At 35.7% G+C, this 72,089-nt stretch overlaps 3 protein-coding genes and 1 pseudogene across 5 annotated transcripts; 2 read left to right on the top strand and 2 right to left on the bottom strand.

Annotated features, from left to right (window-relative positions):
• Window positions 1-13,466: 13,466 nt before the first annotated feature.
• Window positions 13,467-17,897, bottom strand: LOC132315381 (GDSL esterase/lipase At5g45920). Of its 2 annotated transcripts, XM_059813892.1 has the most exons (6): window positions 17,744-17,897; window positions 17,345-17,583; window positions 16,969-17,211; window positions 15,020-15,087; window positions 14,662-14,826; window positions 13,467-13,777 (listed from the first exon to the last, which is right to left on the bottom strand). In XM_059813892.1, the coding sequence occupies exons 2-6, from the start codon at window positions 17,441-17,443 to the stop codon at window positions 13,618-13,620; spliced, it is 735 nt and encodes a 244-aa protein (XP_059669875.1). In that variant the 5' UTR covers window positions 17,444-17,583; window positions 17,744-17,897; the 3' UTR covers window positions 13,467-13,617. The 2 variants fall into 2 exon arrangements, with proteins under 2 accessions (XP_059669875.1, XP_059669876.1); XM_059813893.1 differs by lacking the exon at window positions 17,744-17,897 and having other exon boundaries at window positions 17,345-17,737.
• A 5,904-nt stretch (window positions 17,898-23,801) lies between these two features.
• Window positions 23,802-24,473, top strand: LOC132315365 (signaling peptide TAXIMIN 1-like). The gene is made up of 2 exons (XM_059813891.1): window positions 23,802-24,065; window positions 24,216-24,473. Exons 1-2 carry the CDS (start codon window positions 23,947-23,949, stop codon window positions 24,337-24,339), a joined length of 243 nt encoding a protein of 80 aa, XP_059669874.1. The 5' UTR covers window positions 23,802-23,946; the 3' UTR covers window positions 24,340-24,473.
• A 2,231-nt stretch (window positions 24,474-26,704) lies between these two features.
• On the top strand, window positions 26,705-32,457 carry LOC132315339 (malate dehydrogenase, mitochondrial-like). Of its 2 annotated transcripts, none has more exons than XM_059813889.1 (7): window positions 26,705-27,261; window positions 27,380-27,553; window positions 28,025-28,193; window positions 28,605-28,711; window positions 28,858-28,979; window positions 30,465-30,582; window positions 31,933-32,457. In XM_059813889.1, the coding sequence occupies exons 1-7, from the start codon at window positions 26,983-26,985 to the stop codon at window positions 32,068-32,070; spliced, it is 1,107 nt and encodes a 368-aa protein (XP_059669872.1). In that variant the 5' UTR covers window positions 26,705-26,982; the 3' UTR covers window positions 32,071-32,457. The 2 variants fall into 2 exon arrangements, with proteins under 2 accessions (XP_059669872.1, XP_059669873.1); XM_059813890.1 differs by having other exon boundaries at window positions 26,712-27,261; window positions 28,650-28,711.
• A 1,334-nt stretch (window positions 32,458-33,791) lies between these two features.
• On the bottom strand, window positions 33,792-35,459 carry LOC132281100 (adenylate-forming reductase 03009-like; annotated as a pseudogene).
• Window positions 35,460-72,089: the final 36,630 nt, after the last annotated feature.

The following is a 72,089-nucleotide window of genomic DNA, read 5'->3' as shown; positions in this document are numbered from 1 at the left end:
TTGGTCAATTTTTTATGTAAAGGGGTGTCTTTGTCTATTTTTGAACCTTTAGGGGGTGTCTTTATCCAAAAAACAGATAAGTTTACTCTGAGTGTCATTTTGCCAAACTTCAGGGGGTGTAGCTGTACTTTACCCTATATTTTATTAAGCATTAGACTAAATTGGACCATATTCCTCCAAAATGGTAGTTGGTTGATCACACACCTGCGTCCCCAACTGAACCGCATTCCCAATCCTGAATAATTAACGAAAAAAAAACACATAATGCACACACAATAAAACACGATACAACACAATAGAACCCTACGTAAAACATCGTTCCTCCTAGCAAAGAAAATCTCTTTTAAAAATCAACTTTACCTGATTGGTTCACAATCTCCTTTTTAACAGTTTCAGAGGAAATCATCCAACCTCGAAACATAAGCTTAAATCGTAGCTCAAAATAAAATCCATTTGCTTCAGCAAATTTCAAAGGCTTAACCTTCACCCTCCTTATCCACGAAATGCAAACCGTCTAATGTAGCTTTGTAAAGCAACTTAGAACATCCCAACCTAATTCCCCATATTCCTCGGAACGTGATATAAAATCATCGCTTCATTCTGAGAAGAACTCCATCCGATCCTAAACTCCTGAAGAGTTATCTTTATCTACCGCTTTTAAAGGTAATACCAAAAGGTTAACAATATAGAGGTCGATCCACACCAACTCTACAAGTATCATTCACTATACTCTTAGCGAACAATATCATCCTCGCGTGATCCTTGATTTTCTAGATTCAATACCCTCTTTCTTGGGTATATTGAACTCTCCTCCACTAGAATCCTCTTCGGACTCCTAATCCTCGTTTGTCTCATTGATGAGAACAACTAAAATCGTGTTGATCCCGTTATGCGGTGACCTAAATCACAGTCATAAATCCTTCCTTGGCTTATACTCCTAAAAGTAGCGCCAACTGGAACTAAACCTTCAATCCCATGTTCTACTTCTAATAGAGAATTCGATAACATACTCATCTACTCCTTTGGGTCTGAATCACTGTTGCCGCGGACCCTATGATACCCCCTAATTTCGGAACACGGGTTGATCAAGTCCGCGCACAAAATCAAGGAATATCAAAACAATTAAAGTATTTCAAACAAGTACAGAGTACAAAAAGAAATAAACAGAATAAATAACTCGCTAAAGGAAATCTATTAAATAAAAGTTCTATTACTAATTCTATAAAACTTACAACTCGGGAATCCTGTAACTCAAGGACCCCTTAACCAAAATACATTATCCAGAAGTTCATTGTTAAATACCAATATAAAATGAAACAATAATAATATCCTACTTTTAAATAAACGGAAGGAATGGATAAGTCCTCCAGTTGCGGATCTCAACCTTGAGACTTGACCTTCTAACAACCTGAAAAATAAATCGTGGGTTAAACCCTACGAGCAAGCTCTCTCTACCAAGCCTCTGAAAATCAATAAACAGATCATCTCTGCGAAAATCATCTCTAATAAAGCTTTAATTTTAATATACGATGCTACAAATATATATAAATACTTATATATACAATACAATAACCCTATCTGCTACTAGGTTCCTTAAATTGTCGAAACTATTCACTAATGGTTAATCGTTAGTCATACCTAGACCAATCCCCCAATTATAAAGTTCTTATAAAGTGAAGTCCATTCATCTTAACTCCCTCCTAAACAATAACTTAATCATTAAAGTAATAAATTACAATTTAAGGAATAATCCAATAAATCCAAAACCTAGTAATACGGTTAATTGTTTAAATTACATGACCAAAATTTGAGCTTTGACAAATCATTCATGCCTCCACCAATATTATTTTATTAATATAAAATAATACACTAACATGTGCGTACTAGATTATTCTAATCATAATCCAACCTATACAAACAATAACCTTAGATGAAAGTTTAGTCATCTAAGCACATAACAGTTTAATTATGCACTGACAAATCAACCATGCCATTTATAAATATATCTATTTATATACTATCAATTCAACCATGCTTTCTTAAGTATATTTACTTACACCATTACTTAGCAACTCAACCATGCTTCCCATATATGAAATTTATTCATATTTAATAAGGCAGTATATTGAAGCCTTTGGCAACTCATCCATGCCTACAATTCAATCATGTACCAACCTTAAACTTAACAAGAAGTTAATCCGTACGTAGACATCTTATGCATCTTACACGCATAACATTAATTTAGTAATCAGTCGATCTAGATATTCTTAAATTATATATATATATATATATATATATATATAGATATATCAATTTACATATATATATATAATCATATATTAATTAATCCATACGTTACATATATATAACAAATATATATATACACCCTCAAACATATATATAACAAATATATCCAACCGAATTATTAATTAATTATAATCACGCCAAATAGATGCAATTAAATATCGTAGTAACATCCGACAACCCTCAAACATCTAAAATACATCATCTAATGATTAATTTTAAAATTAACCAGCTTGAAATCAATCCTGGAACATTACCGGACCCCACTGGAACCTTCCGGAACATCACACGCATCCCCACGCGCCTTCACGCGCCGCCACAAGCACCTCCACTTGCTGCACACCCCCCCCCCCCCAAGCGCAAGAACACACTGGCAGGCGCGTCCACGCGCCTGCTCCACTCTTGGCGCGTGTTGGCGGTTTCTAATTGGTTGTTGTTGGTTGATTTGGTACGCCGCACTACACTGGATAATCCCTCCTTTGACCAGACCTAATGAATGGTCTAGATGCTCAAGTGCACCATCCCTCCATGCACTGCGAAGCATAAGATTATTCTAATCACTCATCAACTTAACCCATGGCGCAGATCAGTGCTACACCAACTTACTCTAAGCCGCACCACACTGGATTGCACACCCTATTTGATGCGCAAGTTACAGCCGCCTCCAGTAATGTCAAACAATCTAACACCCATGTAAATATATATATATATATATATATATATATATATAAAAGTATATACAAACTAATTCTAAAATTATATTAAAAATATAAATTAATTTCAGAAAACTTCTTGAAAATCCCAGAAAAAACCCAAACGCTTTATTTATTATTTTGGGCATAAACGAACCTACATAATTAAATTAAGACCCATTAAATTAACTAATCATGCTACACAAGGTTAAAGCAAAGTAAAAGTTTCAAAAATATAATTTAATTAACCTAACCTCACATATAAGATTTAAATTATCAGAACAAGACATATTCATGTTCACATATTTAAATTCAAAATTTTAAATTCTTTTTTTTTTTTTTAAAGATTAAACATGCTCATGTAATCCGATTAATAAATTATTCTTGATCAACAAAATAAACATATAATTTTGACACTCAAGGTGCTAAGTTTATGAATTCTAAGAGGAGAAGTAGAGAAGAACTTGCCTTTCTTTTCCAAATCCGGTCTCCTCTTTCTTTGATCCGGCCTCCTCTTCGTTAGCCCTTCCTCTTCTTTCTCTATCTCTCTTATTTTTCTAACGTCGAAAAAAAACTCCTAACCCTAAAGTCTTATGTGTATATTTATACACATCAAAAACTTAAATCCTTTTCCCATTATGATTATCATATAAAATACATAATATTTATATTTTAAATAATATATATACATACATATATTTTAATATAAATATATATACTACCTTCCATATATAATCATTAGTTAAATAAATTATATGTACCTATATATATCAATATATATTTATATTGACATATATACCCCTCCACATGATTTAATAATGAATTAAATTTATACACATGCAATTATATAGATATAATTATGCAAAGATAATTATTAAATATCCTCACAACCATGGGCCTTTAATAATTAACCCAACAAGGCTTCCTTCAAGCTCAATACCACATCCGTTGGTCCAACTTCCCTTAAACCCAATTCAAATAATTTAAATACCCAAAATAATGAAATTAAATTTAATAACTACCAATAATTAACAATAAAGTTACACCAACATAAAATCACACAAATCAAATAAACAATTCACTAACTAGCATTCCATAAATCAAACACCATATAAATTTAACAAATAAAATTACAAAATATAATTTAATTAAAACAATACAATTTATCTACGCACTTAATTAAATAAAACAAATCACAACTATCAACGCACCTAATTAAATAAAACATATCATTTAAAAATAATAATAATAATAATAATAATAATAATATAAATTAATTTAATTAATAAATCCTTTTAAAATATCGGGGTATTACAGACCCCATCCTCCTTCTAGTGTCAACCATTCCATAATTATGGAATATAATTGACATCAGCTGCTCCTCCTAACGAACAGTAAAAGAGTACAACGAATCCTAATATGGCTCTAAGTTTTTAAGAGACGCAACGCGGAAGACTTCTAACGAAAGACACTCCTAAGGACACTAGAACCTAGAGTGCTCTGATACCAACTGTGATACCCCTCGTATTCTAGAGCCACGGGTAATCAAGTCCAAGCACAGATCCGAGGGATACCAACTGTGAATATGTAAACAAGTAGGAATAAAAAAAAACTGAATTAAGAATACATTGATAATACGTTGAAAGAAATCTAAAATAAGAATCCTCAAACTTTAAATAATAAATTAATATCATTTAAATCCTTCAAATTTGTACAACTCGGGAATCCATCTAGTGGACCCCTAATAATTCCAACTGGTAAAACATTTACAGAATTAAAATCCAAAACCAAAATAAGAAAGAAAATCCTATGTAGTTGGAAGAATGAGTGACTGTATCTGCATCACCACGATCAAGTCCTAAGCCTGGTACTCACGAACACCTGAAAAATAAAGGTGGGTCAGGCCCACATGCAAGTTCCATCCTACTACAATCCATACATAACCCGATACGCAGATACATCCTAGATAGCTCGGCAATATCTAAAATAGTCCATATATATATATACACACTATAAGATGCTCACTAGCCTATAACATAGTTCAGCCTGGGTAAAAGGTGACATAAAAACACGTTTTTTAGCGGCCACGTACCTAGACCTACCAGGGAACATCAGTTATATCTAGCTACCCAACCTTTGCGATATACGCACCCTAACCGTGATCAGGAGACTCAAACTCGTATCATGGTACCATAAGTATATATATAAATTCCTTCCTAGTGTGGAAAGATAAAACAAATATTCATTATGTCGTTCAACTGTTTTAGTTGACAGGACATGCATCCATGTAGGATTTAACTATTTTAGTTAATCCACTCCTTATGTAAGAATGGGTAGGGATTAGCGTTGTGACCTAATCCGTCCCTCCGTATGCCACCGTCCTATACCGGTGCATACATGCAAATAATCCATAAATGATGCAACATTTTATACAGTACATCAAATAAAATCCACATTATTCGTATAATTGATAAACACAAAATTTAAACAAGTCATCAACTAAAAATTCAGAATCCATCCATGTAATTAAACAAGACAAAGCTTACTAATTCGTTAAGTTAAATTCCAGCATCTATCCGGGTAATTGACAGAAACTTTACATTTAATTCTTCAATTAATTCCAGACCAACATCCAATTAGACTGACAGAACCTAAGTACTAGTTTAGCAACTTAAGTCCAAACCCTAACCCAAATAATTGCAGTGAAATGCTTAATGTTACAGCAATTAAGATTCCAAGCTTAAATCCATCCATTGCAGAAAAGTAATTAGTATTTCAACAATTAACATTCAGGATATGCATAGATCAAACTTGTTAATTAAATGATCCTAACATGCAACCCCAACAAGATTTATAAATATGAACATATTCCGTTAAATTGCTAAAACTAAATTAGATAATTAAACCTCTTCTAACTGTTAACCATCTGCACCGTTGTATACATTCCAACTGTTAACCGTTTGCACCGTTAACCGTCTGCACCGTTGTATACATTCCTACATTTCACTATTACTTAAAACTTTTGATTTTGGTTGGTTAATGGGCCAAAAGCCTGTTCTCAACTTTGGATGTTTATGAGTCTTGGTGGGCCTATTTTGTAGTACTTCATCCATCCTATAATAACAGTTTATTTTTTTGTTTTGGATTGTCCCAAAATACTTATTTACTTACCAAGTTTAAATAACATATTTCACATCTTTTTATAAAAGACATTTAAAATTTTAAGAAATTTCAAACTTAATATATATCTAAACTTAAAAGGGCAGCTTATAATTTTTTGAGGAACAATGCAATAATTACATGTCTTCTTAAAAAGTTCTACTCCCCTTGAGAAACATCTAATATGAAATGGAGGAAGTATTTGACTAGACTACAGTATTTGTAAAAAGCAATTTCCATGCTAACCTGAAAGGGACATATTTGCCCTTAATAAGTTTTATTTACTTGTACTTCCCTTATCCATTAAATAAAATTAATCGACACTAACTCTTTCTAAATTACAAATTCATGATTATTGTAGGAGTACTCTTGTACTTCATTTTTTTAAAGGCCATTTTGTCATCTCATTTATTAAAAAATATAAAATGAAGTGCAAAGTGCAAATATTCCGTCTCGTAAAACAATAAGAATTGAGTCCTTTTTTTAATTACTTAAGGTCATTTATATGAATCTTACATCTCTTAAAAAAAAAAAAAAAAATTAAAATTCTCTTAATAGTGGTATACTATTTCTGTCATACGAAAAATACCAAAATTTTAGATAAAATTTCAAAAGTGAGAAATATATGGTAGTTTAAAATTTTAGATTAAAACTGTAATGCAAATAATACTAAAAGTTATTTCAGTTCGTGAAAATGATACACCCCTTTTTTCCCATAGAAAACATAATTCCTTTTAACATTTGAGGTTGAAAAATTAAACAGTTTTATCCATGGCCTTGTACGTGTGTGGACATTTTTTTCGGTAAATTTGACACACATGCATGCACATTAAGGTTCAAAAGAGGCGGTAAAGTTATGTTCCAGCTTTAGAGGATGAGTAGAATACATGTAATTCTTTTTTCTTTCGTTTTTTTTCCTTTTTCCCTTTTCCCTTTTCCTTGGTTAGATGCTGTAAAGATATTTTAATAAATATGTATTTGAATGGTGTCTATTTCTTCTCAATAAAAATAGAATAAGAATTAGTACTAGAGTTACCGGTTAGTGTTAAAACGATGTCGTCGCTACATTGCTTTTAATTTCAGTTCCTATAATTCTATGTTTTAAACTCCATATCCTACATGCAATAGCGTATAGTCAAAATTAATGAAATTTGCATTATTAACAGGGCTTTAGCTGACTGCCTTAGTCGCCTAAGGCTGTAATGTCCGGAGAAAAAACACATAGTGCTTAAAATTTTCTTTCGATGAGGCTTCTAGTTGTTATTTTGTGCATGGCTTGAAGAAAAATGTGGTTTAGCTAGTTGTGTTTATAGGAAGTGCGGACTAGTAACACCAGAAATGATAGAAGAATGACAAAGGGAAACACTTTGTGGTCTGAAGATCGCGCACCAAAACCTCGGAAGAGGGGAAGTGTGTCCAAATTGGAAGGATTGCTGAGACATAAAGCGGCTAGACGGCTTTTCAAAGATGTACTTGAGCGGATCCATTCTGGCTATGAGGAGAGTGGTTGGTGCAAGCATGTAATGTCTGAGCCTGTGGGGGCTATCTTAGATCAATGAACAGCTGCATGTATGTAAAGAGGTTATAACAATGTAATCAAAAGATTGTGACAACTTACAACTCAAAATACAGAAATTTTATTTATTTTGATCTCAAGAGTACACATAAAACTATTGAAGTTCTGTCATTCTATCTTAGAGGGCTTTTTGTCCAGTTGAAATTTAGTACTCTCAAGTCACCTGGGCAAGAAGATTATGTACTAAGTTGAGCTGCTCAATTTACATTAGACTATTTAATTACACTTATTGCAGCATAAGACATTACACCACAAAAACACCTACCATTAAGAACAAGCAGACAATGATCTCTCAAATGACATTGAATTTCTGTAAACAAGAAGAAATTAAAAGAAGAATACTTTGCATAAACAAATTGATTATTTATTTGACTAAGACTCGTCAAAGTTTCAACTATTTATAAATTTTTTTAGGGAAGAAAAATAGTCATTTGACCTCCATGTCCATACTCTTCATTGTGTTCCTAATGATGTCCACTACCACTTTCGGAACCTGAATATACCCATTAGAATTTGGCACAAGCAAACAAACAAAAACACAGTTGGATTAGCAAATCCGCAATAAAAACAAACCAACAATGAATTCCCAATTGAGCTGTAGAAAGCAGCAAACTTTTTTGGTTAAAATTTTATAGATAAATGCCAAGAAAAGACACTAATCAATAGTAAACACAGTTGGATTAGCAAATCCGCAATAAAAACAAACCAACAATGAATTCCCAATTGAGCTGTAGAAAGTAGCAAACTTTTTTGGTTAAAATTTTATAGATAAATGCCAAGAAAAGACACTAATCAATAGTCAAAGTGGACATGCCACACTTGGTTGTGGCGATTCGGTTGTAAAAGAGGCACAATTATAAGAGAAAATGACAAATAATGAACCTTGGCATTCGCATACTTTCGTCATATGGCCGGCTTAAAGCAATCCCTGTCCTCTTGTGTCTTTTAACTCTCTTCTTAATTTATGTTTTAGGATCCTCCAAGGATACACTAATGAAAGAGGAAGATGAGTAGACAGACAACTTAAAAACTCAATTTATTGAAGGTCCAAGGAGGAGGTGACAAAGAGGAAGAAGAGGTTACTAACAACCATCCAAAACATTGGCGCTGGAATGGAGATTAAGGACAATCGCTCCATCTAATTGCATAAAAAGCAACTCCATTTTTTAGAGAAAGACAAGAACCATTTATGTTGAATTTGTCTGCTTATAGAAACCCTACCATTATCCTGTGTCTCTGTATGCATTTGTCATATCTTGGACATTTCTCCTGTATTTGCATTATATATATGGATACATGTTACTGGTATGTTACTTCACTCACTCTGCTAACTAAATTAGTTGCCTTCTCCTTACTTCGTGCATGTAAATGGCCAAGTCAATTATGTTTAGAGTTTCAATATTGATCCTATTCATTTTATTAGCCCATGTAATCAGTTCAAGAGGAGAAAGTTATCGGGGGCTTAAAACAATTCATACAAGGTTTGACAGTGAACGTATTTTTTGTGAATTAGGCTTCGATTTGGCAAAGATGGAACTTAGTAACAGAAGGTCGATCATGGATACAGAAAGGCTTGCACCCGGAGGTCCAGATCCTAAACATCACTAGCGACCTCCGACCACGGCCTAGCTTTACTAGAAGGAGTAGTTCATTCCAACCAAATGAAGAAGTGAATAATTTGTGTTCCCTTTTATGTTGCAAATTTTTCTTCTTTTTTCCAGCTCAATGTTTTAGCAAATTTAATGTTGTTATCCCTACTTTTATGGAAGAAAAGTATTCGAAAAAGGACTATACATTATGTCTATAGTTTTTCCTTTCTGTTGTTTTGCTATGCAATACGTCCTGTGCATTCTTATATGCTGATTCATCATTATTGAAGATTCCAAAATTCTAGGAACTCAGTAACTCATGGCATAAAATTCAAATTGCATATATAATAATTTAAGAATGAGAAGTAATCTTTTTTGTCTGCTTAGCATGCATGTTAGTTTTATCATTATCAACATTTCTCTAGTTTTCTCCCTAACAGTTTTTATTTTTTCCCTAAACCAATTACAATATACCAATTATTCTGATACTCATCTCTAGTATTCCACACTTGGAGCAACTCCATCGCCTTTAAATTCCGCGATTTGGGCCCAAAATATTGTAGTCCAGAAAGTCATTTAAAGGCGTGTTTGGCTAAAAATAAATTTCAGAAACCAGTTTTTGAGGTTTTTTTTGGTCATTTTTTTTTTCATGTTTGTCCAAACATGGGTTTCGTCTGCTTAGCATGCATGTTAGTTTTTTCATTATCAACATTGCTCTGATTTTCTCCCAACAACTTTTATTTTTTCCCTAAAACAATTCCAATTTGGCAATTTCGCCATACTGTTGAATTGTGGCCGTACACAGGTAGTGGTGGAGTAGGGCTTCAACATATAATGCACAAAATGAAAAATCATGTAAGATGATAGCAGCACCTTTGGCACAAAATAGCAGCATTTTCGATCTCCCATCTTTACTATTACCAACATGACAGAAAATCTCTTCCAAAGACGGTCTACACAGGCAAACAGACTCTTCCAGCGCAACAAAGGTCCCCATCTCATCTTTGTTTCCCAGAAATTAGATTTTGAAAGTATATACCATTCACATCTCTAGCCTAGAAAGAAGTTGTTTCATGCACCAACCGCTAAGGCTTGAATAATCTCTACTTAGAAATAAAATGGAGATTTTTCTTTAAGCTCGTCGCAAAAAAAATTCAAATGACATAGATGGCTTTCAACTCTATTCCCAAACATTCATAACTTAAAGGGGAATCGTTTTCCTTCCCGTGGTTTTTCAAAGAAGCTAGCCAATGTTATTGATTATTTGTCCATCATGAAGAGAAGCACACCATTGAGAGACCCCTTCTGTTATCTCTTACTTAGTCCTCAATGAATTGCTTGTCACTTCTCCCATCAAACAAACAATTTATTTAGCAATAATGCACTTGGTGTTTATCCATCAATCATTAATTTAATTATTTTCTTCTAATCCAGCAGTCAATCAATAATAGGTATCAGTCAGGCTAATACATCCAAGAATTTTGAGAAGGCTGTGAAATTGTATTAATTAAGCAATCCTTTTACGTAAACAAACAAGAGAACTATAACTGAAATTTGATAGAAGAGGAACACTGATGGAAGTGACCTTATCTAGTCTTTGCAGTGCCATATGTCACGTCCCGCCTAATTGTGTAGAAGTGATGAGGCCATGTCTGTGTGCAAGTGCAATGAGAGAATTGTAGGAAGAGTAGGAAGAATCTAAAATGTTTGAGGAGTTTTGTAAATATGTATAGTAGAGAAAATTCTAGATAAGTAGAGAATTTTGAAGAGCGGTAAATATCTAGAATGTATGGGCATTTTTGCACTCCCCGTCTTTAGTAGGAGTTGAGTGTAGTTACGATGCGTATAAATAGATGAGGAGATAGGTGTAAAAAACAAGCTCTTGCAATTAGACTGAAAAACTATAAGTGAGAATGGAAACGTGGAGTAGTGAGAGAGTCTTGTACACGACTTGAGCAGTGATAGAATTATTCCTCTTACCAACCGAAGAGTGAGGTATGAGTGGGAGTGTGTTTACACGAGCGATTGGGTGAGTTAGACCGATGAAATTCTTATCACGAGGACGTTTTGATAAATCTCCGCATCAGTCTATAGGTGAAGATTTGAAAACAAAACATTGCTGTTGTTAACCATGTTTATTCTATATCACTTTATTTGGCGATTTGGAGTAATAAATTCCAAGAATAATTTTTTGAAAGAATGTAAAAAATATAAATAAATAAAAAGTAGAAAAGAGAAATAACACATAAAACCCTTCCTCGTATTTCTTTTCCCAATCTCTACGATAATCAAATAAGAGAGCCACAATTTCTTTTGCATTTTTTTAGTAAGAAAATTGAATAAGAGAACACAATTTATTTTGTATTTTCTTTTCTATTCTCCAAAAACCTAAGAGAATGAAGAATAATCTGAAATGTCAAAAAAACATAAAATAAGCTTACTAGATAAGAGAACAGATAAATTTTCTTTATGACAATCTGTTTTTTTCTAAATAATTTCATTTGAATGGGAGTGCATTGTGTATTGCTTTCCGAGAAAAAAGTAAGGGACGTAAGGGAGCTTGGAATGCCATAGGAAGTTCTACAATGAGGAAGCAGCCATGACAGTGGAGCTGCTTCTTATTAGCAGCTTCAGCATCAATATTTTGACAAACAAGTTAGGGAGTTCAACACATATTTGCATCAAAGTTGTTGCTTCTTATTAGCCACTGACATATCATCTCTTCTAGCCTTTTGAACGATTGGCTTCAAGGATACATCTCCTGTAGCTTACTAAACTTTTGACATTCTTGCCATTACAAACCTGACAAGCAGACTCTTCCAGCATTACAAAGGATCTTATCTTTGTTCCCCAGAAATTAGAATTTAAAAGTGCATACCCTTCACAACTCTAGACTAAAAACAAGTTTAATCTTGCACAAATCACTAAGCTTGCTTGGCCAATCCCTACTTAAAAGGAAGAATTTTCTTTAAGCTCCGCAAATGTCAAAGGAACATTCATAATTTAAAGGGGAATTAATTTTCCTTTTCGTGGTTTTTCAAAGAAGTTTATTTTAGTAATTATTTGTCCATCATGAAGAGAACACGCAAGTGACACACAAAAAATTATTAGATAGTCCTGGACCATTAACACTTGGTGGACCAGTTAAATACAGACTCTTGGATTAAGAAAATGGCCCCACAAGAGTGTATTAATAAATTAAAAAGTTTCATGGTCGGAGGGTTTTTATTAAATTAGTTCACCAAGTGTCAAATAGATCAGGACCATGTAATAATTTCTCGTGAAAAACCCTTCTGGTATCTACATATCACATAGTCCTCAAGGAGTTGTTTGTCACTTTTCCTAACAAACGAACAGATATTTAGCAATAATGCATCCATCAATCATTAATTTAATTATTTTCTTCTAATCAGAACTCAATCAGTCAGAGGTATCAGCCAGTCTAATACATCCAAGAATTTTGAGAAGAAAGTGATATTGTATTAGTTAAGCAATCCTTTCATGTAAACAAACAAGAGAACTAGAACAGAAGTTTGATAGTAGGAGGAATACTAAAAAAAAAAAAATTCTAGGCAAGAATGTTAAATTAGAAGTTAGAGCTGGGAAGGCTCGAAGCCAGGCTTCCAAGTACCATGGAGAGCAACCCAACTGCTGGGCTACAAATGCATTCACATAAGAGGAATACTGATGGAAGTGACCTTAATTAGTCTTTGCATCGACATATGGCAAAGGAGAGAGATACCACAAGGCCAGTGCACTTGGTTGAGGAGTTTCAATATTAATCAATACTGATTCGATTTTATGAGCATCAAACATAGAGAACTGTTCAGATTTCAACTGCCTTCTTTGTACTGCAAACCAAATTTGCAGTTTCACTAGCAGCCCATATAAAAAGAAACTGACTACTCATTTTGATATGTTGTTTCATTATTTATTTTTCACTAATCAGTATGGGGCTAAATCCTGTATCAAAAGAACAATAGCATATCAAACATAACTTAATTCTGTTTTGTATAACTATTGTTCTTTTCTTTTATTTATTTACTTATTTTTTATCATCAGAGCAACGCATTGTCTAGAAAAAAGGGAACCATACAAGGAAAGAGGGATTTAATAAGAAAATTATATCCATTAAAAAAAAAAAAGTACCAAAAAAATACTAACTGCATTAGAACATCTGAGTAATAAGTTAACATGATTTCGTATTCAAGTTGGCTGTTCATAACATCATTTTGTAACCAAAATAGGCAAGATAACTTACAATGAAAAAAAGATCCTACTAGGGATATGCATTGTTTCACTGCTGAAAAGACCTGAGGGGATCAGTAGGGTCAATCTCTGCTATGAGCGGGAGATCAACGGGTAAAGTTTCAAGACTCAATCCTGTCTCTCTCAGCTTGCAAATCACTTCCTCAAACACAACCCTGTTGCCAAGTTCAGTCAGGTGCAAACCATCTCTGCATTCATACAATAAGGGTATATCATAAATCACTATCATACACTTGACTTTTTACTTGTACAGGCAACAAGTTCACCCAACCAACTTAGCTAGTTATACCACATGCCAAGTTCGGAAATAAAAAAAGGTCATCATAAATATTTTGAATAAAAAATTAAACCTAGAAGAATATTTTTCAATTTCATATGGTTAAATGAACCACTAAATGTAATCAAATATTAGACCAAAGCAGAAAGAAAAAATAAATAAACCTTCAGGATAAGCCATCTAGCATCCAGATATTCTATAAAATCTTCAAATATCTTCCATTTATATTGCAATCTTCAATAATTAAAAGAAATCTACATGACTAGATAATCAATGCAACTAAAATTGACTAGCGAATCTGCAGTTGAAGCCGGTCTTGCCAAAGCTCTTTAACCGGTTCCTCAAGGACAGGAAAGATGGATCAGATTACAGTCCTATCAGTGCAAACATTTGGCTTTCTACTAAAAGGAGGAACACGCAGCCTGAATGGGGAAATGGAGAGAAGGTACCCAGCTTAAAGGGGCATACAAGTCAGGGGAGTCAAGGAACTATTCATACGTTGTTGAATAGAAATAAAGAATGCCAATCTTTGAAGTGAGCTCCAGTCGACTCAAACATTTGAGTGGCTAGCCTTTTGAGGGCTAATTCCTTCCTTTTCACTAATGTTTGCTCTGGTTAGGTTCTGGAAATTCATTTATTTTGTTCTGGAATGCATATTGCTGTCTTGACCTTCGGGTTAGGACCCCTCTCTGGAATTTGAGCTATAGTAGTTTCTGTTCAGGGGATATGCCCCTAGCTAAATATTCCGCTTAATAAGTACCTTAGATAAATCTTTTGCCAAAATTTGATAAGTACCTTAGATAAATCTTTCGCCAGTCAGGATTCTGTTGCATTTTGTTCCAAAGATCCAGCACTGGGAGCCCACATTCTCCAGCGACGGATACACATGCCTTGGCATAAGCACCAGCAGCCTCATTTGTCCTCTCTGGCAAACCCAATTGATTTTCAATGAAAGGGTATCTGCATTGTTTTAGTTCACAAAATCAATCATATTTCTCTCTTATCTGATAATTGCACATGATCTTAAAAGGTCAATCATCATGCATTGTTAAAAAAAGGGTTACAGGCCATGAAAGCCTTAAATCAAAGAAATATATGTATATGTAAAATAATAAATTAATTTGAATATAAAGGTGTGTATATAGAACTTTACAAAAGCCGTCCAGCTTCGTCGATGGGTGGAGGAGTTATGAGGAGAAGCTCAGTTGTTGGCCATCGCTTCTGCAACCCAAACCAAAATTAACACATAACATCAGCAAAGAAAATTAGCACACGTGGAATTGAATTTGTTAAAGAACAAAGGAAGTTCTTTTAAGTGAGATGACTGCAGTTTACAAGTACTTTTTTCACATACATATATACTAACAAAAGTTTAAAGAAAACAGATTAATAGGCTTTGTATTTGTAAAGGAAAAATGATTTAAACGTTGAAGTATGAACAAAATAGTTTAAATACATGTTGGGTTGCATGGAACTGGTGCTTTGGAATTGGAATTTGTTCAATTCCAATTCCAAGGCATCAATTCCATGCCACCGAACATTGCGTCCGTCCAAGTAAAAACTTCTTAAGGTCCTCATGCATCAAGAGTACTATCCTCAATTGTTAAACACAACGCCTCCCAGAATAAAATTTTAATTGTACTTAACAACTGATATAAGGACTTGTGCATTTATAATATGCGAAAGAACTGCAAATGATGAGAGTTGTACATGATTAACTGTTGTAATAAAATTACAATAAAATTCATGGAATGAGTAAACCTATTTTATATTGTGCAATGTCAAATTATGACGTGAAACATAAAATAGAAAAAAAAACATTCGATTCACCCCTCAAAGCTTACTTTATCTGCCACTAAATGACATGCAAGCAACAAAGCAATTCCTGCATATTCAGGAATTATTCTGCACATTTATCTGTCATATTATGCTCCCTTACTTTATTCTAATTTCTAACTACTCAAAAAGAAATTCAGTAATCTATACAAAGCCAACCAAGTTATGAGTAATGTCGTACTTTCGAACTTAAAAAAACCATGGTCAGGGGCCATAATTACATACCAACTTGTGGGTCCAAAGTTGTCTTGTTTTGTAGAAGAAATCTATATATGATTGATAAGAATATGAATGTTTAATATGGGCATTTAAAATGTTGATGTAACGTTACCAGTTGGAACCCATAATGGTGTTCAAACAGAAAATGACACAGCGCATAAAGCAGTCTAAGAGCCACAAAATCAAAGGGCGAATGGTATATGTAAGGTGTGTGTGTGTGAGTACTTACACAATATATTAAAAAATAAAAATAAGAAAAAGGTGCCCGCCCAAGTGGGAAAAAATAACGTCGTGCTGTTAAAAATAAATAAATAAATAAAATTGGGAAAACAATAACAGTGACAACTGGGCCTCACGCGCACTTTGAATGGTACTAACTCTTCCTTAAAGGTGTTCTATTGGGACCATTTGCCCAATACAATTAAAAGGGCATCCACAATCCACACCCAACTTCACTAAATTCTTTCCCTCGAATATTTTTGACAACCGTTAGCTCAATACAAATTGAAGGCCAAGGCAAAATGTGTTGTTTTTTTGTTATTAATATAAAAGAATATGAATTATTATCCTTAATTTTATCTTTTAGTTTCTGTCTAATTTTTATTGATCAGACATAAAAAGAGAGAAAATACATAAATAGTGACACCACACAAAATAAATTATGGAGCCCTGTACAGGCATTATACAATTTGTCTACAGTTTGATCTCCTCACTTCCTTCCTAGGAAAGAGAGGTTATACCATTGAATTAAACAGGATTAGATATGAACTGATCTGTTAATGAATAATTATGTTGGCTCGATTAAAGTTTGGTTCACTACAACAATACGTGATTGGACTTGTTAGCCTCGTGAATATGTTTATAAACACGAGTTCAAACACAACCTCAAGATAAAGATTATTAAAGGGAAAAAGAAATTATAAAATCCAAACAATCCTAATAAATGATCCGTGTTTATCAGCCCATGTAACTACTGGTATAGAATGATTTTCCAAACTTTTTCATTTGTGTCCGTGTGAGAGAGGACTATACACACGTGTGGGTTACCTTGAGAAAGGAGACAATGGCTTTGAGATTGAGCTTATACTCGTCAACGGGCACGTGTTGGAAAGCAGAGCATCTATCGGGAAGGCAAGCGTCATTTGCGCCGAAGAACACCGTCACCGCCAGAGGCACGGCACCACCACCACTCCCAGCCTCCTCCTCGGCCTCTGCCGGAAACACCCTCTCCACCACCCGTAGGGCCCACCTCGTATTGTACCCACTATACCCTCTAAGAACTACATCAACCTGATCACAACAAATCCATAATTTCAACAATATCATCAACCACCACCCAATATCAGAACAATCACAAACATGTAACCCACATTTCATACACACACACGTATATATATAGAGAGAGAGGAAGTTAGGTTAATACCATGCGAGAGAAGTGATGGGCGAGAGAAGCACCCCAGCCACCATCACCAAAGGACTCTTCAGTGATGGAATCTCCAAACAGATAAATCTTTCGTCTCATTTTTTTTTTTTTTTTTTTTCGTTTTTGAGAAATCTGTAGTGGGTTCTAACTTGATGATCGATGATGATCTTAATTTCTTTTACAGTATAATTCAACTTGGAGTGGACAAGCTTCACATGGCAGGCTATGTAAAATTAAACCTGCAAAAAAGACTGAAACTCTCAGCTTCTGATTCTGAAATCTGAAACTTTATGTATTGCCCCTTTCGCTATTACAAATGACACATCCAAGTAGTTAATTTTTTTCACAAAAGCTGCACCATTATATACATATATAGATATTATATATATATATATATACCCATTTAATGCATCCCAAGAAAAGCTGATTTTCTAGAGAGAGAAAGAGTGGGAGAGAGAGAAAATTATTTTGTTTCTTCTACGGCTTAATTTGGCACTCCAACACACTAAGCAAGGCAGGCTGGTGCTAAGACATTTACGTGTTTGTTTCCCAGAGTGACCCAGCAATTGCATTCCCAAAGGAAAATACATTGTTCAAGGACGTGAATAGCCTTTGCACTCTACTGTAATTACGAAACTACCACTTTTGACACTGGGGTCCACTGTCGTGTTAATTGACTTTTACATTAAATTGTCTGTAGAATCAATTCTTCCATCTACTTCCTATATCGCTATCCGAAACAGAGAGGGGAAGCAGAGTGGTACGAATCAAAATGAATGAATTCGCCGCCCTTTGGTTCTCGTTTCGTGGGGTCTTAATAACCCACGGGGAGAGGTGTAGCCATCATGATTGTGGCCTATCATACGCCACTGCATTAATGCTCCAAGGGGTATTTTCGTCAAACCAAAAAAAAAAAAGTTAAACAAGATGGGATACAAAATTTATGAAATATAAACACTCAATAAAATATATTTATTTTACAAAATATATCACTGGTATAATACGTTTTGTTGAAATATAATAATATGTTTATTAATTTATTTGGAGAATATATATAATCTTGTATCAATATTACATTCTCCATTTAATATTGTTAAGATCACATAATCTCACATTAATTCAAATTGAAGATTTTTTCCTCTAACCCAATAATCTCAGTTTGGATTCACCCATCTATCCTTCCAAATTACACTCATAAACTATATTGGGCTCCCAATCTAATCCTTACAATTGTCTAAAATATATTCATTAACGATGTATTTAGATTTTGGACATTAAAATTTTTGAATGCTAACATGAATATCCAAAACAAAATTTAATATTTACATATAAATTTATAGAGAGTCGAAACCTGACACTTTAAACTTTACCGGAAGCTATCGAAGAAGCATCTGACATATAACTTAAATTAGGTATGGATTAAGAATTTTTTTTTTTTGTTTAATTGACAAGAAACGCAGACACCTACTTATCTATACGAGAACTTAAACTCTCATCTTTCTCTAAAAGGTAGATGATATAACATAACGTTCTTGACATCTTTTTTCCCAAATTCTCACTACCAACTGAGTTATTGAAGCATCTGACATATAACTTAAATTAGTTTGGATTAAGAAAAGATTTTTATCTACCTCATATACTTAAACAGTTTTCAAAAAATAATTATTTAACAGTGATATAAATAATTAATCACGTCAAATTCGATATTAATTCGAGAATTTCTTTTTGGTTCCTATCATTACTCTTAAGAAAAACACTTTCTTTTTTTTTTTTTTTTTTTTTTTTAATATTGACAAGAAACGCAGATACTTATTTATCTATATGAGAATTTAAACTCTCATCTTTTTCTAAAAGGTAGATGAGATATTATAACGTTCTTGACACTTTTTTTTTCTTCCAAATTCTCACTATCCACTTTAAAAAATATAAAAAAAATCACTAAATCACAAAAAGTTTGACATGAATTTTAACTATAGATATTTCATATATCATCATTATTGTTAGAAAGAGGCCAAAGAAAATAATAATTATTGGTGCATGCGTTCCACGCCAAATCATTAAGAGTGGTTATAAGGTGTGCTAAGCATACCAATATTAAAAAGTTCCTACGAATGCCGTGGTCCATCTTGTAACATATAATTATAACTACTATTCAAAGATTTTCTTGCTTTAACTAAAAAAATCTTTTACGAAGAACCTTTGGGAAATAATCAACTTTACAAAATCCAACCAGCCCAACCTCAAAATTCTGATTTGACTGGGATAAACAATTCACAATGATAATTAAGATTCCTGGGATTTCGGGCTCCTCTGTGAGGATCATTAAATATAAACTTTAGATACAGATCTGCAATAAAATATTATATATATATATATATATATATTTTTTTTTTTTTCAACACAAATCCCCAAACAAAGCTCCTCCAACAGAAGCAGCAACCGAGGATCCAACAGGCTCAAAAAAAAAAAAAAAAAAAAAATCTATCTACATATTTTATGAGCTATTCTGTTACCGGGTCTTGAAACCCTATTCAATGAGAAATCCTCTCCATGCTGAAAAAGATTTTATGCAGAAGAGCAATATAATACTTCTGCATAAAATTTGTTCAGGAATAATAATTTTTACTTTGAGCAAATCATTATATGTTTCATTTGTATCTTTATTAAATAGAAGCAAAATTTTGTAATTGTAAGTTTATTTAATAATTGATATATAATTTTTTTTAATTCATTTTTAAGTTCATAATATTATATTATGAGTTTAAAAAATAATTATCTATTACAAAGTAATAAAATGATTTTATTTTTCTTTTTATTCAAATTTAATGTCTAATTAATTATGTAAGTGTATATATGAAAGTTTGAGTCAAAATTTTATATCTAATGTAACAAGAGTATATATAATTTAGTAAGTGTATAAATGAAATATTTAGTTACATAGAACTTGAATAGAAAAAAATTTCATAAGTAGGACTTACTGATCCTAAATTTTTTTATTAAGATTAATTTGTCTTCAATGAAAAAAGTAGGACTTGATGATAATTTTTTTTCATTCAAAATAAATCTAAAACCACAAATATGTGGAACTCAAGTTAACCAACCACAACATGATTAATTTGGCACTATGTTTTCATCTTTAGATTGCTACTAAAGCACAAGTAGTTTCAATTTATACTTTAGAGAAAAAAAATTATGCAGTCAAATTTATGGTTGGAAGGTCAAAACGATTGCTTTTTTATTAAACTAGTCACCACTATTGAAAATAATGATGAATATTGGATTTTTGAGTTTGTCATGTTCTCAAGTCAAATTCCCAAACAAATGCATCAACTAACTATTTTTGTTAAAAACCTAATTTCTTATATTACTTTAGGGAAAGAGAAAAAAAGAAATAGGTTCTGCTAATTGACGGCTTAAAAGGTGTAAATGATCATTGGATGGTGATATGAACTCTTTCCTTTTTTACGATAAGATGTAAACTGTTCAAGACTTATACTCTTTGTGTAGGTAAATGTTTGTGTGTTGCTTTAGCTTTAATTAAAAATAAAAAATAAAGTTCACAAGTGGAACGAAATAGAAATAAGTAGGGATGTCACATTAGTTTTCATTGTATTTTGATGGTTAGTTTTGTAATGATGAGCATTGTGATTCTAATATTTAATCTATTGGGGTTTTGTGCGTATTTCGTTATCACATTAGACGACAATTTATCAGGGTTCATGAAAGCATAAACCATTGGCTCCACTTAGGTCTTGGGGCTAAAATAAAATTTATTATAATCTTGATCTGGATTGATGCAAGACCTAAAGTTTCCAATTTATAAAGCTAATTCTTCTACTAATATGCAGGTTACGTTTCGACACATTATAGGTACGTGTGACCATCATTAGACGTTGTGTCCACTTTATGAATAATTAAATAATGTTGTACAAAGGAAATTGGAAGTTGTTTTCCAATCCCAACAAAGAACAAATTTCTAAATGCCCAGTGTGGACACATTGTGCTAAACCAATATATATATATTTATTTATTTGCTTTTTAATTGGTACTCATTATACACTTAGGTCTTCGTTAAGGTTTGAATCCTAACACTTTTTTGAGAAGTATGAGTTTGGAATCGCTAAACTACTGATCCGTTGATAGAATCCATTTCAATGTAATGACCAAGTTCAACCAATAATACTAAAGTGATAGATATATAAATGCACATCTTTCCCTAATTAGGGATGTTTGGTTTAGTTTTATGAGGTTTTTTTTTTTAAATAAAAACTAAAAGTTTGTATAAAAATTTACTTGCTTGTCAGTTTTTGATAATTATTTTTTGAAAATTCAGTTAAAAAATGATATGTTTTTAAAGAAGTGTCTTTTATAATTTTTTAAAAGCAATTGCTTATTTTTTCAGTTTTAGAACTATTTTTTGAGTGACAAATTAAGCAAATTTTTTAATTTTTTAAAATAATATTTATTGCAAAAATTAACGGAAAAAGAAAACAAAAAGGTTATTAATATACATACATTTACGAACTTGAGTCACGTTGGATTTCACTATAATAAAGACTAAAATAAAATTACAGATTCAAAATAATTTTTCAGAGTCCCTCATTATTCTCCTATAAAAAGTAGGACTGCACAGTGAAGACGTGATAAGATGTACAATATTATCTGACTTCAAACTTTCAATCCATTTTAAGGTTGTGATTTTTGTCATTTTCTTCTTATTAATTTATTATTTTTAGTTTTTAACTAAAAAAATAAAAATTATTATTTTTAGTACACATAACAAATTGAAGTAGGGAATACTGCATAAGATAGTGTAGAAAAGCACTTGGTCGCATGCTTCTGTCCACTGTCCCTTCTATCCACCATAATTCTTAGACCATATTGATCAATAATAAAATAACATAGGTTTTTCATATAAGTGGTTGGTGGGTGCATGATTCGCGGTCACGATGTCTGTTGTAATATTACTTAGGATTGTAGTGTAACGGATTCAGACGAATATTAATATAAATCAGTTGAATCGGCCGGATGTGTAACGGTATTTTAGACCTTTGAAAAAAAATTATGAACCGACCGATACGTCATGTATCAGAAATATAGCGAATCATGATTGGTGGCTTTATATTGCATATATTGAATATATATTACACAAACATTCGTCGTAGCCACATCAGCTTAATTCAAAATTTTAGCTCGTGTAGATAAAAATTGATTCATGAATCATGGTAATTAGAATTTAGAATTAATTACATTCACATTCCTTGAGATTTGTCTTATCCACACATATATGAAAGTAAATCTATTTTTGAAGAACAATGACATCCCCAAACATATATGAAAGTAAATCTATTTTTGAAGAACAATGACACCCTCTGTCAGATATTTCTAATTTTTTTTTTGTTGTTAGAGTGATAAAGCCTAGGATGGTCATAATATCTTATTCCATTCAGTAGATTGATCCATAATAAGGAACTGTGTTGAGTATGGGCTTATATTGGAACTTCCATTGTGTGAAGTATTTGGAAAGATCTGGATTAATCACTTCCCGTATGGGCTTATATGGGGGCTAAAAATCAAAATCACTTTCGATCAATATTTGCCTTTTGGTCAATGGAGTATTACATTATTGATTATTAATCATGATTCACGCGATCATTTTATTTATTTACTAGTTATTTAAACATCGCATTGCGACAGTGTGGTAAACGAAAATAAATCAATAAATAAGAGAAAGAAAACAAAATAGGAACAACTGTTTGTCTGTCATCAATTTTTTCCAAATAGTTAGTGCGTCTTCAAATTTTAAATTGAAATTCTGGTATCTAGTAGGAGTAATAAATTAGTACCAATCACATGTTAATGTCCCCGTATTTGTTAACATATGGCATGATAAAATTTTAAAAAAAAATAAATCACAAACTAAGAAACACAAAATTAATTTTTCCAAAAAAAGGAAAAATAAATTAAAATTAATGAAATTATTAACACTACTCAAACACAACACAAAATGAGTGAATTTGGGTTTAATTTAATCGTGTTTGTATCTATCAGAATCAGAGACGAATTTATGTGCATGTGGGGTCAAAAATGACTTAAACGTGTTTTGTCGTGTTGTGTTAAGTCTTGATTTATTTAGTAAATTAATTAGACGTATTATATCATATTATCCATGTAACAATCGTATTTTGTTCGTATTAAAATTTCTTAACATAAATTATTATAATGTCGTATTTGTGGCAACACATAAAATAAAATATTCATAGTCTGACCCGACACGTCAATACCAACTTGACCCTAATTACTAGTGAGAGGGGTTTGGGAAATTATAGTTAGTGAGGGTGGAAGTGGGGGAATATGACGTGGGATGTTGGTGGGGTGGTGGGTCAACGGATTCTATTATTGTGGTTGTGGATTGGGCTTTGTATAAACGTACCCAACAACCATATTTCTTATTTATTGGGTATTCTTTTTCCCTCACACGTCATGTCCTCTATTACTCTAATCCTAAACAATCAAAGAAAAGAAAGAGCGAGAAAGAGAGAGAATAAAAATTACCCAAAAAAGAAAAAAGAGAGAGGAGAGTAGTAGCAGCAGCAGCAGCCATGTGCAATTGTTGTGGTGAGGAGTGCGAGTGTCACCCTTTGGGCTTTCTTTTGGGCCTTCCCTTCGCCTTCCTTTCCCTCATCCTCTCCGTCATCGGAATCATCATCTGGATCGTCGGGTTCGTCCTCCTTTCTCTCTCTCTCTCTCTCTCTCTATATATATATACATATTTATTTATAGGTTATGATTAATATGGAGGAAGGTTAATTTGTATATGTGAATAGTGAAGAAATTAAGTGGGATTGATTTTGGGAATTGTGATGTGCAGGTTGGCGTTGACTTGCATATGCCCGTGCTGCTTGTGCGTGACGGTGATAGTAGAGATGGCACTGTGTATGATCAAGGCTCCTATTCATGTCATCAAGTGGTTCACTGATCAGATACCTTGTTAAATTTCATCCTTCTTTTTTCCTACTTTGTACTTTTGGATTTACTTAAACTTCTGAGAGAGCTCACATGAATTATTCAATTATTTTTGTTATTCGTATGTCTATTTCTTTAACTAATCATAATTGATCTTTTTATATGTTCATCCTTGAAAAGGATTTTTTCACATGAATTATTCAATTTTTTTTTTCCTTATTTTTATGCTTATTTCTTTAGCCTGATCGTAATGGTTTAAAATAAATTATATCCAAGTTTTTTTTTTTTTAGTCGATAAAAACTTTGGTTGGATTGTGTAGAGAAACGTTTTGAGAGCAATTACTTAACAATTATGAGATGTAAATACACATTCAAATTGTCAAATGTTCAGTTTTTTTTCACTCTCTCTCTCTCTCTCTCTCAATTAATAGGCCCTAAATTTTGTTGTCAAAATATCTACTCTATATATATATTTTCGGAAATAAAAATAAAATATGTTGAAATAACAAAATAGTGACAATAATGAAATAAATAAGTAAAAACAAAAAATAGAAACAGAAGAATGTTCCTTCCTATTTTAGGAGTGGGCCGAGGGTTACAACTTGAGCTCAGATCTACAAACAATTATTGACTAGTGTGCCACTCTTAAAACTGGGCCGGCCCATACGAATCTGGGACCATTGAAAGAGGAATACGCTTGGCATATCCAATTGTGTCCATTTTTTCAACTATAAGTATTTTAGTAAAATTAAAATAAAACTTGACAAAAGGAAAAGATAAACAGGCATTAATTTGGTTTCACAAGCCGAGATGGAAGGAATAATGTGATTAAAATATGAGCAATATTTATATTTTACGTGATATCATCATCTTCAAACTATGCAATTACAGTCGTTTTATTTAATGGCTAACAAATTATTATTTTTTTTTTTCAAGACAAAAGAACCAATAAAATTATGGTTATCTAGATATTATTATCATAACAATTGCAATATATATTTTTTTTCTGGTACTTGATGGACTTCACCGAGATTGCTGAGATGATTGTTTAACTGTACTTGCACATATTTTAAGAAGCTTTTAATGTTAAGGTGACGATTATGTGATGTTTGTTTACTAAAGAGTTGGTTGTAGTTGACGAATTTTTAAAAATGGTGATGCCTCGTCTGTTATTGTCTGTCTGTTGTGATTTGTATTCTACTTTTGATCAAGTTGGGCAAGTGTTTGTCCAAGTGGGTTTCAATTTTGGTCTCTTTATTACTACTAACTTATTGTTTGACCAACTCAACCAAACTTTCTAACTAAAAAAAAACTCAACCAAACTTTTATCAATACTGTACAGTACCAAGAAATAATGTGAATGAGGTAAAAGTTATTTTTTAATAGGATAAAAATTATTTCTTTTAGCTACTCACCCTTATGTATTTCAATATAAAAATAACCATCAGTAAAATAATTAAAAAGAATAAAAAAATCGAATCGACCTATTTTAATTGAATAAAAACCCTCTCTTTCATTGATTCTCAACTCTCTCCACAGTTTTTCTTCTTCTTCACTCTCTCTTTTTGCATTGCTTCCCAAACCCATCCCTCCTCTCCCTCTACTGTTCTTTTTCTTCTCACCTTCATGGGACATCATCAATCAATGAGCGAGAAGTTTGGGATATGTTTGGTGTTTCTTCCATCAATCATTCGGATCTACGCCGTATATTAACAGATTATGGTTTTGAGGGTCATCCATTACGAAAGGACCTTCCTCTGAGTGGATATGTGGAAGTACGCTAAGATGATCCAGAGAAACTGTGTGGTTTTTGAACCCATTTTGATGACCCAAGAATTCTGTTAACCTTTGGGAACAGCATAGTGACGAACAATGAAGAATCATCATAGGTCCAATCTAGAGGTCAGAAAATTTGAATGCACTTCTATGAAAAAAAAAAAAAAAAAAGAATTTCACGGGAATTGTCTTGATCGTCGGATATAAGTGAGAAAAAAATATAAAGAAAAGTGATGAAAAAGAGAAATAAAAGAGAAATGGTAAAGAAGAAAAACAAAGGAGAGAAGAGGGTCTGGGTTTGGGAATACATGAGAGAAAGACAAAAAGAGAAAGGGTTTTTACTCAATTAGACTGGGTAGATTCAACTTTTTTTAATTTTTTTTAATTTATTATTTTACTGATTTTGTTATTAGAACTGATGTGGTATTTTTTTATTGGAACTCATGAAAGATGAGTAAGGTGAACTATTTACCAGTAAGTAACTAATCATTGTCATTTAACAATATACAACCCAAATGTAGGTTTAAAATTAAAGTTTATAGAAAAATAGTTAAAAGTTTAAAATAAATTAGTTTTAATTCCAATTCCAAACCACAAATTCGTATTCGCAAACATTAGTGATGCCTCTGTGTTTAGGCCCTGTTTCTTGTTATTGTTCTGTTCTGCTGCGGAGCCAACATTTTGTTTGAAATGTTGGGGAAAAAGATGAATTTTTAAAGAATTTTTAAAGAAAATAAAGGTTTGCTGAGTGTCAGAACAGAAGAGACGGACTTCTCAAAAACCACAACTTTTTCTCCTCCTTTTACTTCTCCTCCTAATAAAGCAGTGTCAACGTTTCTCTCTCCTTCCCCTTCTAGTAAAGCAGTATCAACGTCCCTCTGTTTCTCTCTCTAGAAATGACAGTGACGATGTTGAGATCCGTCGTTGAAGCAGCTCTGAGAAGAGCACCTACATCGTCAAGCTCTTCTTCTAATCAGCTCCTTCGCCGCCGATGTTACTCCTCCGACTCCAACCCTGAACGCAAGGTCGCCGTCTTGGGCGCCGCCGGCGGAATCGGCCAGCCCTTGTCCCTTCTCATGAAGCTCAACCAACTTGTCTCTTCCCTTTCTCTCTACGATATCGCCGGCACCCCTGGCGTCGCCGCCGATGTCAGCCACATCAACACCCGCTCCCAAGTATCCATCCATCTCTTTCACTTACATTACCAAACTCTTCTCTCTCTGTGTAGTCTGTACTTGTATATGTGAGTATATGAAAAATTTATATATAATTTTTTTTTTTGGTTTTTGATAGGTTAAGGGGTACGTGGGAGAGGATCAGCTAGGGCAGGCCTTGGAGGGAGCCGATGTCGTGATCATACCGGCCGGTGTGCCCAGGAAGCCCGGCATGACTCGTGACGATCTCTTCAACATCAATGCCAGCATTGTCAAGTCTCTATGTACTGCCATCGCCAAGTTCTGTCCCAATGTGAGTCCATTTCTAGTTTTATTTTTGCCTTCTATTTTTCATGATTTCACCTGACCAAGGCTTCTCTTTTGAAATGTTTTTACATTTATATGTACCTGTGTAATACTCAATTCAGCAAATATTTTTTTCCAACTTTTGTGATCAATCCTGTTTCATCATTATACTTTATCTAAGGCTGCAATCTCAGTTTAACCATGTTTATTTATTTTTCTTTCTCAATTTATCTGATATCTCCCCAATTGTTATTGCTTTAACTATATTATGAATATATTTATTTCTAATTTGACTCCCCTGCTAATGTATTCAGTTATTATGAATAGATAACTTGACTGCTAATGTAAAAGTTTTGTTACGACTTTTAACATGTGCTTGTCAATAGGTACATAAATTTGTTTCTTTGGTATGTATAATATGTATGTGTTTGTATTTTTGGTAAGTTTCAGAAATATTTGAACTTCATGATTTAATTAGGCACTGGTGACTATGATAAGCAATCCAGTGAATTCAACAGTGCCGATTGCGGCAGAGGTGTTTAAGAAGGCTGGGACTTATGATGAGAAGAAGCTATTTGGTGTGACTACACTTGATGTGGTTAGGGCTAAAACTTTCTATGCTGGGAAGGAAAACGTTCCAGTGGCTGGTACATCCCATTTTTTGCTCTGAATGGTTATTTTAAATTCATTTTCCTGTTCTGTTTGTTTACTGGATAAAAGTAGGAAAAGAAAATCCATTTAGACTATATTCAGTCCTAGAAATTAACATGGTCCAATGCAAATACTTTAAACAGTACAGTTAAAGATAACTGCAACCATATTCATAAAATGGTATCATTCAAGTATGAGGACACTACTTTTCTTGTATTACTAATGAACCTAATCACATCATTGTGCTTAGTTGAGCTGATTCATTTTTTAAAAAATAATAAGCTAAATTAGCAAATTAGAAAATGATGAAGTTTAGGAAGTCATTTTTTTTTTCTTTCTTTATTTATTTTTGTTAGTTTTCCTTGCAACCAAACTGATGGTTAAAGAAAGATGCATCTTCCCATAAGAATGCGTCTCTCAACTTCAAAATTCTGCCTGTGTTTGTACTTCAGAAGTGAATGTACCTGTGGTTGGTGGTCATGCTGGCATAACAATTCTCCCCCTATTTTCACAAGTATGGTTTCGTCTTTCTTTCTCTCTTGATTTCACTTTATATTCTGACCTGAATGAGATGAGACTGGGACTCTTTTGTAAAAGTTCAGTCGATTACTAGTTCAAGCATTCTGATATTCACATCGTCATTGGTGAATAATGTTTTAGGCCACACCAACATCCAATTTATCAGAGGAAGATATTGCTGCTCTTACTAAGAGAACCCAGGATGGGGGGACAGAGGTCGTGGAAGCAAAGGCTGGAAAGGGATCCGCTACATTATCTATGGCGTGAGTGAGAATAGCAATTTCATTTCACATTTTTATTTTTCAAAATACTGTTGTTCTAAATTAAACAATAAATTGTGTACTATATTTGAGCTGTTTGCTGTAGCTTGATGTAGTTTGGACAATTAAAAGTTGAATTTTTAAGTAGCCATTTGGAGTTTGTGAAACCTGCTTTGCTGAGCATATTTTATATGGTATCAAACTTACGTCTAAAGTGTTTTAGCATCCGAATGTGGACCTTTATGCAGCATCTTACATGCAAGATTATGAATGGTTCTTTAGAATTAGCTTTAGAGCATTTTATTTAAATGTGAGCTGAAGCTTGTTTTCAGTGAAAGTTTTTATGATTGTTGTCATTATGTTTGTGTTGCAATTATTACATTATACCTGTGAGAGATTTGATGTTTAGAGGTTATATTGATGGACTAACTGATATGAATCTGATTTCAAGTGAAAATAAGTTGCAAAAATAAGTCATTACATATCTAGGTTTAAATAATACTCCCTCCGTCCCAAAATAAGTGTCCTACTTTCCTTTTTTGGCTGTCCCAAAATTAGTGTCATAGTTCAAAATCCAATACACTATTTTTTGAATATTCCTAATATACCCTTTGTCTTGAAATTATAAAAGTAATTAAAACTTCTAAAAAAAGCTATTGTGGATCCCACAATTCAAATTTGAAAGCTCATTGCATTAAGTGGTTGGGTCAAGACAAACTACTTTTGTACCGTACTCATAAATTGCTACAAGGGCATATTAGGAAATTTATCTCATACTACTATAAAAAAAAATCATAAAAAATAACACTCTTAAAAAGTTGTATTCCCCAAAAACGACACTCTTTGCGGGATGGAGGGAGTAATATTTTTCATCTGAGGAAGATCCATTTACTGTTAGACATTCTGTGGAAAGTTTAGCTTAATGTAAAAATCGTTGTGTAGAAGTTGTAGATATCCATCAAATGTTGAAGAGGCATGATTAGTTTGCCATAATCAGTTTATAAGGCAAAGCTACAAATTTATGGGTTCTCATGATTATCTGGTCAATGGGCAATGAAAGAAATCCCATGGTCTAGCTGACGATTCCCCTACTACAAGGGTGCATGCCATGGTTTATATGGAAATTTGAGTTAATTTGCAATAAAAATATACAATAAAAGGGTTTTATGGAAACTACATGTAGGGTACTTGTATCGTGATGAAGATACTATTCTTTTACCCTTACTTTTGATTTTCCTGTATTATATTAATTTTCCTATTCTATATTAAATAAGTTTACTATTAATCTTGTTGTGCAAGTTGAACTTATTGCACTCTCCTTGTGTTTTGTTCTAATAAGAATGAGTTGGAATTTCCTTCATTTTTTTTTTTTTTCCTTTTCATTTTCTTTCATATTATATCTTTGTTCTAAAGTTGTTGATGATGTTCTCTGCAATCATAGAAGTGAATCATGATTGAATTGGAGATTAATAGCCATGTATTTTGCAGTTATGCTGGAGCCATTTTTGCTGATGCTTGCTTGAAAGGGCTTAATGGAGTACCAGATATAATCGAATGCTCTTTTGTTCAATCAAGCATTACTGAATTGCCTTTCTTTGCCTCTAAGGTGAGTAATTTGAACTTGTTGATTTTCATGTCATTGGGATATATATGATATGTTATGTGAGCAGCTTGGAAAGTACCAGTGAATTTAGTTGGATTATTTACCTGATTATTTTGTATTTTTATAGCCTTCATTGCTACCATTAAATTTTAATTGAATTATCATTGACATGCTTGTAATGTTGATATTGACATTCATCCTTCCGTATGGGTGTCGATATAATCCAGTAATGACATAAGTGGTGCTAACTGGATACTACTTGATTTTGGATTGTTTTAAATGTGTGTTTTGATCATTACTTGTTTTACATCTGACTTTGTAAGAAACTTACCTCTGATCATGTCCTAAAGGGATTTTTATTTATTTATTTTAACTTGTCCTAAAGGGAATTGGCCGAACCTTGTTTTCCAATAGTTCTTTGATGTTTATAAGAATTTTATATCCTGTTGAAAAGTCTTGTCTTGTTTGTAAATGTTATGGAGGTGTACTCTTAGGGAGTTGAGCTCTCTATTACTGAAGCTGATGCACAAGTCAAATTTATGTTAGTATAGTATATCTATCTATGGTTTCAACTATCTCCTGTCGGACATGTTGTCTTTTTAGATATTAATTACACCTATTGCAATTTCAGTCAAAGGTTTATTGGAAAGATTGTTTAGTGGATATGTCCCTGTGACTGCATTCCGACTCATCGTTGGTTTAGACCATTAGGCTCTAGTATAGTTCTAGATGTATGTGTATGTGCATCCATTGCAAAGATATGCATGTGTGACTGTGTACTTATATTTCTATGAGTATAATATATATATATATATATATATATATATATATATATATATATATATAGATCATATATATCTATCTACAGTTGTGACACCTCACTTTCTTGTGGCTCGGAGGTTGTAGTACCTAAATATCTCAGATTATCCAATATTTTAATTTCCACCCTAAACATTTCATGTTAGTTCATTCCTTTTATGATGGCAGAGGTTGACCAGCTCATTACAACCTACCCATGTGTAATGATTACAATGTGTCTTCACTTGCAATGTTCCGGTGGTTGAATCAAGTCGGCTTAGGTTGCAGTTTCACAGGTCACAGGTTTATATAGCAGGCTGGTCTTGTCTGCCTCTTAGAACAATGTCTAATTATCTTTTGGATGACATAGTGCAATAGAAATTGGTACTTGGTAGAATACTTGTTTTCTTCCTGTGTACCTTGAATTCTATTCTCTGGTATCCTGTTTCCTTGAACACTTGCAATCCTGCATAATGAATGCCCTGAGTTCTAATTGTTTGATTAAATTCAAGTATCAGATGTTCTGACACGTTTGTGAACATTTTGATGCAACAGGTAAGGCTTGGAAAGAATGGGGTGGAGGAAGTCCTTGGACTGGGTACCCTATCAGACTACGAGAAACAAGGTCTTGGAAATCTCATCCCTGAGCTCAAATCTTCAATAGAGAAGGGAATCAAATTTGCCAATCAGTAGCTAGACTAATCTTATTATCTTACTATGATTGTTGGGGTGCTAATCCCCTATTGCTCTTTCTGTTTGAAGTCATTGCAATTTTGCTTCTGCAGAAGAGAAATCATATATTTACGAAATGTTTTGCCCGCCTGTCAGAGATGAGAACTAGGGCATTATTGACTCTTGAGATCCAATTAATAAGTTTCACTGTCTTGTAATAGTTCTTCTAATAAGCTACACAACCATTTTTTGTCCTTAGTTGGACTTGAATCTTTGACCTTCTAGAGATACCACTAGGCTACAACAATACAACTGCTGGTGTTATTTTTATGCTTGCAGGGTTATTTTTCGATGTATCCAACAAATTGAAGTTCTAAATTGAATGGGATATTAAGTGCAGTTGGTGAAGTTTTTATTGATGCTTTAAAAGCACTTTTGGGGTAGTTGATTTTCTTAGATGAAAGATAGGACCCTCCTTTTCTTTGGTTGTTTTAATGAGGTGAAAACTTCAAACCATAACAGAAATGGATTATGATACTACATCATTGAAGCCTGATGTATGATTTTAGTTTCTACAAGGAAGGTGCTTATCTGAAGCTAAGCCAATGTGTGCATCTACTCAAAATGGTTAATGGTGGAACACTTGACGTGTGATGGATCACAGACGTCCGGTGTGTTATAGCACTGTGCTATAAATGCACCAAATCTTCTCACTTGCGTTACTCCCTTTCGCTTGTAAGGAAGTTTTTAGTGAAGAATTTAATGCAATTAACCAGACGAAGGAATGAGTATTCCATTACCATTTCTCTCCGATTATGTCGGTTGTTTTTTATATTTCATTGCTACCTTCTGCTCTCAACGTTCAAACGGCCTAACGTCAGAAGGATGATGCTTTGAAACTTATTATGTGGGTAGAAACACGCCTTGTAACTCCAAGCCTATACAACACATTTATGATCCCAGATTGGGGAAGAAAAGGAGCAAGAGAAGAGGTGAGAATGGGATTCTTCGCGTGAGCGGCATAGATAACAAACTTTTGGGAAGTGAAGTTAGGTTGTCTTGGAACAGAGCTACTCCAAATGAGGAGATAAGTGGCCTAACAAGAGGCCTGAGCTGCCATACTTTGTTTGTTATTAGGCAACAGTTCCCCAATATGTGGGATGGTGATTAATACAGTTATTTCCAAGATTTTTGACGCCTTCTGATTTGTTTGGATGCTGTTTGGATCGTGTATGCTCATCAAATATGCTGTAGCTGTGTGTTTTGCTGTTGCAGTTTGGTGTTTTAATGAATTCCTCTTTTGCTCTTACTTGTTTATTGTTATTTTGGTTGGAGTGGTTGTCTTTATGTTTTGTTCTTTTTGTTTCTAGTATTTCTCTCCTTAAAATGTTATGATGGTTTGCTAGCTCTTGGTTTTGGTTGCTCTCATATTAATAAACTTTATTATATATCAAACCAGAACAAAAATCAAGGCACATGGAAAGAGTAACATTGAACCTTTCTTGAGCACAATTCAGTCAATTCCGATTAAGGCTTTTACATAAAGAATGAAAATATAAAACGAACACACAAATTTTAATAACATACCATGTATATTCCCAGATTAAGAGAACCATACTAATTAACAAATAGTTTACCCTTTTGGTGAAGCAAAATGAACAATGGACATCAAACATGTCAAAAGTGAACAAACATATTAACAGAGGAAACTCGAATGAAACTGAGTTGCATGCATGCTGAATTTAGGAGTCCCAAATGGGGCCAAAGGCAGGAATTCCCGCATCCTTGCATGCATTGACAACGTCTCTGCTCCCTTCCGGATTGCTGGTAACAATCACAACTTGTGCTCCCCATCTTTTGGCAGCATCAACACTCATCTGAGAGACGTTAGGCCGGCCAAGCACCGCGGTGTCATGGACAATCACTTTCTCCTTAGGGTGCCCACTCATCATCTCTTTGATTTCCTTTCCAAAGTTCTGTTCAATCCCTTTGGCCACCCAAAGCACGCAACCATCAGCCGAACATGGCTGCAACAGGAATGACAGGAACACACATATGCCTGAACCCGTCGCCACCAACAAAACCCTGTCGTACATGTTGGTAAGATAAGGCAAGCCCGCGAAGTGCACCTGTCGAACCCATAGGTGGCTTGGTGGGTTGGAGACCAAGGACTTTGTGAAGTCACCAACTGCACCAGCCAACATCATGTGCTCTTGCTTATCATCAGAAATGATGCCAAAGGCGTGCCATTCTGAGAAGGGCGACGGACTAATCCTGCCCAATATACCGGATTTCACTCCTCCTTCGAACTTGATTATGGAGGCATGGCCGGAAGGAGCAGAGACCTTAACCGGGACACGTCTCACAGTCACCCATGGAATGATAATTAGTACTGTAATGGCAAGTGTAAACCAAAACTCCTGGTGTTTAACCAACCTAGAACCAAAATGGTCCCTGTAGGATTTAGTCATGGGATCATAGGATATTTTGAGGATGATAACCGCCCAAAGGAGTATAAGAGCTGTCCAACCAGCAAAACGATGAGTCCTTTCGAATACATTATGATGGAGATGTCGAACAAGAGGGAATGCTGCCAAGGAAGATAGGCAGAGAAGGGAGAGAATGGCGGAGGCAACGCCAATGATCTCAGGTGAAGTGTTCTCTCTGTCATGGAGAGTAAGGACTAAGGCATAGATAAGCCATGCTATTGATGACACACCACAACCACTATGTATCCCACCAAGAGACTGTAAGAGGGATGTGGTGGCTGTCTTGATTCTTAGAGGCACACATGACCAACCCAAGACGTTCACTGCGAGCCAGAACACAACTCGCAAGAAAGCCTCACTTCGACAGAGTGTCAAAGCAAAAATGTTGGCAAGGGAGAAAAGGACAGCTTTGCGCTTGGCGTAAGAGAAGTGTCCATTTGCTGCAACCACCAAGGCAGTGATGTTTAAAGCCAAGCAAACTACAAAGAGTCACTTGTAGACAGTGAACAAGCCTTGATCAAGCAATATAACAGACAGTCTTGACTCTTTTGGCTTAGTAGGCTTGGAAGGTGGTTGTTCACGCTTGCTACAAGCCGGTGGAAGAGGAGGTTCCGAAACTTGCTTGTTCAGTCCCTCATCTTCTTGGCCTTCTTCTAAGGACTCCAAACTGTGGTCAACTTCCTCGTCATCCTCAATCTCCAAGTCACAGAAATGGTTCCTGGCACGACTAGTGGACCTTTGTATCGCATCTCCAGATGGGAAAACCTTGGAAAAGCTTCCCCAAGGAAGCCAAGATTTTTTGTTGCCACCGTGCTGATTAATGGACTGTGTTGGAATGGCGAATGTATCTAAATGAGGTTTGATCTCAAACGCAACACCTCTACAGCTCGATAACCTATCAATTCTTTTCTGGGGCTCCATGGTTGATTGATTCTCTCTCAAGACCACAACACTAGCTAGTAATTAAAATGTACCAGAGCTTGAGAGAGCTTGTTCTCTGGTGGCATAAGAAGGTGAGTATTTATAAGCATGTGTAATGTGTATGTACGAAGTGCACGTAGCTGGCACATGGTAATTTTTCTTTGACTAACTCAAATAGGTTCATTGACCTCCATTTTGCGTGTACGTGTGTTGTGTGAGGTTTTTATTATTATTAATTTAGAGTATAGTAAAATTAATTGCATAAACGGCTCTTTATATTCACCGAACAATCAAGTAGACTTAGTCAAGAAACGGTTGTTTGCGTGATAAATTGTGTCATTGCTTTATAACTTTTATCGCCAACCATTTTGATTTCTCCGAATGCATTTTGATAATCATACGAATTTTACATATTTTCATCAACTTAATTGAATGTGAAGTTGAACAGATCGCAAGGTAATTCCGTGATCTTCAAACACCTACTTTTAATTAGTACGGCAAATTTTGCATGAATCAAAACGTATTAGGCAGCCACCTCAATAGTGACGTGGACTGGAGCCGACTGTTCAGCACGGTTCCAAGGAAAGTCGGCCAATAGTGAGACAAAAGGAGAAAATCTAGGGAGATATATTTCAGCCATTTTATTGATAAATCAAAACGTATTAGGCAGCCACCTCAATAGTGACGTGGACTGGAGCCGACTGTTCAGCACGGTTCCAAGGAAAGTCGGCCAATAGTGAGGCAAAAGGAGAAAATCTAGGGAGATATATTTCAGCCATTTTATTGATAAGATTGTTGCTAAATATATTTACAGAGATTTGAATCAATTCGAAAAACTAGAGATTTAGTCACAATAAATAACTAAATCCCTTATTGTGACTAAATCTCTAACACTTTGTTTGGAATGCTGGATTTTATGAGATTTGGATTTGAAAATAGGATAACTAAATATCTACAAAGTAGGAATTTAGTTGAAGAAGGAGAAGGAAGGTCGTTGAAGGTGGCAACCGTGATATGGGCAAAGCTAAACAAGGCAATTGACATTTACGAGTATTCAATAATGTGTTTAAAGGGAAATATTACAGCTATCCGAATATAGAAGTTGCTAAAAATTAGCAAACTGTATAGCAACAAGAGTTGATCAAGTCAAATGAATTAGTAGATGACCGAGAAGGGTATTCGGCTAAGGAAACTGAAAGCATCGATATTGAAGGCAAAGTACACTGGATTTGACTCAGTTTGAATTTTGAGGAGAAAGAATCAAGGCAGAGAGATATTTCAGTAAGAAATAAAAATAGATTTGTTGATTTAGAACTTCTATAAATAAGAAAGTTGTAATCCTATTCCAATTTGTCTAGTACCAACCACAAATCAGTATAAATCAAAAATTCATCAAATGACTCAACGTAATCTTATTTTTAATTATTTTATCCAAATGGCAAATTTCATTCGAAGAATATAAGTTCCAATAACTTATCATTCTTTTTGCAATGCTTAATTATATTATTTACAATTATTTACAATTTATTCTTTATTTTCTGCAAACGAATTCAAATGACAAATCTTTGATCAAATTCATGTTAATTTAATTCGGCCTGTTCTATTCCATTGCACCATTACTTTTCAATCCATTTCATTTCAACCATCTTTATTTTAAAGTCAATTTAAATTTAGCTAGTTCATTTAAATTACTTTACTTTTCATTACATTTTTATTTCCTTTAAACACCTTAGATAAAAAGTCATTGCACCAAGGCAAAAAAGAACCTTACTAGAAGTTCTTACTAGTCTCTCTCCCACACATTCACATGAGAGTCGGTCATCGGAAAAAGGGACTGGCTGGTGTTCGAATCAATATTTGGAGTGTTTTAAACAAATACTCTGACACGTCCGCAAGAGTCCATCGACCGGCGTAAAACCAAAAAACCGTGCGAACAGATACATAGTACGTATCTTCTATTTGATAAATGCTTGTTTGTTATTCAAATGGTTAACACTTACTTCTACGTACTTCGAATATGAACTTGCATGAATACCTTCAAACACTTGTAAATTGGGACGGCAATTTTGGCATACATTTACATCAATATGGATATATACATATTGTCTTCTGTATGATAAATGTTTGTTGTTCAAATGGTTAAGAATTTTATATATTCTAAAAAGGAGTATCATCATGGATATGTTACAAGGAGTCACCTTTTAAACAAAAGTCGTGATTTTTTTTTTTATTAAATATGTGACTTTACCCGATTGGTGGGGCATGTTTCACTGGTTCATGGATTAATCGGGCAAAAGCTCTGGACACCTTTGTTAAAAAAAAATAAAATAAATGTAATTATTTTTTTTTCCAAATAAAATGAGTTATTTACATGGATCAATTAACCATATTTTTATTAAACATGACTGACAAAAAAATTATTTTGAATTCTATTTACACAGATTAATTAACTGTAACGAACCAAGAAAATAATAAATAAAAAAATAAATAAAAATTTCGCCATGACCTCTATAGATTAACTCTTAGTACGACCTGCTGAAATACATATAAAATGTAATGGTCTCACTTGGTCTCAAAACTAATCTATCATGTCCCAATGCACAATGTAATAATATACAACATCCCCAAAATCAACACATAAATATAAAATGTCCCGTTTCTCCATCTTTTCTAAACAAGGAATCACTTTAATTACATTAAGTTACAGTCCATGAAATATATTTATTTACACAAATTCTACCATTACAACACTATACAAGTTACACTAATTTTTTTTTTTTTAATTTTTTTTTATTTATAAAAAGTACATGATCATGTTTCTATACAAAAGACAACAAAATAAAAGTATTAGTCCAGTTTTAATTTGCGATGGGTTACCGCCCGCCCCTTCTTTCCCCAAACCTGAAAAATGTTAAAATAATAGGGTGAGCATAAACTAAATAGGAGGTGTCTAAGACACACCTCTTAGGACCCCGTGAATCCACTCAAAGAATAGTCAAAAAGTAGACGGGATCATGTCATAGGGAATGCACATCAACAACCACAGTTACAAGCTTATAAATGTAATGACCCGAACCCGAGGGTCCGAATCGCTAACCGGGTCCTTACTCGAACCCGAGGTCAACTATAAACGTTACGTCCTTTTCTATATCAAAACATAATATAAGTGTAATACCCCATATTTAATTAAAGAGCTTAGTTTATTTTCATTTATGTGTAGATTTTTCTACCATTATTGTGCATGCTACATTATTAGATTAAGTTCATTTAATTGTGCATGTGAATTAATTGTGTATGTTAAAGTAGTCAATTTATTCATTTAAGTGTGCATGTAATATTGATTTTATGTTCTATATAGTATAATGATTAGTTTTGAAATTTTTATTGGTTATGTTTTAGATTAATTATTATTATTTAATTAAAGTATTTAATTTGTATTGAATAATAATAATATTATAATAATAATATTTATAATAATAATAATTATAATAATTTATTAATAATAATAATTATTATTATAATAGTTTATTTATAATAATAATAATAATAATATTTATAATAAATAATAATAGTATTAAATCAATGTAATGATGAAGAAATTAAATCTTAGGATAGGATTTACCTTAGGACATCTTGCTTGACTTGGCTTGCTTGCCTTAAAGCCTTATGGTTGGGAATGTGGTTAATTAAATGCAAAAATAGATATTTGTAATATTTATATTATATAAATTGTATATAAATTAGCTAGCCTACCTTAGAAGGAAGGAAAGGGAGTTAGAAACAAATTATAAATTTTAGTAAGCCATTGTAAAAGTGTGGAAAGGAAGAGAAAGAAAGAAAGGAGCTTGGACCGGTGTAGGAGAAATTTACCCGACTACGCGCAACCGGCGGATTTATTTTAAATCCAAAAAGGCAAGTTATTATCTACTTTTCCCCTTTGAATCCATAAATTATTCATTTAATTTATTTCGGGTTTTTAGAGACTAGAAACCATGCTAGGAATTTCAATAAATTATTTTTTAGTTTATTAAAATAATGTGTTTTTAATTATTAAAGAGGTTAGATATTTATTTATTAGCCTATGTAATTAAAATATAGCTGAAAATAATTAAATAAGGCTTTAGGGATTTTTCTAGAATTTTCTAGATTTTTCCGGGGCTTTTCTGCAATTTCCGGCGAGGTTTCCGGCCACCGGCAGTGAAGAAGATGACCGGAGTGATCCGGTGTGATGCGGCGCATTGTAGGTTAGTGCGCGCGCGCATCCTGGGCCTTAGATGAAGCTGATTGATTCGGTGCATCGCGGTCCATGTTACCGCGGTACACCCGGATCATTGACCCTTGGATTAGGTGAGATGAGATGATAGATGATCCGGTGTGGCGCGCATGTAGGAAAGCCGAGGCAGCCAACCAACCGGAGGACGCCACGTCAGCAGGAAGCCATCAACGTGTGCGTGGGAGCGCGTGCGCGCGCGTGGAACTCTCCAGACGCGCGTGGGAGCGCGTGCGCGCGCGTGGCTGATGCCAGACGCGCGTGGAGGCGCGTGGGAGAGTGGGGAAGGCTGGGCTGCGCGTGGGGAAGCTTAGGGCGGCGCGTGGGGGCGCGTGAGGGGCCCTGTCAGCTGCTGGAAATTACCAGATTACCCCTAGGGCTTGTTTTGTAAATTCCAGAACCTTAAACTTGGATTTTTATGTACTGTGTTGGTATTTACGGGTTTAACGGGCCACGAAATTATTATTTTAATACCCGTTAATTATTCTTATGGCCAATTAATCTTTTCTAAGTATCTATTGGCTCGTTTACGGTACGGATATTAATGTGATTTATTTAATGACATTGTTAAATATAAATAGTGTTAATATCTTATTAAATGGTATCAAACATTACTGTTAAATTAAATAATGCCACGTTTTAGTCATATAAATTATCCAATATATATTATGGGATATTTATACTGTTAATCATATATCAACCATGATTATTATGCTGTGTGCATTTCAGGAAAAAAATGTACTGTTTAATTATGTCACATTTATATTATATGGATGAGTTGCCATATAGAACCATGTGAGCTGGCTAATAAGTTTAGACTCATTTATACCTTATGCATTCATTGCTATAGACAGATGTGTGGCTGTCGGGGTATGCGGTTTAATAGTATTGGCATGTGTTGCCTAATTGACATTCTCAGTTTATTTAGTATTATTATTGGCATGTATTGCCTAATTGTTATGCTCAGTACCTCATTAGTACATTGAGATGTGTTACTACTGTGTAGTCTTTACAGTCTGTGTTGTCAGTACCGTGCACCATGTATAATAGCTGATTTCCCGGGTAGGGAAAGGCAACACTTAACCACCTAGTGTGAGTCTAAGTGATCACCGTCTATTCTGGTTGAGGTCATGTTATACATTGGATAGTTCCTTTAGGATGTATACAGATATAGTACTCATCCGATTCTTAATGATTAATTTATTTGATTCTCTGATTTGGGTCATAGTAGAGAGGACTTGCTTGTGGGGTTGACCCACCATTGTTGTTATTTCAGGATACGGTCAGTACCCGTTCCAAGGTTGAGGTTAGCAGTGAGGGACCACCATCCGAACTCATCTACTCTTACGATCCAGTTCAGGGTAGAAGTTTTATGTATTACTTCAGTTTCAGTTTTTATTTACTTTTGACGTTGAACTCTCAGGGTTATATTTAGGGATCCTTGACATAGGATTTCCAAGTTGTAATGGAGTACTGTATTAAATAAATGATGGATGGATGTTGTATTATTCAGTGTTCCTTTCCTGTTTAAATTCTTTTATTATCATCATTTTGTATTCCATGCTTGTATATTGCCAATTGTTTTTGATATCCCTCGTTTTTCGTGTATAAGCCTGATCAACTTATGCGTGGAAAATGTGGGGGTGTTACAGTTGGTATCAGAGCATTCCAGGTTCGGGTGTCTTAGGGATCTGTGATTACTATACTTCCGCGTTGTGTATTCTGATAATTAGAGCCTAAGTATTAGGGTTCTTTGTATTCTTTTAGTCGGTCCATTATAATATACTGACGTTAGATTTTTCTGAATTTAAAAGAAGGATGTCTCGGCGTGGGACAAGGAATGCGAACCGTCATCGCAGTATTTCCCCAACTCAAAATGAGAATCAGGAATTTTCCCCTCAAGTTGCTGATATTATTGCACGAGCTGTAGCAGCAGGAGTAGCATCTGCTCTACGAAACCAGCAACCTCCTCCGATAGTACCTATTCCTGAACCAGTGGCGCAGCCAATGTCATGGGACAAAACTCGTCACTCGTTTATCAGAGGGAATCCACCGACATTTGCGGGGTCCACAGATGTCTTGTTAGCATATCAGTGGAAACAGGAGAGCGAGCGTCATCTTCGGATGGTAATCTGTACCGAAGTGCAGAAACAGATGCTAGCTACGTTTATGCTGATAGGCAATGCATTGCAATGGTGGGAGTCTATTACTACTGTCGATGAGAGGACCAGATTGACGTATGCTGAATTTCAGACTCGCTTTGATGACAAGTATTTTCCTATGTCAGTAAGATCAGCGATGAAGACTGAATTTCTGGATCTGCAACAGGAGGATATGACTGTGGCTGAGTATGAACAGAAGTTCATTAATTTGTCATTATTTGCACCAGAGGAGGTCAATACGGAAGAAAAGAAGAGAGACCGCTTTGTGAAGGGGTTGATATGGCCGATTAAAGTGGTGATCATAGGTAGTCCTGCATATACTACTTATATCCAGGTGGTTAATGCCGCTTTACAACACTGCCAGATGAGGAGTGATTACCGGAAGTCCAAGGGAGAGAAGCGGGCTAACCGAGACTACCAGACAGTGGAGAAAGGAAGCAGCAGTGGTACCAAGTCCAATGATCGGGGCAGATTTCAAGGACATCAACCTTGGAAGAAAAACAAAGGAAACCCAGATGTGCAGAGGGATGGAGTCCCTAATCAGGGTAGACAAGGTGGGGTACCTCAGACCGGACAGGAACAGTGGTCGGGAAATCAACAGAGAAGGCAGGCAGGTCCTTTTACGGGACGTTGTTATCACTGTAGAGAGATTGGGCATCCGGCCAAGATGTGTCCCAAAGCTAAGCAGGGACAGTACGGGCAGCCGAGACCTAATCAACCGTCACCTCTACCGGCCCCACCGGTGCCACGTGGGCAAGTTCAGAATTTTCCGGCACTTCCAGCACCACCATTTCCTCCGGGACAACCTCCACAGCAGTTGCATCATGGCAGAGTTTATAACTTCATGCCACATAATGCGCAGGCTCCTCAGGCTATTGAGGGTATGTTTTCTATACATGGTAGAACTGCTCGTATACTGTTTGACACTGGTGCATCACATTCTTTTGTGTCTAGATCTTTTGTTATCTTATCTGGTATGACGACTCAGTTATGTGACCAACCTCTTAATATTTATATACCATTGGGAGTTGGCGCAATTTTACGAGAGTGTAGCGGTGATATCCTTATAGATATGGGCCGGCTTCGATTTCTTGCAAATTTGTTAGTGTTATATGCATTCGTATGATGTTATACTTGGGATGGACTGGTTATCTCAGTACCATACTCAGGTTAACTGTTACGAAAAGTCTATTGTATTTTCTATACCAGGACAGGAGATGTATCTTCTTGTTGTACCACAACCTGATAGAGGGCCTAGCACTTATTTATTCGTTCTTGAGGAGGACTCACAAGAAGCGACTGCGGTATCTCTTGACAGCATCCCGGTAGTACAGGAATTCCAGGATGTATTCCAGGAAATTCCAGGCTTGCCACCCAGTCGAGAGATAGACTTCGTCATTGATTTAGCTCCAGGCACTACGCCTATTGCTAAGGCGCCGTACAGAATGGCACCAGTGGAGATGCGAGAGTTGAAGGATCAAATTCAGCAGTTGCTCAGCCAGGGATTTATTCGCAGGAGTACTTCACCATGGGGAGCACCAGTACTGTTTGTAAAGAAGAAGGATGAATCTCTTCGTCTTTGTATTGATTACAGAGAACTGAACAAGGTCACTATTCGCAACAAGTACCCGTTGCCCAGAATTGATGACCTATTTGATCAGTTGAAGGGAGCTACTTACTTCTCAAAGATCGATTTGAGGTCTGGTTATCATCAGCTACGAGTCAGAGAACAAGATGTTCCAAAGACAGCATTTCTCACAAGGTACGGATCTTATGAGTTTCGTGTTATGCCTTTCGGTTTAACGAACGCTCCAGCTGTCTTTATAGACTTGATGAATAGAGTATTTAGAGAATACTTAGATCAGTTTGTCATTGTTTTCATTGATGATATTCTGGTTTACTCTAAGTCGGAGAAAGACCATGCCAGACATTTACGCACAGTATTGCAGACACTTCGAGAACATCAGTTGTTTGAGAAGTTTGAGAAGTGTGAATTTTGGCAGAAAGAGGTCAAATTTCTGGGTCATGTAGTGTCAGAAGAAGGGTTAGCAGTAGATCCAGCCAAGGTTGCGGCCGTTATGGAGTGGGGACAGCCTTTCTCACCGACAGAGATTCGCAGTTTTCTGGGATTGGCAGGGTATTATCGCAGGTTCATCCAGGGATTTTCCAAAATTGCGGGTCCACTTACTCATCTGACTAAGAAGAATGTACCATTTGTATGGGATGATTCTTGTCAGACTGTTTTTGCTGAATTGAAGAGTAAGTTAACTTCTGCACCTGTCTTAGCCACACCTCAGAGTGGAATCGAGTATTTAGTATTTACCGACGCTTCTCTGAAGGGTTTGGGTTGTGTGTTGATGCAAGAAGAGCGACCAGTTTCTTATGGGTCTAGGAAGCTTAAGCCTCATGAGCTTAATTACCCGACTCACGATCTAGAGCTCGCTTAACATCAAATTTAATATGGTAAGCATTTAAAACATGAATTTAACTTCACATGTATAAATAATCACTACACAACAAGTAACAAATAGTCATGTGTTCCATAACCAACATTTAAACTAATTTTGCAAGAGATTATACAAATTGAGCATGCTTAACATCAAATTAAACAAGAAAACTCACAAAAAGCACAAGAATTTATGTATTAGAACACCCTTACCTCAAAAGTAGCCAAAATATATCCCCGGCCGGAAAAGTCAACGCTGATCAATGCCGGTTAACAAAAGTCAACGCCAGTCAACGGCGGCGGAAACGAAAACTGTTCGGTGGGAACATAGCCGTCGACAAGGTGATTCTACTGTTTCAAAGGATGAGCTCCGAAATCTGACTCTAAGTGGCCCAAAACCCCATCCAAAGCCTTAGATCCACAAATTTCAAAAATTCATAAAATAATTATCGCTCCTCTGAAAAATAAACCCTTTCACTATGTGATAGAGAACGATGAGAGGAACGTTTTCTGTCAAGGAACCTAGACCGGAAACCTGATCGATTAGCCAAAAAATGGAAGAGAAAATCAAAGCCTCAAGAAAAAAGAAATATGAAAAGGAAATGAGAGGAGAGAGATGGCCGGGAGAGTGAGAGAGAATGAGACCAATGTGGTCTCTTAGTCTCAAAATTAAAGTAGATGGTAGGCCCCACTTAAAAAATATATATATATATATTTTTTTTTTCTTTTTTTCTTAATTTCTACCACCAATATATATATATATATATATATATATGCTCCAATTATATCATAGCCACACATTTTAGCACTAAAATAATTTACTTAGGCACAAAAATAATAATGCATGGTATGCAAATGACCCGAGACATAACTCCCGTACATAACAACTCTGGTAACGGTTTCACCCGAGACTGTCCGGTCCGGAAAACTGAAAAATGCTGAAATGATAACACTTGCATTTCAAAGAGTCCTGAACTCAATGAAATGCCCCTGAAAAATCAGAAAATTCCCAAAAATAGAAAATAGTTAAAAATAGAAACATCACAACCTACCCTCTTTAAAAGATTTCGTCCTAGAAATCTACCCTCCTTAAAGAATAAGGCTCACAGCCACACATAACCCCGAGAAAAGCTCACAAAACCTCAAGACCATGAACTCACCAACATTGTTACCTTTGACGCTGGACGTCACTAGGCAATCACATACTACTGCCACTCGTCACTAGGCAATCACATACTACTACCACTAAAGCCCAATACGGGTACTCATCTCTCATGTTCCTCATAACACAAGATCAGCTAGATTTTACGCCTGACTGAAGATGAAAATCGGCCTACTCCACACAGCCACGGAAGGCTCCAAAGTCCCAAAAGAAATCTGCCATAAGGCCCCGGAACATGACAACATCCTTACTCAATTCATCATTTAAAGGACATACAAAATCCTAGATAAGGAACCATATCCATCTCACAATTAAGCTTAAACTCAATTCTACATGTCCCTGTCAAACCAATACTCGTCATCTAACACACATCTACACCATCACATAATCTTACCAATGACTGCTACACACACTATACGACAATCATTACGCCTGTAACCTCAAGATTGTTGAACAATGAATCCCCAACGGCTGCATAAACATTAGTCACCAAAATAGAAAAGCACAATATCCTCGTATTTAGGACACAATCCTCAAAACAGATCCTCAATAATCAAACGGATTGGACACTTGGTCCCACTTAACATACCTTGTCGCCCGAGATAAATCACCTAAATCCACACTATCACGTCGACACATCCCGCAATACCCTGCTTTCACTATTCGTGATAATTCAAAGCAATCATTGACCTTTGACCCAATATCGTGCTAAAGAGGGATTGATTCAGGAGAAATGGTTGGCCAGGCCATCCTCATCCTTGAACCGATCTCAGCATAGACATTGTTCTTGTCCTCAGGTCCACACCTTAAATACACTTTCACGCTTTTCACAAAACAACAATGAGATCCACTTACCATCAATCCATCACTCTACGTAACCTCAACAACTATACAGTCATATACCCACTCTAAAAATCCCAATCATACATTAATCACAAACCCTTAACAAGCTGGAAACAACATGGCACCAAACATCACAATCATCAACCAGCATAAAAGATCTCTAATTTCTTCATAACACCCATACCAGGTAAACAACTCATAACATCATTCGGTTCAATTCCCACCTCTTCAAAACACATAATACGACCATCTTATACCTGAAAGCTCAAAATCAAAATTAGTCATTCCCATTATTCCTCAACAGAATCCCTCATTCACTTTCTTTAATCACGTAGTTCTAAGGCGACATCGACACTTGTCCTCCAGACACTGCTCGAATCAAACGCCTATAAAAACACCGAGTACATAACTCACATCTAATCACCTAATCATCCTCAATCTGTCTTCCACGACAACTTCCCTAACCGCCACCACCAGTACTAAACACCGAAAACACGATCCCTATTTGGCAACTCGTGCCCTGTAATACCCCGATAATTTTAAAAGATTTATTAATTAGGATTAATTATTTTATTTTATTTTTCAATGATTTATTTTATTTTATTGAGTGCTAGATTAATTATCTTATTTTAATTAAGTTATATTTCGTGATTATGTATGATGATTGATTGTTTGTGTGGTTGATTATTGATTGAATTATTGGTGTGTTGATTTTATTGGTATTATATGACTTAGTTATAAATTCTTGTTTGTTTATGTGCTTCATGTAATTAGTTATTTTAATTTCTGTATTTAATTAATTATCTTATTTATTTAAATTAATTGAATTGGGCTTACGGAAAGTTGGACCAAAAGATGTGGTCTTGGGCTTGTATGAAACCTTATTGGGTTAATTAATGAAGGTCCGTGGTTATTTAATTATTTAAATGATCACTTTTGTATCAATTATATTTATATATATATATATATAATTATATATAAATATAATTAATTAATAATTGTTATGGAAAGATATATATATAGATATATATTTATTGATATTTATAAGTATATATGATTTAATTAACTAATGAGTTAATTATGGAAGGAATATATATTTATATATATATATGTTTATAGATATAAATTATTTAAAGATTATTATTTTAATTCATAATACTAGTTGGAATAGGATTTGGAATTTAAGGTGTATAAAAATACACATAAGGCTTTAGGGTTAAAGGTTTTACACGTTAGAAAAATAAAACAGACAGAGAGAGAGGAAGAAGAAGGACTGACAAGGAGGAGGTCGGATCTGAAAAGGAGGACGTCGGAATTGGAAGAGATAATTAAAGCTTAAAGCGTCGGTTTCGTTTCGAAACCTTCAGGCGAGTTTTCTCTAACTTTCCTCTTAGAACTCATAAGGATTTCACCTTGAGTATCAAGGCTTTAATTAAATTTATTTGTTTAAAAATTATGGTTAGATCGGTATAATTAAAAAGTATAAACTATTATATTTGATTTTTAGATTATTGGATTTTAATTGATATATATAGGTGTTATGTATATTTTAAAATCAATCTATAGGTTGATTTGTGACCCAAGAGAGTTAATTATGGTTTCTTTATTTTCTAGAATTGTTCTGTAATTTTTTGGAATTTTTCTGATATTTTTAGGAATTTATTAGGATTTATTTTCCTATTATTTGTTAGGAAAATAATTATATATATATATACTAGGTAACTGGCGCATGTGGAGCGGCGGCACAATAAAGAATTGATCCAGTGCGGCGCGGTGTAGGATAATAGGGTGTATACGCCAATTAGGGCCATTTGATTAATTAAACTTATGTGAATTGATATGGTGCATCGCGGCGCATAAAACTTTGGTGCGCATGTGTATCTGGACCATAGAAGTGGTCTGGTCAACTATGGGATTATTTGGTGTATTGCAGACCATGAGAAGATGGTGCACTCGCTGATCTGGACCTTAGATCTATTATAGTTAATAGAAAATAATCTAGTGTGAGCGTGTTCATTTGCGCACTCATTTATGACCATTGGATGCGGCATAAAGGAAGTGATGGATTCAGTGTGGTGAGCTCACGGTAGCTGAAAGAGCTTAGCCAATACCCACACACAAGGAGGCTTGAATTCAGCGCGTGCAAGTGCATAGTAAGCACGTGGGCGCGCGTGGGAAACTATGTTGGCCTAATTCGACACTAGAAATTAAAACGGTCATAACTTAGTCATCTTAAATCGAAATTGGGTCATTCTTGAGCTCAAATTCAAGGATTTTTCGTCCTCTTTCCAATGGTACCAATTTCATTATCAGATTCTTATCCTAATAAGAGATATTTACGTTTTAGTGAGACGGTGTCGGAAAACTATTTAAACCAGTATGGAGTATTTAAAGGAAACTATTTCTGACATATTTAGTTGCACTAATTTGGGTAAATATAATAAATTAATAATTTGTTATGGAAGGAAGTGTATATATATATATATATATATATATATATATATATATATAATTAATATATATATATATATATATATATATAAATGTATGTATGTATGTATATTGATTTTAAATAATCAAGGATTATTAAAGAAGGTGTTAAACACATATATACATTAAATAACATATGTGTAGGTATATATATATATATAAATCATTTAAGATGATTAATATTATCATTCTTATTTGGCATATCTTAATAGGCTGGTTGTTAAATTAATGATATGCGTATAATATGCATGTGATGGCTATGTATGATTTAGCGTATTGTTAATTTTAAAGTTAATTCATGGTTAAAGTGTGGGCATGGATGAATTGTCAAATGATTAAATATATTACCTAAATATTTGTATGAATAGAATACATATATGGAAAGCATGGATGAATTGCTAATTAAATGTATGAATAAATATACCTGTGGAGGCATGGTTGAATTGCCAATGTATAAATATACATACACGGAGGCATGGTTGAATTGCCAATGTATAAATAAATATACTTATGGAGGCATGATTGAATTGCCAATATATAAATAAAAATATTTACAATGGCATGGTTGATTTGCCAGAGCATAATTACGTTGTTATGTGTTAGATGATTAAAATATCATCTATGGTTGTTGTATGTATGGATTGGATTAGGGTTAGATATTCTTAAATGAGAATAGTTTAGTACTTACTGGTTAGTGTATTATTTTACATTAATAAAATAATATTGGGGAAGACGTGGATGATTTGTCAAAACTTGGATTTTGGATATGTGATTTAAACAATTAAAATCATTATCGGGTTGGGATTAAATAGAGTATTTCTTTTATTATAATTTGTTGTTTAAATGATTAAACAACTGACTAGGATGGGATTAAGGTCAAATGAGTTTTTATAAAATGAAATGGTAGATTGGTCTAGGTATGAATATTATTTTAATAATTATTTAATAGGTATGGAAATTTAATAAACCTATTAATGGATGTGATTAGTATAGTATATATAATTATATATAGACATGTATATCGTGCTTTATTAAAGTTAAAACTTTATTAGGTTTGGTTTTGATCAGAGATGATCTGCTTATTGGTTTTCAGAGGCCTGGTAGAGTGAACTTGCTCGTAGGGTTTAACCCACGATTTATTTTTCAGGTTATTAGAGGTTCCAGTCTCGAGGTTGAGGATCCGCAGCTGGGAGACTGTCATTCGTCTATTCATCTTGTGTACTTTTAAATAGTATTGGATTATTGGATAATGTTTTAAGGGGTCCTTGAGTTATGGGATTTCCGAATTGTAATTGTTGGAGAATCATTAAGTAATATTTATTTATTAGTTTTCTTCAGCGGTTTATTTATTCTTTATTATTCATCTTTGTATTCTGTGCTTGTTAAATACTTAAATTGTTTTGATATCCCTTGATTTTGTGCGCGGACTTGATCAATCCGTGTTCCAAAATTAGGGGGTATCACAGTTGGTATCAGAGCACTCCAGGTTCAAGTGTCCCTAGGGTGTCTTTCGTTGTGTGACTTCCGCGTTGTGTACTCTTTTACTTAGAGCTTAAGTTTAGGATTCATTGTATTCTATATTCGGTCCGTTAGTGTGTCCTGATGGTAAATCATTGAGTCTTATCAGGAAAATGGTAAGACACCGATTTAGAAGGTATTGGTAAATCGTTGAGTCTTCCCCTAATTTTGAAGTATGGGTTTTATGGATTTATGCACCAATAAAATAATATGGAGGTATTTTAGGGACGGATTAACGGAATAGTTAAGTCCTACCTATTTATTTATGAATTGTATGGTTTAATACACCGGTATGGGACGGTGGCATTTCAGGGACGGATTAACCAAATAAGTTAAGTCCTACCTATATATTTATAAGGGAACGGATTAACCATATCGTTAAGTCCTACTTATTCGTGTCAGGTCAACGGAATAATTGGATGGTATGCCATTGAAATAATATGGTTGGATAGTTTACTTTTATGTGGATATAATGGATTTTATATATATATATATATATATATATATATATATATATATATATATATATATACACATACACACACACATATATGGGCCATGATATAAGCTTGAGTCTCAGGATCAGTGGTTAGGATGGAGGCGTATATTGCCGATTGAGATGGGTAGCTGGGTTTAAGGATGTGTGGGCTCTGGTAGAAGGAGGACTCGTAACCACCTTTGTGTGCGTTTTACATGAGATACCCACTATCCGGTTGAAACTGCTTTAGTCCAGTGAGAGTCTCTAGTGTGTACTTATATTTATCAATTATATAAATATGGAATTAGCTAATTACGTGATGTGTCTGCTAATAATGAATATGTGTGGATGGGTTAATTTCCACACGGATAAAAGGAATAATGAAATTTGAAATTAAATAATCAAAGTTTTTATTTCATGGATTTGTGAATTCCGAGGACGGAATTCCGTTTGTTAGGGGGGAAGAATGTAATACCCCGATAATTTTAAAAGATTTATTAATTAGGATTAATTATTTTATTTTATTTTTCAGTGATTTATTTTATTTTATTGAGTGCTAGATTAATTATCTTATTTTAATTAAGTTATATTTCGTGATTATGTATGATGATTGATTGTTTGTGTGGTTGATTATTGATTGAATTATTGGTGTGTTGATTTTATTGGTATTATATGACTTAGTTATAAATTCTTGTTTGTTTATGTGCTTCATGTAATTAGTTATTTTAATTTCTGTATTTAATTAATTATCTTATTTATTTAAATTAATTGGATTGGGCTTAAGGAAAGTTGGACCAAAAGATGTGGTCTTGGGCTTGTATGAAACCTTATTGGGTTAATTAATGAAGGTCCGTGGTTATTTAATTATTTAAATGATCACTTTTGTATCAATTATATATATATATATATATATATAATTATATATAAATATAATTAATTAATAATTGTTATGGAAAGATATATATATAGATATATATTTATTGATATTTATAAGTATATATGATTTAATTAACTAATGAGTTAATTATGGAAGGAATATATATTTATATATATATATGTTTATAGATATAAATTATTTAAAGATTATTATTTTAATTCATAATACTAGTTGGAATAGGATTTGGAATTTAAGGTGTATAAAAATACACATAAGGCTTTAGGGTTAAAGGTTTTACACGTTAGAAAAATAAAACAGACAGAGAGAGAGGAAGAAGAAGGACTGACAAGGAGGAGGTCGGATCTGAAAAGGAGGACGTCGGAATTGGAAGAGATAATTAAAGCTTAAAGCGTCGGTTTCGTTTCGAAACCTTCAGGCGAGTTTTCTCTAACTTTCGTCTTAGAACTCATAAGGATTTCACCTTGAGTATCAAGGCTTTAATTAAATTTATTTGTTTAAAAATTATGGTTAGATCGGTATAATTAAAAAGTATAAACTATTATATTTGATTTTTAGATTATTGGATTTTAATTGATATATATAGGTGTTATGTATATTTTAAAATCAATCTATAGGTTGATTTGTGACCCAAGAGAGTTAATTATGGTTTCTTTATTTTCTAGAATTGTTCTGTAATTTTCTGGAATTTTTCTGATATTTTTAGGAATTTATTAGGATTTATTTTCCTATTATTTGTTAGGAAAATAATTATATATATATATATATATATATATATATATATATACTAGGTAACTGGCGCATGTGGAGCGGTGGCACAATAAAGAATTGATCCAGTGCGGCGCGGTGTAGGATAATAGGGTGTATACGCCAATTAGGGCCATTTGATTAATTAAACTTATGTGAATTGATATGGTGCATCGCGGCGCATAAAACTTTGGTGCGCATGTGTATCTGGACCATAGAAGTGGTCTGGTCAACTATGGGATTATTTGGTGTATTGCAGACCATGAGAAGATGGTGCACTCGCTGATCTGGACCTTAGATCTATTATAGTTAATAGAAAATAATCTAGTGTGAGCGTGTTCATTTGCGCACTCATTTATGACCATTGGATGCGGCATAAAGGAAGTGATGGATTCAGTGTGGTGAGCTCACGGTAGCTGAAAGAGCTTAGCCAATACCCGCACACAAGGAGGCTTGAATCCAGCGCGTGCAAGTGCATAGTAAGCACGTGGGCGCGCGTGGGAAACTATGTTGGCCTAATTCGACACTAGAAATTAAAACGGTCATAACTTAGTCATCTTAAATCGAAATTGGGTCATTCTTGAGCTCAAATTCAAGGATTTTTTGTCCTCTTTCCAATGGTACCAATTTCATTATCAAATTCTTATCCTAATAAGAGATATTTACGTTTTAGTGAGACGGTGTCGGAAAACTATTTAAACCAATATGGAGTATTTAAAGGAAACTATTTCTGACATATTTAGTTGCTCTAATTTGGGTAAATATAATAAATTAATAATTTGTTATGGAAGGAAGTGTATATATATATATATATATATATAATTAATATATATATATATATATATATATATATATGTATGTGTGTATGTATATTGATTTTAAATAATCAATGATTATTAAAGAAGGTGTTAAACACATATATACATTAAATAACATATGTGTAGGTATATATATATATATAAATCATTTAAGATGATTAATATTATCATTCTTATTTGGCATATCTTAATAGGCTGGTTGTTAAATTAATGATATGCGTATAATATGCATGTGATGGTTATGTATGATTTAGCGTATTGTTAATTTTAAAGTTAATTCATGGTTAAAGTGTGGGCATGGATGAATTGTCAAATGATTAAATATATTACCTAAATATTTGTATGAATAGAATACATATATGGAAAGTATGGATGAATTGCTAATTAAATGTATGAATAAATATACCTGTGGAGGCATGGTTGAATTGCCAATGTATAAATATACATACACGGAGGCATGGTTGAATTGCCAATGTATAAATAAATATACTTATGGAGGCATGGTTGAATTGCCAATATATAAATAAAAATATTTACAATGGCATGGTTGATTTGCCAAAGCATAATTACGTTGTTATGTGTTAGATGATTAAAATATCATCTATGGTTGTTGTATGTATGGATTGGATTAGGGTTAGATATTCTTAAATGAGAATAGTTTAGTACTTACTGGTTAGTGTATTATTTTACATTAATAAAATAATATTGGGGAAGACGTGGATGATTTGTCAAAACTTGGATTTTGGATATGTGATTTAAACAATTAAAATCATTATCGGGTTGGGATTAAATAGAGTATTTCTTTTATTATAATTTGTTGTTTAAATGATTAAACAACTGACTAGGATGGGATTAAGGTCAAATGAGTTTTTATAAAATGAAATGGTAGATTGGTCTAGGTATGAATATTATTTTAATAATTATTTAATAGGTATGGAAATTTAATAAACCTATTAATGGATGTGATTAGTATAGTATATATAATTATATATAGACATGTATATCGTGCTTTATTAAAGTTAAAACTTTATTAGGTTTGGTTTTGATCAGAGATGATCTGCTTATTGGTTTTCAGAGGCCTGGTAGAGTGAACTTGCTCGTAGGGTTTAACCCACGATTTATTTTTCAGGTTATTAGAGGTTCCAGTCTCGAGGTTGAGGATCCGCAGCTGGGAGACTGTCATTCGTCTATTCATCTTGTGTACTTTTAAATAGTATTGGATTATTGGATAATGTTTTAAGGGGTCCTTGAGTTATGGGATTTCCGAATTGTAATTGTTGGAGAATCATTAAGTAATATTTATTTATTAGTTTTCTTCAGCGGTTTATTTATTCTTTATTATTCATCTTTGTATTCTGTGCTTGTTAAATACTTAAATTGTTTTGATATCCCTTGATTTTGTGCGCGGACTTGATCAATCCGTGTTCCAAAATTAGGGGGTATCACAATTGTGATGACCCTGTGGGCGGGTGTGCCGTGGGCGGGTGCGAGAGACACTGTCAGGCTACCACACTGGCAAGCTACGGGTGCACAGTCCGACATCGCCTGGGTAGAGGAAAGGTGAAGTACTTATATGTAAGTATGTCACCTCCAATTGGTATGAGGCCTTTTGGGGTGAAGCCCAAGAACAAAACCGTGCGGGCTCAGGCGCAAAGCGGACAATATCATACCATGTGGTGGAGTGGGTCGTTACAAATGGTATCAGAGCCTGACCCAGCCGGAAGTGTGCCGACGGGGACGTCGGGCCTCCAAGGGGGGTGGATTGTGATGACCCTGTGGGCGGGTGTGCCGTGGGCGGGTGCGAGAGACACTGTCAGGCTACCACACTGGCGAGCTACGGGTGCACAGTCCCACATCGCCTGGGTAGAGGAAAGGTGAAGTACTTATATGTAAGTATGTCACCTCCAATTGGTATGAGGCCTTTTGGGGTGAAGCCCAAGAACAAAACCGTGCGGGCTCAGGCGCAAAGCGGACAATATCATACCATGTGGTGGAGTGGGTCGTTACATGCCCCACATTCCACCGGTCAAGACCACTCTCAAAACAAGCACTACAGAAACCAAAGACTTTACCTCCCTCCGTGGAAGTGAGTCGACCTATACAACCAAACCTTACCGGTGCACTCTAACAGTGTAACAAATCGCTCACAAATCCGTCCTCCCACGGACGCGAACAACTCGTAAACGAAGAACAAAACTCATGACAAACGACGTCCTTACCAGGACTAAAGCAACTGGAAAGGGTAACGACCCCGCTCTCACAAGAAACTGACCACTCGTACTTGAATGCACCCGACATCCTATCACACGCTACCCACCAACTGTCCAACCATGGACACCCAATCTCGCCTGAGATGAACTAAACTCCTTACACACAAAGAGAAGAACCAAATGGACAACCGTACGGAACTACCAAAAATAATCACAGTCCTTCGGACACCACGTCTCGTTCTACCTAGAATCAGTCGACCCCAGCCGACAACTTTTATATCGTGAAACGACACCACGACATCTAATCCTTCTCTACCTTTCTAGGCTACACTCCCTTGAACACCATGCACACAAAACTCGTGACTTCAGTCACAGCAACCCACTGACTCGTCAAAAGAAAAAGTTGCCTATCTGGCAACGTCGTCCTCACTAGCTTTAAAGACTAATCAATCCCCAACCGCCTCAACCGATGCATAATCTCATCAACTACCTGACAACACACAACAAATAATCTCCAAATTGCATTTGAATCATACCTTAAACCGTTCTGCTCATCGGCGCTAAACATTACACTATAACACCTTTATTACCATTTTTCCCAAAGGACAATTCGAACCTCTATTATCATCAAGCCACTACCAAGTGATTCTTCCTCAAACGTCCTTAAAATAATACCATCATAACAAAAGAATAAGCATTACTCTCGATACTCTCCCATAATAACCACTATTTACAACTAGAAAAGAACCTCCATACGGTAATGCCATGCCGACAAATCCCAAAAGGAAAAAAAATGGGCACAAAACCCAGAATGTTCAACACCTAACTGTCTCCTTGAAACCACCAACGATGCAATCCATCACTAATGCCTAACCGACTATTTAAACCACTCTTTTTAAGCGATCTACGCATCTAGTCAAAATAACTTCATGCTTTAGGTTCAACATCTTTACCTCTCCTCCTCACCGTTCCTCAGAACTCCCTCGGTCCCGACAAAAGTCAAATAGGGCTACCAGCTACACCTACGGGATCACCTCCGTCCCAATTATTTCAATCATCAGTCTATCTCTTCGGATCCTTAAACAACATATACTATTTCCCCGTACCCTAGACACAACATAAAATTCAACTCTAGTCAACAGCTTTCAATTTCAAAAAAACACAATCCATTAGATATACAGTACCTATCCTCTTTCATTTAGTCCACAAATGACCCAGTACTCCAATGACCCCATACTACCTGTTTTATCGTGCAACTCTGCACTACACAGCTAAAACTAACCATTATACCTCACCTCGAGACCTTCTAAACAGCCGTGCCAACCCAAAACCCCGCTCATCAACTGAGCCATGTAACCGACTCACCGAGAGTCGATTACCCGTAACACGCTCCAGTAATTATCCCAAATGAGAATCACTCCTCGACAAACCAGCCCTAAAACAGATTCCTTCAAGACCATAAAATGATCTACATTCGACAACCGGTCCTAAATCACCATAGACCTATAGGATCTAATGAGTTCCCATGACAATAAAAACCAACACACTTCCTTAAGCCGTTCCAAAATGCTCAAAATACACATTTACGATCCATAGACTACATTTGTGACTCAAACAACCCTCGTCACACCTACCACGACCGGTTTGAAAAGAACTTTTACACCAAAGCGTGACTTGAGTCACAAACACCGACCTCCTAAAGTCATACCGAAACCCTCACTCGTACACTTGACCTCTACGGTCACCAGAACCATACACCAATACATAAAACTCACACACAACAAAGGCATCTTGCCATGAAATATGAACCGGTTCTAAAGTCGTGCTCTAAGCACTGCACAAAATGTAACTAAGAAGATCAGGATGACTATATGCCAAATAGCTCAATCCACGAGCTAGGAGCCCATGCCATTAGTTCGACAAGAACGGTACCCAAATAACCCTAGAGCAACCGAGCTCCTCATCTACTTAAGTCAAAACTCACACAACCCTCAATGCCGTGATAAGTAGCCCACCGTACTAGCAACCATCTCAATGTTTAACCGTATAACCACATAAGAATAAAGCCATATACGTATACAAAATGAATGAAACCCATAATATTACACGAAACACGTTGGCATATACCATGCTCATTACTTGTCACTTTAGCATTTAAATTAGAACTGCACACACCATGCCTACCACTTCTCGTCACCATACTCCTTATACACAATCAACATGCTTTTCTTTTCTTTCATATTTCATTTGCATGGTTAGATCATCTAACTATTCCTCGTACATGGCTATGTAACACAAATTTTAGCATTTAAACACGTAAGCATTTAGCAATTAGGCATGCCCTCAAAACTATAAACATATAAGCATGTGATCACGTAAGCAAATAAACAAGTAAGCAAGTAAACAAGTAGGCATGCTTCTTAAAAATTTAAACACTTTAACATGTACCACATAATCATGCAATTCAACTTCCCCATGCAATCCCAAGTAGGCCTTTACCCATCGTCCTAATGGTATTCGAACCATAACTCTGATACCAAATTTGTAACGACTCGAACTCGAGGGTCTGAATCGCTAACCGGGTCCTTACCCGAACCCGAGGTCAACTATAAATGTTACCGTCCTTTTCTATATCAAAACATAATATAAGTGGCATCTTAGGGTTTATAAATAATAATAATAATAAAATGAGATTATAGTTACAAAGTAGGTCAAAATGATCTACTAACCTATCGAACCCTGTGGAGAAGCGTCGTCCACCACTTCCCGACCGTGTCCTAAAAAATATTAAATATAAGGGGTGAGCAAATTGCTTAGTAGGAGGTGCCTAAGACACACCTCTTATGACCTCGTGAATTCATATAGAGAATAGAAAGCATGAAAATGGGATCATACTATACCGGGGATGTGAACTATAACCACAACATCTAATATAAACACAAATGTCATCTAAGTCACAAATACGCCATGTATGCCAATGAAGTGCAATGCCATGCTCATGTCGCTCCCCATTTCCGAAATATTTCCGTTTCAACTTTCAAACCGTTAATGTAATCCGACCCAAAGCACCTCCAAGGCGTCACGAGGGAGGGGTTGGCTAGTCTTCCCCGACCACATGGCACCTCCATGGCGTCGTCTGGGTAGCTCAACCACACTAGAGTCTCTTTCTAACCCCCTCTAGATCACACTAACACCACGGACCACTTGGCGCCTCCTAGGCGTCCGGGTTTTCGCAAACACTTTTAGAAAACATTTTTCCCAAAATTTAATTTCCTTTATTTAAAAAACACTTTTCCCATTTCTCTTCCCAATGGATGCAAAAATGCTCCATGTTTCAAATCATCAATTCAACAATAAAATTTTCACACATACCATTCAACATAATTTTCCAAAACACATAATTCATGCTTTCAATCAACATCAATTTAATATGGTAAGCATTTAAAACATAAATTTAGCTTCACATGTATAAATAATCACTACACAACAAGTAACAAATAGTCATGTGTTCCATAACCAACATTTAAACTAATTTTGCAAGAGATTATACAAATTGAGCATGTTTAACATCAAATTAAACAAGAAAACTCACAAAAAGTACAAGAATTTATGTATTAGAACACCCCTACCTCAAAAGTAACCAAAATATATCCCCGACCGAAAAAGTCAACGCCGGTCAACGTGGTCAATGCCGGTTAACAAAAGTCAACGCCGGTCAACGGCGGCGGAACGGAAAACTGTTCGGTGGGAACGTAGCCGTCGACGAGGTGATTCTACTGTTCCAAAGGATGAGCTCCGAAATCCGACTCTAAGTGGCCCAAAACCCCATCCAAAGCCTTAAATCCACAAATTTCAAATATTCATAAAATAATTATCGCTCCTCTAAAAAATAAACCCTTTCACTATGTGATAGAGAACAATGAGAGGAACGTTTTTTGTTAAGGAACCTAGACTGGAAACCCGACTGATTAGCTGAAAAATGGAAGAGAAATTCAAAGCCTCAAGAAAAAAGAAAAATGAAAAGGAAATGAGAGGAGAGAGAGATAGCCGGGAGAGTGAGAGAGAATGGGACCAATGTGGTCTCTTGGCCTCAAAATTAAAGTAGGTGGTGGGCCCCACTTATATATATATATATATATATATTTTTTTTTTTCTTTTCTTCTTAATTTCTACTAATATATATATATAGTATTAACCAGTAGGAAACTTGGATTGGAGGAACAGAGTAGCCGGACACCGCCGGAGTTGAAGAAGACGATGGAATAGGGGGAGAGCCAGCTCCCTTTTGAAGGGAGTAGGCTACCCTAAGCAAAGAGCAGGCTCCCCTTTATGGGGAGCAGGTGAGATACCCCTCGGATCCGAGACACGGGTTGATCAGGCCCAGGCCCAAACCTGAGGGAATATCAAACAATTAATATTTTATAATGAACACGGAATACAAAATAAATTAAGAAATGAAATTAAAGCTGGAAGGAACTAAAAATAGAATCCGCAAAATATTATAATTATTAAAATCCATCAAACCCAAACTCCAAAACTCCATCAGTTTACAACTTGGGAATCTATCTCTAGTGAACCCCTATTAAACATTCAAACGGAAGATAGAACAACTGTAATAAACGTCCAGAAATAAAAACTATAGAGAGAGCCCTACATCGTCGGAAGAGTGAATAGAGACCTCTGCTCAGCACGAACACGTCTAAGCCTGGAACTGTCGTGTATCTGAAAAATAGAAGTGGGTCAGGCCCACGCGCAAGTTCTATACTACTACAATCCAAATAGAGTCCCGATACACATGTACATCCTAAACAATTCAACAATAGCTAATAGTCCGTAAATATATATATAGTCACACTAAAGGACTCTCACTGGACTACAGGCCGGTCTCAACCTGAATAGAGGTAACATGCTAAAACGCACACGAAGTGGGCATATGTACCTATACTTAAACAGGGTACAACTCCAACCACCGTAGCCAGCTACACATCCCGATGCATATACGCTCCCTAGCCATCGGTCCTGAGGCTCAAGCTCATACCGAGGCACCATAACAGTACATATATAAAATCCATCCAAAATCCCTGGTATTGCCGCTCAACAAGTAGTTACCATGACAATACAAATCCACGGGACTTAACTTTTAGTTAATCCCATCCTTATTCCAAGTAGGTGGGTAATGGTATTGTTTTAAAAACCAAACCCATCCTTAGTATGCCACTGTCCCATACCGGTGCCTACTTTCCAATCCTCCAGTAGTCAATAATACCAATAAATCAAGTATATATCAACTAAATTTCAACATCCAACATTCAATGTTAGCAGTGATAAACTAAGCATTGATAAACAGGGTCACAACAACAACATATACATGCCCAATTTAAGTTGTTCCCTTTAGTCTGATATAAAGACAGAATTAATTAAAACTTCCATTTAACACCTAACAAATGACATACAGATATGTAGGGTATGTATCACAAAATCCTAACCTCCACAGTTGATACTAATGTGATAATGTAAGCATCAAAACAATATTCACAGTATGTATGTAGACATGCTCAAATTATAGTGTTCCACAAAATCGATCTAGTGTTAAACTCAAATCCTCCTAGTATTTAAGCTCCAATAGTTGCTATTACAGAAGTTAAGATAGCTATCATCTAGACCCATCCTTCCAATAATTTATACTAGCAGTGGTAAGGAAAAACGTGAACCACAGAACCACAATGCATCCACAAACATGCTTAGTCTAAGTTGAACAACCATACAACACTACTGTAACTACCAGTTTCATAGCAAAACAGATATCATTTTAGTTTGGTTTAATCTTCATTAATCCTGAAATCATTTAAGAGTGGAAAGAGTATGAAGCCTAAGGGAAAGAGTAAGGATAGGATCTTGCCTCAGAAACTTTTGTTCAAAGTTTCAACGTCGTCTTCTTAAAAAATCCCAGCGAGTTCCAAAACCCGGTTACTGTTCACGGGTACGAAACACTATTCCCGAACTTAAAATCTGATCTCCACCGTTCAGATTGTGCGACACTGAGTCATGAACCTATACTCCAAATTTTAGCTCGATCGGACTACGGATGAAGCGGAATCGGTGTTTGATGAAATCTGGGCAGAATGGAAAAAAACCTGTGCGACCCGGTTACTGTTCACGAGTACAAATCACTGTTCCCGAGGTCAAAATCTGATCTCCACTGTTCAGATTGTGCGTCACTGAGTCATGAACCTCTCCTCCACATTTCAGCTCGATCGGACCACGGACGAAGCTGGATCGGATGTTTGATGAAATCTGGGCGGAATGGAAAAAAACTGCGTTTTTCCTTCTCCACTTCCACAAAACGTGTGCTTTATTTAAAAAAAACCCTACACAGGCGTCTACCTTATACTTATAGAGTTTTCCTAAACCCTAGGTTCATTGAAGTCCAACTCACAATCCTAACCGGCCCATCCAATTAACGTAGAAACCTACGACGGCTATAATATAAAACCCTAATTTATACTATAATTAAAACCCTAGTTAGATGTATTTACCTATTTACCCTATTCACCATTAAATACTTAACAAATAATCTAATTGAACAAAATAATAATTAGTAAACTCAATTAAACCAAATAAAACACACATAAAATAAGACACACATAGAATAATTAAACCAATTACACTTAAACCATTAATGCCAATTAAATAATTAAAACACTAACAAGTAATTCCAATCAAATAACTAAAAATAAATATCATTTAAATAAATTAAATCACCACAAAAGAAAACAATTAAGCACGTAACAAAAAAAATAATGACACATAATCAAATAAAATGCACTTAAATAAAAAATTAAATACCATTAAATACCAGGAATATCCTTTTTAAAATTAAGGGTATTACATTCTTCCCCCCTAACAAAAGGAATTCCGTCCTCGAAATTCACTCGTACCTTCTTCCAATATTTCAGGAAACCGTGAGCGAATGACATCCTCTCGTTCCCAAGTGGACTCAGACTCATTGTGATAACTCCACTGAACACGAACCAAAGGAATAACCTTATTACGAAGAATCTGATCTCGTCGGTCGACAATACGACATGGTGGCTCTAAATAAGTTGCATCCGGCTGCAACGCAATCTCCTCAACATCGATATGCTGATACCGATCCTCATCTTGAAGAAATTTCCGTAACATGGAAACATGAAACACGTTGTGGACGCGATCCAAAGTATCCGGAAGTGCCAACCGATAAGCAACAGCTCCAATGCGATCCGTAATCATGAATGGACCAACAAATCGCGGTGACAACTTCCCTTTCTTCCCAAAGCGCATAACACCCTTCATAGGAGACACTTTGAGTAGAACCTGATCCCCAACCTGAAACTCCAAAGCCCGAGTACGACGATCAGCATAGCTCTTCTGCCTACTTTGGGCAGTACGCATGCGATCTCGAATAAGAGCAATCTTTTCAGAGGTATCCTTGATGAACTCAGGACCTAAGAATCGATTCTCTCCAACCTCCATCCAACAAACAGGTGACCGATACGGTCGACCGTACAATGCCTCAAATGGTGCCATACCAATAGCCTTCTGGAAACTATTGTTATAAGCAAACTCCACAAGTGGCAAATATTCCTCCCAGTGGCCCTTGAAATCCAAAACACACGATCGAAGCATATCTTCCATAATCTGATTCACCCTCTTAGTCTATCCGTCAGTCTGAGGATGATAAGCAGTACTAAGGTGTAACTCTGTACCTAAAGCCTGCTGAAAACTCTTCCAAAATCCAGATACAAAGCTCGAATCCCTATCCAATATAATAGACAATGGAATGCCATGTAGCTTCCCAATCTCTGAAACGTAAAGCCTCGCCAACTGCTCCGAAGTGTAGTCAGTGCAAATAGGCAAGAAATGAGCTGACTTGGTCAACCTATCCACAATGACCCATATGGAATTATGCCCCTTGAAAGAATTTGGCAAGCCTTCCACAAAATCTATAGATATGCTCTCCCATTTCCACTCCAAAATTGGTAGTGGCTGTAGAGCTCCTGGCGGCCTCTGATGATCAATCTTAACCATCTGACAAGTACTACATTGAGAAACAAAAAGAACAATGTCCCTCTTCATACATGCCCACCAAAACTGCCGCTTCATATCTTGATACATCTTATCGCCTCCTGGATGAACAGAGAACTCAGAGTGATGAGTCTCGGTCATCACATCCTTCCTCAAATTATCAGCAGAAGGTACCACTAACCGTCCCTTGTACCTTAAACCTCCATCAGCCCCAACATAGTAGAATGGAACCTCTCGGGAAGCTATCTCTGCGACCTTGTCGACACACTGCTGATCGGTGAGTTGTGCTTGTAAAACCTTGCGAATGATGGAAGGTGTAACCACCATGCAAGCCATAAAAGCATCCGATAACTCATTCACACTCTTTAAAACATTCCACTCAGTAGTGAATAGAGCAGAAAGACTACCAACAGGTCGGCGACTGAGTACATCCGCCACTACATTCGCTTTCCCTGGATGGTACTGTATAGAAAAATAATAGTCTTTTACAAATTTCAACCACCTGCGTTGTCTCATATTTAGCTCCGCTGAGTGAACAAGTACTGCAGACTCTTGTGATCACTGAATAATCTGAAGGACTCGCCCAACAGATAATGCCTCCAAATACGCAAGGCAAAGACCACTGCTGCCAACTCCAAATCATGTGTTGGATAATTAAGCTCATAAGGCTTAAGTTTCCGAGATCCATTAGAAATCGGTCGCTCCTCCTGCATCAATACACATCCAAGACCCTGCAACGAAGCATCCGTGTAAACAAGATACTCTATCCCGCTCTGCGGAGTAGCCAGAACCGGTGCAGAAGTCAGCTTCCTTTTCAGCTCATCAAAAGCTCGCTGACAGTGTTCATCCCACACAAACTGTACACCCTTCTTGGTTAGATGAGTGAGTGGTCCTGCTATCTTGGAGAACCCCTGGATGAATCTCCTGTAATATCCTGCCAGATCGAGAAAACTCCGAATCTCAGTAGGTGATGTAGGCTGTCCCCACTCAACCACCGCTGAAACCTTGGCCAAATCCACTGCTATCCCCTTTTCTGACACCACGTGACCCAGAAATTTCACCTCCCGCTGCCAAAATTCACACTTCTCGAACTTGGCATATAACTGGTGCTCACGAAGCGTCTGCAAGATTATGCGAAGATGTCTAGCATGATCGTCCTCCGACCGAGAATAGATCAAGATGTCATCAATAAAGACAATAACAAACTGATCCAAATAAGCCCGGAAGACTCTATTCATTAAGTCCATGAATACTGCAGGTGCATTAGTCGTCCCAAATGGCATAACTCGAAACTCATAAGAACCATATCGCGTGAGAAATACTGTCTTAGGAACATGCTGCTCCCTGACCCTCAGCTGATGATACCCAGAACGCAGATCAATCTTGGAGAAATATGTGGCTCCTCTTAACTGATCAAACAAGTCATCAATCCTGGGCAAAGGATACTTGTTACGAATCTTAACCTTGTTCAACTCCCTGTAATCTATACACAGACGAAGCGAACCATCCTTCTTCTTTACAAACAGAACCGGTGCTCCCCAAGGTGATGTACTCCTACAAATAAAACCCTGGCTGAGTAACTGCTGAATCTGATCCCTCAACTCTGTCATCTCTACCGGTGCCATCCTATAGGGTGCCCTAGCAATAGGCGCAGTGCCTGGAGCTAAGTCTATCGCAAAATCGATCTCACGACTAGGTGGCAACCCTGGAATCTCCTGAAATACATCCGGGAAATCCTGTACAATCGGCATGTTATCCAATGACACAGTAATTCCCTCCTCATTTTCTTCTTCCACATGGAACAAATAGGTACTACCGCCCCCTTTAGAACGAGGCATAGCTACTACATACATAACCTGACTAGGTATGGTAAAAATAATAGATCTATCAAAACAAATAACTTGGGCATGGTAGTGAGACAACCAATCCATCCCAAGTATCACATCATAAGTGTGCATGTCCAGGACCAATAGATTGGCTAGAAATCTGAGTCTGCCAATATCTAGTGTCACAGGCCCATCACTCTCATGTATAATAGCTGTATCACCCAATGGTGTAGAAATACCCTGAGGTCTAGTGCATACCCTCGTCCTCATCCCAGACAAAGCAACAAAAGTCCTAGCTACAAATGAGTGTGTAGCACCCGTATCAAATAAAACACGTCCATGCAAACCATGAATAAGGAAACTTACCCTCAATAGTTTGAGGTGCCTGAACATCATGTGGCATGGGGTTATACACCCTGCCATAGTGCAACTGCTGTGGTGCCGGTAAAGCCAGATGTGTCTGTCCCTGAATCCGTGGAACCTGTGGAGCTGGTAGAGGCACTGGCGCCCTCTGTCCCTGCTGCACATACTGTCTCTGTCCCTGTCCTTGTCCTGCTTTAGGACACTGCCTGATGGTATGACCATACTCTCCACAAATGTAACAACTACCCTGAAAAATACCAAATGGCCTCCTCTGTCGGTTAGCCTGTGGCTGACCCTGTCCTGCCTGTGGTCCCCCATTCTGTTGCCTCTGAATAGGTGCCCTATTTCGGTGAGCATCTGAACCACCTTTATGCTTCTTCCAAGGCTGTTGTCCTTGGAACTTGCCTTTGTCATTCTGCCGATGACCATTGCCATTCCCCTTTTCAGCTGACTGATTAGTAGAGTCTTTATCTCCCCGCTTCTCACCACGAGCCTGTCTGATGTCCACAGTCAACTGATACTGTTGTAGAGCAGCGTCTACCACCTGAGCATAGGTAATATAGGCTGGACTACCTGTAATAGCTCTCTTGATAGACCACATCAGTCCCTTGACAAAACTGCTGCGCTTCTTCTCCTCTGTATCCACCTCCTCCGGTGCAAAGAGAGACAAGCGTGTGAACTGCTACTCATACTCCGCCACTGTTATGTTTCCCTGCTGTAGACTTAGAAACTCGGTCTTCATAGCTGCCCTGACTGCATAGGGAAAATATTTCTCATCAAAGCGAGCACTGAACTCATCATAAGACAATGTCATCCTCTCCTCTGAGGTGGTAACTGACTCCCACCACTGCAGTGCATCCCCAACTAGCTTGAAAGTAGCAAGCATCTGCTTCTGAACCTCCGTGCACTGAACCAAACGAAGATGACGCTCAATGTCCTGTTTCCACTGGTAAGCTGCTCTCGCATCGGTTGAGCCTGAGAACACAGGTGGACTCCCCTTTGTGAAAGAGCTCCTAGCCTTTCCCCAAGAATCCGTCTGAACCACTGGTGCTGGTACATGTGCCGGCTGTACCTGAGGCTGATTCTGAAGTACAGCTGTTACCCCAGCCTCTATAGCCCGAACAACGAGGTCATTGAGGTGAGGAGGAATCTCTGGATCTCTGACCTGGTCCAGAGTCTGTTGAACATTCTCCTATTCCTCCTGAAACTGATCCATGTCATCTTGAAACCCAAGCCTTTGCTGCTCTTCCTCCATTTGCTGACGCCGTAGGAGATATTGTTGCCTACGTGCCGTTCTCCTTTCCTTCCTAGTTCCTTGCATGTTCTGTCCATTTCTAGCGTTAACCATCTGTTAACACGAAAAGACAGACGTCAGTACCCTTTCTATACGAACCATAAGGAATACAATGAATCCTAACTTAAGCTCTATTAAAGAGAAAACGCTACGCGGAAGACTTAATACGAAAACATCCTAGAGACACTTGAACCTGGAGCGCTTTGATACCAACTGAGATACCCCTCGGATTCGAGACACGGGTTGATCAGGCCGAGGCCCAAACCCGAGGGAATATCAAACAATTAATATTTTATAATGAACACGGAATACAAAATAAATTAAGAAATGAAATTAAAGCTGGAAGGAACTAAAAATAGAATCCGCAAAATATTATAATTATTAAAATCCATCAAACCCAAACTCCAAAACTCTATCAGTTTACAACTTGGGAATCCATCTCTAGTGGACCCCTATTAAACATCCAAATGGAATATAGAACAACTGTAATAAACGTCCAGAAATAAAAACTATAGAGAGAGCCGTACATCGTCGGAAGAGTGAATAGAGACCTCTGCTCAGTACGAACACGTCTAAGTCTGGAACTGTCGTGTACCTGAAAAATAGAAGTGGGTCAGGCCCACGTGCAAGTTCTATACTACTACAATCCAAATAGAGTCCCGATACGCATGTACATCCTAAACAATTCAACAATAGCTAATAGTCCGTAAATATATATATAGTCACACTAAAGGACTCTCACTGGACTACAGGCCGGTCTCAACCTGAATAGAGGTAACGTGCTAAAACACACATGAAGTGGGCATATGCACCTATACCTAAACAGGGTACACCTCCAACCATCGTAGCCAGCTACACATCCCGATGCATATACGCTCCCTAGCCATTGGTCCTGAGGCGCAAGCTCATACCGAGGCACTATAACAGTATATATATAAAATCCATCCAAAATCCCTGGTATTGCCGCTCAACAAGTAGTTGCCATGACAATACAAATCCACGGGACTTAACTTTTAGTTAATCCCATCCTTATTCCAAGTATGTGGGTAATGGTATTGTTTTAAAAACCAAACCCATCCTTAGTATGCCACCGTCCCATACCGGTGCCAACTTTCCAATCCTCCAGTAGTCAATAATACCAATAAATCAAGTATACATCAACTAAATTTCAACATCCAACATTCAATGTTAGCAGTGATAAACTAAGCATTGATAAACAGGGTCACAACAACAACATATACATGCCCAATTTAAGTTGTTACCTTTAGTCTGATATAAAGACAGAATTAATTAAAACTTCCATTTAACACCTTACAAATGACATACAGATATGTAGGGTATGTATCACAAAATCCTAACCTCCACAGTTGATACTACTATGATAATGTAAGCATCAAAACAATATTCACAGTATGTATGTAGACATGCTCAAATTATAGTGTTCCACAAAACCGATCTAGTGTTAAACTCAAATCCTCCTAGTATTTAAGCTCCAACAGTTGCTATTACAGAAGTTAAGATAGCTATCATCTAGACCCATCCTTCCAATAATTTATACTAGCAGTGGTTAGGAAAAACGTGAACCACAGAACCACAATGCATCCACAAACATGCTTAGTCTAGGTTGAACAACCATACAACACTACTGTAACTACCAGTTTCATAGCAAAACAGATATCATTTTAGTTTGGTTTAATCTTCATTAATCCTGAAATCATTTAAGAGTGCAAAGAGTATGAAGCCTAAGGGAAAGAGTAAGGATAGAATCTTGCTTCAGAAACTTTTGTTCAAAGTTTCAACGTCGTCTTCTTAAAAAATCCCGGCGAGTTCCAAAACCCGGTTACTGTTCACGGGTACGAAACACTATTCCCGAACTCAAAATCTGATCTCCACCGTTCAGATTGTGCAACACTGAGTCATGAACCTATCTTCCAAATTTCAGCTTGATCGGACCACGGACAAAGCTGGATCGGATGTTTGATGAAATCTGGGCAGAATGGAAAAAAACCTGTGCGACCCGGTTACTGTTCACGAGTACGAATCACTGTTCCCGAGGTCAAACTCTGATCTCCACCGTTCAGATTGTGCGTTACTAAGTCATGAACCTCTCCTCCAAATTTCAGCTCGATCGGACTACGGACGAAGCAGGATCGGATGTTTGATGAAATCTGGGCAGAATGGAAAAAAACTGCGTTTTTCCTTCTCCACTTCCACAAAACGTGTGCTTTGTTTAAAAAAAACCCTACACAGACGTCTACCTTATACTTATAGAGTTTTCCTAAACCCTAGATTCATTTAAGTCCAACTCACAATCCTAACCGGCCCATCCAATTAACGTAGAAACCTACGACGGCTATAATATAAAACCCTAATTTATACTGTAATTAAAACCCTAGTTAGATGTATTTACCTATTTACCCTATTCACCATTAAATACTTAACAAATAATCTAATTGAACAAAATAATAATTAGTAAACCCAATTAAACCAAATAAGACACACATAAAATAAAACACACATAGAATAATTAAACCAATTACACTAAAACCATTAATGCCAATTAAATAATTAAAACACTAATAAGTAATTCCAATCAAATAACTAAAAATAAATATCATTTAAATAAATTAAATCACCACAAAAGAAAACAATTAAGCACCTAACAAAAAAAAGAATGACACATAATCAAATAAAATGCACTTAAATAAAAAATTAAATACCATTAAATACCAGGAATATCCTTTTTAAAATTAGGGGTATTCGATTAAAAATAGTATGTGTTCATGAAATGGTATTTTGCTTGTTTTTAAACTGTCTTGCATAATTCTTGTTTAAATTGATGTTGATTAATGAATAATGAATTTAAATAATTCTAAAACACACTGGGGCTTAGTATTAACCAGTAGGAAACTTGGATTGGAGGAACAGAGTAGCTGGACACCGCCGGAGTTAAAGAAGACGATGGAATAGGGGGAGAGCCGGCTCCCTTTTGAAGGGAGTAGGCTACCCTAAGCAAAGAGCAGGCTCCCCTTTGTGGGGAGCAGGCTCTAAAGGGCCTGGAAGCGGCTCCCTCTTTGAGGGAACCGGCTCTTTTGTCTGGTTTCAATTTTTTTTTTTAGTTTTCTACGAGACTTGGGCTATTGTGCTTGGATTTTTAAAGTTCAAGGTTGAAATAAGAGCTGTTTTGGGGGTGTTCAGTAATGTGTAAACCCTTATTAAAATTTCAGAAGGCATGATAATACATATTATACCATGGGAAGTTAATATAAGGAACAATATGAAACTCTTAAGAAAGTTTGCATGTTGGCTTTGATGCGGATGATTCAAGTTGCTTATTTTTAAATTAGCAATTGACTTAGGGATATTATGGTTTAAATCATGTCGTAGTAGTATAAAAATAAGCATGTAATTTTATATAATTTCTGTTATGCTTAATAGGAAATTAGTTGATATCTACAAATTATTATCCATTATCAACTTACTGGATATTATGGTGTAATTTCAAGTAAGCATGGTAATTCTGATATTATTATTATTATGCTTATCGTGGATTAAAGGATGGCTACACATATTCTCTGCATTTTAAAATATTGGAGAATCATGTATTGGTAGTATAGGACAAGCATGTTATTTACATATTCTTGTTATATTTGTTATGGATTGGTTGATATTGATATTTATATTGTCATCTGTGTTATCAACTACTGGATTGATGGATTATATGCACCGGTATAAGACGGTGGCATACTAGGGGGATTAGCTCAAAAACGCTAAGTCTTACCTACTCTGGGATTCAGGAATGGATTCACTATAAAATTAAGTCATTTTGGTTTATCGGGTCAATGCAACGAATAGTTGAGCGGCACTGCTATGGTTTCTGGATTGATTTTCAATATGTATAATCATGGTACCTTGATATGAGTGTGAGACTCAGGATCGATGGTTAGAGAACGTATATGCATTGGGATGCATAGCTGGCTATGATGGTTAGAGGTGTACCCTATTAGGTCTAAGTACTCATGCCCACTTCAAGTGTGTTTTGCATGTTGCCTACTAGTCAGGTTGAGACCAGCCTATAGTCCAGTGAGAGTCCTTTAGTGTGATTATATATATATTTACGGACTATATAATTCTTGTTGAATTGGTTAGGATGTACATGCGTATCGGGTCTCGGCTTAGATTATAGAACTTGCGCGTGTGTCTGACCCACTCTTATTTTTTCAAGTATCAGGCGGTTCCAGTCTTAGAGCATGATCGAGCTGAGCAGAGACAGTCACTCATTTTTCCGATTATGTAGGACTGCTTCTTTTACTTTAATTTTACTTTTGGATTTTATTATAGTAGTTTAGGAATCCACTAGAGATGGATTCCCGAGTTGTTTAATTATTAGAGGATATTTATGGATGTTTTGGATTATTGGATTTATGTCATTTAATTTTAAGGAGTTTATTTTTTAGATATCTTTTCCGCTGTATTAATTATTTATTATTCCATTTTGTATTCCGTGTTCAATTACATATTAATTGTTTGATATCTATCGGATCTGTGCTCGAACTTAATCACTCGTGACTCTAGAATCGAGGGGTATCACACATATCATGCTTCTTACTATATCTCCGGCAACTCAAATACATAAAGCATGGAATATAATCATTTAAGGCATATTTTCTTAGAAAATGGCAACTAGCACACAATCACATATCACATATACAACAAATAAATCATTTCTACAAGGATCCACACGAATTAAGCATACTATACAACAATTCATGAAGTTATTCATAAAAATCTAAGAAAAATGTGAATTAGAAATCCCTACTTCTTAATTGAAGAAAAGTCCCAAAATGGGTCCAATTTTTCGAAATCCCTAAGATGTCCAAAAGTGTGAATTGCTGGTATCTATGTGTAGATCTTGCCGTGCTCTCTGATTTGTCGCAAATGGTACCAAAAATTTCTCAAAATTGTGAAAGAAATCAAGCTTCAAAGCATTGAAAAGAATAAAGAAAAAGAAAAAAGAAAAGATGGAGAGAGAACTGACGCGAGG

This window comes from Cornus florida, unplaced genomic scaffold, assembly GCF_030987335.1.
Source record: "Cornus florida cultivar Cherokee Brave unplaced genomic scaffold, ASM3098733v1 CherokeeBrave_3.0.0_Hap2_Chr01, whole genome shotgun sequence".
NCBI lineage: Eukaryota > Viridiplantae > Streptophyta > Magnoliopsida > Cornales > Cornaceae > Cornus > Cornus florida.
Note: the sequence above shows the minus strand (reverse complement) of the source record. Positions and strands in the feature narration are given on the sequence as shown.

Excerpts from the sequence above, each read along its gene's own strand:
- LOC132315381 (XM_059813892.1), bottom strand. The coding sequence starts at position 17,443 with ATGAGACGAAAGATTTATCTGTTTGGAGATTCCATCACTGAAGAGTCC. Across the intron at positions 14,827-15,019 it reads GACGAAGCTGGACGGCTTTT|ATACCCTTTCATTGAAAATC; the intron begins GTAAAGTTCTAT and ends AAAACAATGCAG. Across the intron at positions 13,778-14,661 it reads TGGCGAAAGATTTATCTAAG|AGATGGTTTGCACCTGACTG; the intron begins GTACTTATCAAA and ends GTATGAATGCAG.
- LOC132315365 (XM_059813891.1), top strand. The coding sequence starts at position 23,947 with ATGTGCAATTGTTGTGGTGAGGAGTGCGAGTGTCACCCTTTGGGCTTT. Across the intron at positions 24,066-24,215 it reads ATCATCATCTGGATCGTCGG|GTTGGCGTTGACTTGCATAT; the intron begins GTTCGTCCTCCT and ends TGTGATGTGCAG.
- LOC132315339 (XM_059813889.1), top strand. The coding sequence starts at position 26,983 with ATGACAGTGACGATGTTGAGATCCGTCGTTGAAGCAGCTCTGAGAAGA. Across the intron at positions 28,194-28,604 it reads GGAAAACGTTCCAGTGGCTG|AATGCGTCTCTCAACTTCAA; the intron begins GTACATCCCATT and ends TCTTCCCATAAG. Across the intron at positions 28,712-28,857 it reads TTCTCCCCCTATTTTCACAA|GCCACACCAACATCCAATTT; the intron begins GTATGGTTTCGT and ends ATAATGTTTTAG.